At 43.6% G+C, this 60,948-nt stretch overlaps 1 long non-coding RNA gene across 1 annotated transcript; it reads left to right on the forward strand.

Moving 5' to 3' along the window:
* Nucleotides 1-30,574: 30,574 nt before the first annotated feature.
* LOC146350220 (uncharacterized) lies at nucleotides 30,575-56,226 on the forward strand. Its single transcript, XR_014789203.1, has 4 exons — nucleotides 30,575-30,644; nucleotides 36,586-36,763; nucleotides 42,293-42,389; nucleotides 55,706-56,226. It is a non-coding gene; the product is annotated as an uncharacterized LOC146350220 (long non-coding RNA).
* Nucleotides 56,227-60,948: the final 4,722 nt, after the last annotated feature.

Genomic DNA, 60,948 nt, shown 5'->3' on the forward strand with positions numbered 1-60,948 from the left:
GAAGTCCTAGTGGATATCTTTACCTACTACCATGTTCTTGTACAGCTTCCTTTCATTTTCCAGGAAAATTCCGAGGTGGATTGTACACCAACAACTGCAATCATATACATATCTCCTTATAAATAAGTTCCAATGAATTCAGTGGGGCTTACTCCAGGAAAGATAATATAGGACTGAAGCCTAGGTCTTTATATGCTCAGAACATTCCTCTGCATCTTTTTCAGTTTGCCCATGTCTTTCTTGAGTTTCTGTGGCCAGAACATCTAAAGAAGTCATGCTAGTGCTGAACTGACTAGAACCAATAAGACACAATACAACTAATGGAACACATTTGACTTCATTGGGGATTTTTGTGTGTGCAAAGGTACATAGAGTAATGCAAACATTATAAAATGTAATAGAGCACAAATACAACTGGAAAACCTATTTTCTGTCCCATATTATTATTATTATTGCTTTTGTGGCACAATCAAGTTAGGATCGCTGGGTCCTGCTAAGGAGGTGACCAATCATGGAGGGCATTGTTAGTGCCCCTGTTTGTTTTCTTGTGAAGACTGCAGAAGCTGTAACTGCCTAAAGAGTTAGTTGTTTACTTTGTCCATTTAAAACTCATCAGCTTTTCTTACACTCTGTGGGAGCAGAGAATATAAAAAGTGTTTTTATGCTTCCAGTCACAGCGGTGCCTCTCTCACTCAGCATCCACACATCATTTTTTTCAACAAGATGAGTGTTCCATTTTTTGACAACAGAACAAAAAGGAAACAATGAAAAATACTTCTAAGTAAATTCAGCAGTCGCAATACCAAGTCAAGCATGCTGGGATTGGTGAATTGTATAAATGCACAGTTTGGACTCAGTCGTTTGGGGCTTATATTGTGTTACCATCCACCTGTAAAGGTGAAGAACACAACACTAGACGCTTGAAAGTGGAGCACACATTGGCATGGGATAGATCCAAGTAGACCTACTGCTGTTGCTTGGATGCTGCTGTAGCAAGCCTTATGCTGCCACAGCTGAGCCGATCTGTCAGTCTGGAGTGTGAGAAAACCATAAAGCTGAAGCTTCCCGAAAACATTTATTTCTCCAGCTCACAAAGGCCAACGAACTCTTAGTAAGGTCTCAGGTAAACCTGAGTATCTCTCAGCATGAGGATTTCTTTGCTAGAACTCAAGCATGTTCCCTCTCTGGCATCCACTTGGCTTTCTCTGTGTTCGTCATTCTTTCCTTATGCTTTAAAGCAACAAGCATGTGGTCACAGCATCTGTAATGGAAGTAGTGGGGGAAGCAATGGGGCCTCACACACCAGCACATAGCTCCTTATTATCCTTTGACAAAATCTGATTCCACGCTTTGGACTATTGTGCTATATATAGTATAATGAATATATTATTCATTATAATTCATTATATACACACATACTGTGTGTGTGTGTGTGTGTGTGTGTGTGTGTGGTGTGTGTGTTTGTCTGTGTGGCTATGTGTGTGTGCATACTGCCAATGCATCAGAAAGAAATAGGACATCTTTTTTCAGGGTGCCAGAGTCTCTTATTAAAGAAAGAAGACACATGGCCCAACCAAAGCTGTGTACTTTTGCATCTCATCCATTTCAATGGGAATACTTAAATCTCTCCCATTGAAACCAGTGCAATGCTATGCATGTCTACCCTTTAAAACAGAGTGCTGAGCCAATACATTTCCAAATACTAAAAAGCTGGGGAGAACAAAAAAAAAGTTTTAATAGCCTACTTAAAACTGAGCAAAGAAGGGGCCAGTCCAACTTCCTTAAGTTCCACAGACAGGGTGCTGCTACTAAAAAGGCCCTATCCTGTGTTCTCACCAACCTAGCCTCTCTTGCTGGTGGAACATACAGCAAAAGTATGGGCAGGTTCATATGGGATGAGGTGGTCTTTCAGATATCCTGGGCCCAAGCCATTTAGGGCTTTATACTGAAGCACTTTGAATTGTGCCAAGAAACAATTTAAGAGCCAGTGAAGTTAATGCAAGATGGTGTAATGTCATCAACAAAGTATGCATAAGAAAGCTATCTGGCCATTGCATTTTGTGCTAGATGCCATTTCCAAACACTCTTCAAGGGTAGTCCCATGTAGAGTAAGTTGCAGTAAACTAAATGGGAGGTGATTAAGGCATGGATCACTGTGGCCAGATCTACCTCCTCCAGGAAGGGCACACTGGCACACTAGTCAGAACTGGGCAAAGGCGCTTCTGACCACAGCAGCCACCTGAACCTCCAGGAATAATGCAGGGCCTAGAAGCACCCCAAAGCTACAAGCCTGATCCTTCAAAGGCAGTGCCACCCTATGCAGAACAGGATGTACCCCCAATCCCAGATTAGCCCCCAAATATTCATTAGGAGACATTCTTTTTGGTCTCCTCGAGGCTGTATCATCTCTCATTCATCCTTTGCCATCTGGGAATATTTAAAAATGTTTATTAAAACAAAAGATTCCACTTTCTATCCCCTTTTTGTTGTAAGTCTAGTTTCCTATCAAACAAGAGACTCTTGACATATACATTCTGAGTGCCAGATGTCAGTTGTTCCAGAGCGGTTTTCCTTGCTATTAAAAAATTCTGCTTCCAGCAAAATCTGTTGACGGCTAATGGGTATTCAAAAAAAGAGTCAGACAATATGTTCCCATGTAAGCAAGAGGAGGAAGACAATGAAAAGCCCTTTTCATATTTCTCCATCCCAAGCAGCAAAAACAAATTGTAACTGTCCAAGCCATCTGTCAAGGAAGAAAAGGAAAGGGGTCATGAGTGCAACTGTCTGCGTCACTCTGAGTTTAGCTAGACAGAAGGCATTAAGAATATTTATGGGCTTTAGGAGCAGAGTCGTCGGTAATGCAATTGTGACTCATTTAATTGATAAAGCAGGAATGAAAAATGCTTGCCTAGACTGACTGTTTAAGCCATATTCTGATTTACTCCATTTGTATCAATACAGGAAGTCAAAGAGGCAAATTGGATTTATGGACAAATGAAAGATAAACCAATTACCTCTGGAGAATTCCTAGCTGCATCGCTTTTAGCTAAACTTCAGCCGTGTTGCCGGTATGTCAGTATGTGTGATTGTGCGGTCTCACTGTTCAATGTGTCCAGTTTTTCTGGATGCCACTTGCAATATTCCAAGAAGGTTTCTGTAACTAAAATGTGTTGTCTGTAAGTGGGACACTGTGTGCATCCATGATGTAAACTTTGTTATTCTGTGTAGCTCAGAGTCAAGGAATCACCCAGAGAGAGGATTTGACCAAATCAGAATTTCTTCTCCACTATCTTCAATAGAATAAAAGAGGGTAGATCCAATATCTATTTTCACCTGTGTTGTTCTGGCTTGTTTTACTCATCTTCTATGTCCTGTTTCTGCGACTACTGGTTTTTGTAACTTGGATTTCTTTTCCCAGGGCAAGGAGCAGTTCCATGGCAAGGTTGCTCAACCAGTAGGGCAGCTTTTCCAGCTAATGGCCAAAACAGCTATGACATTACATGCATAAATCCTACCCACACTTACCTGGAAGTAGGTCCCATTTATCTCCATGGAACTTACTTCCAAGTACATGTCCATAGGATTGCGCTGTTAACATGTTCCTTCTGTCTTTTAACAACAGCAGGTAGGAGAGTGAGCAGAATTAGAACTGTGACAGGGATGTTTAACCCTTCCCTCTGTGCACACACTACTATGACCCCACCAAAAATCCTTCCCCCCACCCCAAGTTGCTATTAGCCTGGGAAAAACTGTGATTATTACCAATGGAAAGTTCCCTCAAAGGAGGGGGGGCAGGGTTTACAGGCCTGTAGCAGGGCTGAAACATTAACACATACACAAACACATACCAGCTGCTATTGTTAAAACACAGGGACATTAAATGCATTCACACCCTTAATGTCATGTCTGCATTGAGGCCCAGAAGTCAGATTTATTTATTCAGTCAGTCAGTGACAGCATTTAAATGCCTCCTAAGAGCAGTGGGCTAGAATCTACACATAGCAGTTATACTGTTATCAGTATCACACTGTTTTCATAACTATTGGTGCCCACCAATAGTTATGATAACGGTATGGTAACGGTATAAATGCTATGTGTAGATTCAGCCCAAGTCTAGAAGCTGTGCAGAAGGAAGGGCTGCACCAGCCACATCCATTCAGATTTTATGGATCAGGGATGGGCAGAAGGCAGATCTCCAGAAGTTTAAGACTTCAGGTCCCAGAAGCCCCTGCCATCATGAGCAATGGTCAGGAATGCTAGGAGTTGAAGTCCAAAACATCTGGAGACCTACTTTCTGCCCACCCCTGTCCTAGATGGCACTGCTGCCCCAGCCTTTCCTGAGGAATCATACAGCCCTGATCTAGAATATTCTTAGGGTGCATGTTTGTCATCAGCACACACATAACAAGTGGATATTCTCATTCTAGGCTACCTCTACCATTCCTGTATTAATAAACAGTATAGCATTTGCAAAGGGCATGCAATCATTACAGGTCTGAAATGTAAGAACCTATTAGTCATATCTGCCAAATGTTTTTTCTATAAAAATAGGTTTTCTGGAAACATACAGGTAATTCAACTCTTAAGGGGAGAAAAAGAATGGTGCCAGCAGGCATCCTGAGTTAGTGACTAATAGAGAAACAGAAAGGTTATAAAATTAATATGAACCCACCTTAGGAATCCATTTAGGTGTATCATTATTCTTCCTTTTGATGTTTTGTTGCATAAAAGTGGCAAAATACATTACATACAGTGAAATGTTAACGACAACCGTTGCAATCAGAACACCTTTGCTACAAATTTAGGAGAGCAGATTTTCCTTTTATCTTAGGAGGCACAATCCAGTAACCTATGCAGTTCACATATCTTATTACCCACAGCATCACCCACTGTATATTCACAAAACTGGACACAAATTGGCATCCTGAGCAGTGGCACCGCTAAGGCTGGAGCACCAGGCTCAGGTCTGGAGCCCACAAATGCAGTTACCACAATGTTTTTTGTTGTTGTTTTTTAAATTAGCAAAGAGTTTGGATGCACTGCAGTGTGAAGCTGCAGTCTTGCCCGCCATCTTGATTTCTACAGGGAGCCTCTAGGCCCCATGTGGGCCTGGAGACACTCTGGGTAAATCAAGATCCTGGGCACAACTGTAGTCTTGCTCTGCAACATGTCCAAACTCTCCTCCAAGTTTATAAAAGAAGGAAGAGGAAGGAGGAGGAGGAGGAGGAGGAGGAGGAGAAGGAAGAGCCACTGCCACTGCCTGCCTGGTAAGGGAGGAAAGAGAAACGAAACAGGAGGGGTGGTGGGGAGAGTGAGTGGGGAACAAGTGTTGGTGAGGGAATAGCTATCAGTGGGGTTGGAGAAAAAGTACCCAGGAGTGTGCATCAAGGCAGATATGTGAATAATCAAATGTTGTTGACCACCTTTAGTCTCGTTTGTCTGCCAGGATCAGTGCTACCAGGGTTGAGGGGACTCTGGGCAAGAGTCTGCCCTATTCAATATCTGCCCTATTCACATCAAAAATAGTGAGTGGTTCTAGCCCAACCTGTTTCCTGTTGTACACATTTCCTACTCGTAAGGAATCTTTCACCTACAGCAACATTCCAAAACATGACCACCAATGTGAAATGTTTCAGTCCATTCTGCCAAGTCAGAGTTCCATCATCTCTTTTGCACCTTCATCTGCTGAATGTGAGCATCTCTACGCCAGCTTAAAATCCCACATTTAAAACAGGGTTTTCTGTTTCCGTTTGAAATGCAGGATCACAACAGGCTCGCTTTACACAGGCTTCCTCCCGCACTTCCCCCCTCCTTTCCCCCCTTATCTGAGTCTTCCATATGTTTCATTATACAGCTGCTAGATGGCGCTGTGGTCTAGCTCCTCTGGTTGCGGCTTTTCCTTTTTCATGAGGGTACTCAAGTGGAACTCAAGCGCTGTCATTTGACATATCATTATCTCTGATCTTTTAAAAAATGGAATAAAGGTCATTTAGTATGGGAGACGCCCTGGAGGTTGATGACGTCGTCTAAGGGACCTGCAAACTTCCATGAGTAACCCATCTCAATAGCAGGATAAAAGGTCCATGTGAAGAAGCCCTATATCTTATTTTTTTCTGGAATGGTGCCTATCGGTTTAAGAATAGGAGCCATACCTTCCTGAAGGCTGGTTTATCTGCTGTCCTAAGCAAAGACATCCCTCATTCAGGCGCTAAGTAAATAACAGTAACACTTCAGTACCAAAGAACCAATAAATACAAGATGAAGCTGAAAGTACATTTGACAATGCAGCAATCACCCCTTAGATGAAAATCCCATTTGCTTTAACAAGATTTTTCTTTGGGAAGAGTTATATAACTGTATCTTTTTCTTTAAAAAAAAGTTATGAACTATCTTGTGACAGGGAATTATTTTGTATTTACTCTAGGTGAGCAGAGGTATGAATCCATTTTGGAGGCATGAAGTAAAGAGTGATAATTACTCACTTGAAGTGAATTAATTGCTTTTCCTTGGGAAAGCAATCATTCCCACTGTGGCAAGTCAACATGTTGCTACCAAAATGATTATTTCATCATGTAATGGAATAAGCAGCAGGAGAAGATGCTGGATGCTGCTAACAAGGGATCTGTATCTCTTCAAATGGCCTTAAAAATTAAAAAGCTAGGAAAAACATACCCTTCCAATATGTTGTTAGGCTCACTCCAGTTCCCAGAGCAGTAAGAAGTTCCAGGGCTGCAGCACTTACCCAAGTTTGGTTTCCTTTGGAAGGCAGTCATGGGAGGCTTACTGGTGTTTTGTAATATTTGTTTTTATTTGCAAATATACAGGTTGAATGTAGGTGGGGACATGCACCAAGAACCACACAAAAGCCATTACTCCAGTGTTAGATCCCTGTGAAGACAGACAGCACCCTAAAATTGTTCAGAGCCCCAAACTCAGCTCTCTGTTTCTGACCTCAGTCTGCCTCAGAAATGACAGTCTCTTCTTTTATTTCCATCTTATACAGAGACTTAGCTTTCCCCTTCCCTCCTGGTGGGGTTGTGGGGAATAAGCATGACTCATCTCTGCCCATCACCTATACCTTCTTGGGCCATCTTAGTTCCCATGGACACCCATCATCTCAATTTGCCTAACAAAGGAATGTGGTTGGCCAGAAGGATCCACCAGTTTGACCACTTTAGCTGTCCTCCTCTGGTCCAGACCCGATCTTATAATAACAGATTCATGGAGTTGAAAGGGACCTTAGAAGTTATTTAGTCCATCCCCACTCACAACATTATAGATTACAAGAGATGGTGAATGTTCATGAAGAACTGGTTATTCCTTAGCAAAGTCATATGGAAACTGTTCCTTATACAAATTGTTGTTGTTAGTAGTAGTAGTAGTAGTAGTAGTATATTTATTTATATCCCACCTTTTCCCCAATACTGGGTCTCAAGGCAGCTTTACAATATTAAAAACTTGTACAGTTAAAACATATAAACAGAAATATATAAAAGTTAAAAATATAATTAAATCATCAATAATATTAAATTGTAAAAAATATCAAAATTGTAAAAGACAACAAACAATATGAACCATAGTAACAATCCATCATATTCTCACAGGTCCAGACTAACTATCCCAAAGATCTGCCAAAAAACAAGATTTTTTGTTCTGTGAAAACATACCAAGGAGGGTGCCACTCTCACCTCCCTGGGAAGGGAGTTCCAGAACCTTGGGGCAGCCACCAAGAAGGCCCTCTCCTGCATTCCCACCAGGTGAGCCTGTGATGGTGGTGGGACCATGAGAAAAGCCTCCCCTGAAGCTCTCAGGGCACGAGCAGGCTCATAGGGGAGAATACAGTCTTTCAGATAACCCGAGCTGTATAGGGCTTTATAGGTCATGACCAGCACTTTGAATTGTGCCCAGAAACAGACTGGGAGCCAGTGAAGCTATTTTAGCAGGGGAGTTGTATGCTCCCTGTAGTCAGCCCCAGTCAACAGTCTGGCAGCAACTCTTTGAACCAGCTGAAGTTTCCAAGCACTCTTCAGAGGCAGCCCCACATAGAGCATGTTACAGTAATCAAAATGGGATGTAACTAAGGCATGTGTTACTGTGGCCAAGTCAGACATCTCAAGGAATGGACACAGCTGGCACACTAGCTTTAACTGTGCAAATGCACTCCTGGCCACCGCTGAAACCTGGGCATCCAGGCTCAGGGCTGAATCCAGAAGTACACCCAAGCTGCAAACTTGTGTCTTCAGGGGGAGTGCAACCCCATCCAGCACAAGCTAAATCCCTATTCCCTGATCAACCATTCAACTGACCAGGAGCACCTCTGTCTTGTCTGGATTAAGCTTCAATTTGTTTGCCCTCATCCAGTCCATTACTGCTGACAGACACCGCTTTAGCACCCCAACAGCTTCCTTGGAATTAGATGGAAAGGAAAAGTAGAGTTGGGTGTAATAAGTGTACTGGTGATACCAAACCCCAAACCTCCAGACAACCTCTCCCAGGGGTTTCATGTATATGTTAAATAGCATGGGGAACAAAACAGAACCCTGAGGAACTCCACAAGCCAATGGCCAGGGATTTGAACAGAAGTCCCACAGCACCACCTTCTGGGTCTGCCCCTCCAAGAACAAATGGAGCAACTGTAAAACAGTGCCTCCAAGTCCCTTCCCAGCGAGGTGGCCCAGAAGGATACCATGGTTGGTGGTATTGAAAGACACTAAGCAGAACCAACAGGGACACAGTCCCCCTGTCTAGTTCCCGGCATAGGTCATCCACCAAGGTGACCAAAGCTGTTTCTGTCCCATAACTGGCTCTGACGCCAGATTGAAATGGATCTAGATAATCTGTCTCATCCAGGAATCTTTGGAGTTGGGGGGCCACCACACACTCCAATATCTTGCCCAGAAATGGAATATTGGAAACTGGCTGATAATTATCCAATATGGTGGGGTTCAGGGAGGGCTTTTTTAACAAAGGTCTCCTTCAGGTAGGCTGGAACTAGGGATGGACGAAAGTCCCTTACCTGGTCCCGCAGCTTGCTTCGCAGTGGGGGGGAAGCGCTCCGTTCCTCCCCGCCGAAATTCTGGCCGGAGGGGAGGCGCCCCGTCCCTCCGGCCGAAATTCTGGCTGGGGGGGAGGCACCCTGTCCCTCCGGCCAAAATTCTGGCCGGGGGGGAGGCACCCTGTCCCTCCGGCCGCGAATCCCCTGCTCCTGCCGGGTTGCAAATGGCGGCATCCCTGCAGTCAGCCGTGATAGGCTACGTAAATCTTTACGTAGCCTATCACGGCTGACTTGGGGGGGGAGCGCGTAAGCAAATGGCGGCGCCCATGGGTGCCGCCATTTGCGTACGCGCTTTTTTTTTCCCCCGCAAAGTCAGCCGTGATAGGCTACGTAAACATTTACGTAGCCTATCACGGTGTTTTTTGAAAATCTAGCCATGATAGGCTACGTAAATCTTTACGTAGCCTATCACGTTTGTTGTTGTTGTTGTTTTTCACAGTTGGAAATGGCAGTGGCGGCAGCCGGTCGGAAGACCGGCCGCCGCTGCCGAACCGCCGCCAGGAGCCGCCGGGAGCCGCCGCCGCCAGGGACATTCAGCCAAGGTAAGTCCTTGGCTTACTTTCGGGGATTACAAAATTACTGTAATTTTGGCTTAATTTCGGGGGGCCGAATGCATTGGCATTCGGCCTCCTGGAGATTCGTGGAGAAATTCTCCAACATCCCTAGCTGGAACTCTGCCTTGACTAAGGGAGACATTAACCACCCCACTTACCCACTTGGCCAGTCCAACTCTGGCTGCTTTTATGAGCCAGTAAGGGCAAGGATCTAGAACACACGTGCTGGCTCTCACCTCTCCCAGGATCTTGTCCACATCCTCAGGCTGTACAAATTGAAAAGTATCCAACAACACTGGACAAGCAGGGGCCAAAATTACATCCACTGGGTCTGTATCAACTATAGCGTTAGAGCAGATCTGAGCAATTTTGTCTGCAAAATGCTGATCAAATTGTTCACAGCAGGCTATCGAGAGGTTTAAATTATCCTCATGTGGGCTAATATATAAAAGACTCCTGACCACTCAGAACAGCTCCACTGGATGGCTCTTTGCAGACACAATAGTGGCAGAAAAAAATGCTGCCTTTATTGCCACAGAGTAGGCCTTCAAATAGGCTCTAGCCTGTGTTCAATCAGATTCACTCCAAGTTTACTGCCAACATTGCTCTAGTTGTCTTCTCACTTGTATCATCACCAACAGCTCCCTGGAAAACCAGGGTGCTGGTGTGGCTCCACTTCGTAAGAGAGGACGCTCACGAGTGATTGTGTCTACGCCCTGGTCATTTCTCCATTCCAGAGATCAGCCAGGGCTTCAATAGAATCACCTGCCGAGGCAACAGGAAAATCCCCAAGAGCTGTCAGGAAACCATTCGGATCCATCAGCCTCCTGGGCAGACCATCTTAATTGGCCCTCCACCCCTGCAGAGGTTCTGAGTGCCAGCAAGTCTAAACCCCATCAGGTAGTGATCTGTCCATGACAACAGTTCCTTCACTCTCAGATCACTATCACCCCATCCAGCACAGAAAACAAGGTACAGAGTGTGCCCAGCAGTATGGGTGGGGCCAGATACCTTCTGGGACAGACCCATGGTTGTCATGGTGGACATGAAGTCCTGAGTCGCTCCCTACAGGGCAGCCTCAGCATGGATGTTGAAATCCCCCAGCACAACAAGCCAAGGGGTCTCCAACACCAACTAATATGTTTTTAGGTGTTTAAATTATTTATTCTTTTATACTGTTTACCTGTATGATGCCCTGAAATCTTAATAATATAGGGCAGGATAGAAATGTTTTAAATAAATAAATAAATAAACCCCGAGACTACCCCAGCTAGCTCAGGAAGGGAGACTGTTGAGCAGTGAGGTGGACAGTACACCAGCAGAATCCCTATTCTCTCCCGGGCACCCAAATTCAAATACACACACAGAGACTGTGGGATAGGGCACCTGGTCAGGGGGATTGAATCCTGATAAACCACTACCACTCCACCTCCCTGCAACCCAGGTCTTGCCTGCTGTTGAGTGTCCGTTGTTGAATGTCCATCTTGGATCTATCATACTTAAAACATTGGCTGCTTTCTTATGTCCTGCTATATAGGATTGGCCCCTACTGCAATCTTGAGTATTCCTTTTAATACTTTTTTTTTTAATTTCAGTAATATTAACAAAGCAAAATAAAAACAAAACAAAACAAAATAGAAACTAAAATAAAACAAATAAAACAAACATCAGGCTTACATATTCTTACCATACAGTTATATCTTAATGGTGTACAGAGGTCACAGGAAATTCTTGTCAGTGCTACTAGATATTTTATCAAATATTTTATCAGACAGACTCAGGATTATTCTTCATCTATTTTATAAAAGCCATAGGGTTTTATAATGCGAGGGAATCAAATATTGATGTTCTGTTCTGTTTGTATATGCGATAAAGTCAAACCATATTGCATGGAATGAATCATGTTCGCTTTGACCCCTGGCCACCTTCAACTGGTGTGATATTTTTTTCCATTATGGCAATTTGCCAGACCATGGCATACCAATAATCCAATCCCTGGAAGGTAAATACCTTCCAAAACCTAGCTATCGTGGATCTGGCAGCTACAAGTAAATGAGTAATCAGCTCCTTACTGTTTAAATCACTGTCTTCCCCTTTAAACAAATTTAATACCGCTAGACTTGGCATATGTGGGATATTTTGGTTTGTAATATGGCCCATATTACAAACTGCCACTGCCCACCAGAATGCCCAGGCTTCTGCACAATCCCACCTCATGTGCCTGTACATTCCTGACTCCTGGCACCCCCTCCAACACTGAGGAGAAGTTGAGTGTGTCATAAGTGAGAGATGCCTTGGAGTCAGATACCACCCATGGACTATTTTCAGGGACACCTCTCTAGTTCGGGCTGATATTGATTTATATGGAGGCTTATCCCATAGTTGTTGCCAGTCATAGTCATCTACTTTAAAGTTCCAGTTTGTTTCCCACCAAGTTTTTTGTGGGGTGGTTAAATCAAATGTGAAATGCAGGAACCATTCGTATGTTACAGAAATAAATCCCTGTATCTCACCTGAGTTCCCTACCATTAATTTTTCAAACATAGTTAGGCTTCTAGTGGCCTCATTTTTCACCATAGGGGAATTCAAAAAGGACCGGAGTTGGCAACTCAAAAGCCAGGGTGATATTACGTTGCCCAACTTTTCTTTTAAAGCTTCCATTGTTATTGGCTGACTCTCCTCATAAAATTGGTACAGCCGATGGACGCTGCTGTTGAGTGTCCATTGTTGAATGTCCATCTTGGATCTATCATACTTAGAACATTGCCTGCTTTCTTATGTCCTGCTATATAGGATTGTCCCTTACTGCCATCTTGAGTATTCCACCTCTATCACAGATCTGCACAAATAGAGGCATTCATTCTTACAGGCCACTCCACAGCCTCTTCTCCAGGAGCCTTGCCTGAGCTCACTACAAAAAACACTGTAAGGTATGTGTATAAGAGTGCAGCCCTATAGAACTGACACTCCTTAGATGGAGGGCTCCACAAGTGTATTGATTTAGTTAATTCAATTTATATCACACCCCTTCCAAAGCAGTTAAAAACAGGACGCACCCAGACTCTGTATACCTATACTGTATGATCATCAAGGCCTGCATCTATATATCCCAATGGTGGGCACCCTGTGGCCGCCCAAAAGGATTTGGTCTACAACTCCCATCAGCCCTAGACAGTATAGCCAATGGTGAGAGATGCTAAGAGTTGTAGACCTAAATATCTGGAGGGCCACAAGCTGCCCACCCCTGAATCTGATATCCAGGATGTTCCTCCTTTGAAGAATAACATTTATCCTGTGTGTGACTTGATACCTTAGCAGAATTGCTTGTTTTTTCCTGTTTAAGGAATACTTACTCCTTCAAGGCTCAGGTGTTGCTGGCCTTACAGACTGGGATCCTGAGCTTGGACCTGGAGTGCCCCCAGAGGGGAGTTCTGCTCATGTGATACTCCTGCCAGCAGATAAAACATTCACCAAGTCCCCCTTCCCCCTGAAGTCCCTTGTACCCCTGAAGATTTGCCCCAGAGCGTTAGGGGACCTCCTGGAACAGTGGGGGGGGGCACCTTCTGCAAGCAGGATCCTCCACTGGATCCTGGTCCAGTCCATGAGTCCTTCAGTTCATGGAAGCCTAGTTATTTAAGCCATTGTCTTTAGCTCAATTTGAGGCTGGTTTGTTTTTTTCAATTGAGGCGGAACCAGCCCAACGAAATGATCTTTCAGAGAATGCACACAGAGTATCTACATTACATTAGAATGAAGAATCATAATGAAGAAAGGAGGTTCTTAATCATGTGAGTGTAACTTTTGCCTTCTCTTTCTCACTGAGCCAAGTCAGTAATTAAGACTATCCAGATGCTATGGTCTCAGAGAACTGCTAAAGCAGAAAACATGAAATGTCTCTAATGGTACTGGGATGATTAGATTTCCAAGAGGTGGACTGCCACCTGCCCAGTTAATTTAAGACATGCGTACACACTCCACTCTCAAGCATATTGATCAGCGTGTTTATGGTTTTCCTTAAGTAACTACATTAGAGCTATCAATTCAGTCTAGTTATTGTTAGCATTTGGCATTGTGTCAAGAGATGCCACATTTTGCCAACATCTCCGCTTCCCTCCATTCTGCCTCGCTAGCTTTGAAATGTTTTCTGTCTCCTGAGCTAATGCATTCAGATACACTGTCCTTAGCAGGTCCTCCAACTCCTGGTGCAACTAGAACAGATTGAAGAGGTCAGAGTTAAACTGCCTGTTTCTAATGAGATGAAGACTCCCCTTTGGGCTATAAACTAGTATTGTGTGTGTGGGGGGGTGGAAATCAATACAATTTCATGGTCCCTTCATCATCATAAAACTAGCAGTGAGGGAAATGCCGAGTTGTGCAGAGTCAGTGCTCAAGTGCTTCCTCGGGGGCTTATAAAGCCAGCTGAGCACAACACAAACAGATATAATTAAGATATTCAATAAGGCTTTTAGATGCTTAGGGAAAGAAGCTCAGTCAAATGTTCAGAATGCATGCACACAAAGGGAAAATAGCCCTTCCAAAGGGGTAGCTCGCACTTGCAAGTTGGTAACTGCAAGTTGGTGTGTGTTAATGAACTGCCGCAGATCAAACACAAGAGCTATCCCAAATCACTCTTTCATATATTTTGTGCACTTGAAGAGAGCTGATCTGATCTCGGAAGCTAAGCAGGGTCAGCCCTGGTTAGTACTTGGATGGGTGACCGCATGGGAATCAGGCTTCCTGCATTGAGCAGGGGGTTGGACTAGATGGTCTTATAGGCCCCTTCCAACCCTATGATTCCATGATTCTATATTACCTCAATCTAAAATGTTTTTTTGGCATATTCAGCTGCCAGTCATCAAGTGATGAGAAAATAAAGGATGTATGTTTGTAGGCTGATCTGTGATCTGGCCCAACAAGTGAATAATATCGGGGTTCATTCAGTGCTTCTGTTAGGTGGATAAAATATGCTTTCTTGTTTCTCTTTGCCAGAATACCACATGGAATAGACATTGTTAAGGAAAGGTGTGCTCATTTGAAATATTTTTACAGCTTGATAACACAGAAATTCCTTTGAAAAGTGGGATCTCCAAAAATGTTGCAGAGTACCCTCACCCCTAATAGAAGGGCTGCTTAGAGTGGCAGCCAGCCAGGTCGCCCTCCAGGGTACTATAAGCCATTAATGGAGAACCTAGCCCCATGTTCAGATACAGCCCATAGGGCTTTCGCATTCAGAGCGCCAGCCAGGGCGAGCCCTACTGTTAGGCTGAGTGAAGCCGTTGCCTCGGATGGCAGATGCTGGGAGATGGCAGCAAGGTGCTGAAGGAGAGACCTGTATGACATACGGCCTGCCCTCTGCCCCTTACATGTGCCTGCTGCCTTCAGGTGCAGTGGAAAATGCTGTCCCATTGCCAGTGTTGGAGAAAGATTCAGCTGCCAGTCCAGTCGGCTTTCGTCCACAGAATGGGAGGGGGCACCATCTTGTCCACCTCAGGCAGCAAAATGTCTTGGGCCACAGCTGGTGTCAGCAACTCCCCAGATCCCAAGCCTTCTCCCTGGGCCCTTCCCCTTCTGCCCAGGCAGGCCAAACCTCTTACCTCCAATCAGCAGAGCTGATCAGAGAGAACAGTTTTTCTCTGCTACACAAGGAAAAGGGGATCCATCTCTCACCATGCAGCAGAAGGGTCTTTCTCACACACCCCTCAGTCAGCTGATCTATGCAGTCCAGCTGATCAGGGGGGTATTTCCATCCCCATCGCCGCATACTGGGCAGAGAGATTTAAATGTTTCCTTCCAGTGCAGTCTGATGGGTTGAAAATTGGGAGGAGGGGAGCTCCCCTCCTCAACAAATCCGTGCAAGTTGGCTGAGGAGTGGAGGGGGCCTGATTTTCATCCCCATCATGGTGCAATGGATGGGCAGGTTTAAACCTCCCCACCCAGCATGCCAGGATGGGGATAAAAATGCCCCCTTCCTCAGCCAATCTGCATGAGTCCACTGAGGGGGGAGCTGGGAAGAGAGCGCATGTGAACAAATGGATGGATGGTGTGAATGGTGTGTGTGAGAGAGAGAATGGGGTGGCCAAACCACTTTGGGCTCTGGCCACACCCACTGCTGGCATACAGACCCCAGGAGATTTCCCAGCTGGCAATCTGGCCGTGGGGCCAAAAAAGGTTTTCCACTCTTTTGACAAGCTATATTGGGAGGGGGGGGGGGCTGAAGCAGGACACTCAGCTCTCCCACACATTTTTCATTTCCAACTGATGTTCAACATTCTCTGGCTACCAAGCATGCTCAGTCCTCATCTGGCTGTTGCAGGGAGTGGGGAGGAGCTGCCCTCTTACTGTCATTTTAAAATATTTTTTTTTACTTCAGCAAACCTTTCCCCAAGCATACCGATAGCTCCCTTTTGTTTCTCAGTGGCCCTGTTTTAGCTCCAGTCTTGTCGGAACTCATCACCTGAGTTCGCTGTTATAGTGAGTGATGTTATTTGTGGCAAGAGTTGCTATTTAAACTACATCCAGGATAAATTGCTGTTTTTATTTAATGAAAATAGCAGCTACTAGCCAGAGCCAATTTAACTGTTGTTGCTTTCAGTGTGCCACTTCTTTCACTGGGTTATTTTGTTCCAAAACCACACTGGCCATACTTTACAAAGCTGACTTGATAGGAATGCATATTATTTGGACCAAGTCGTTCATCCCAGCCTGTATAATGGCTTTGTACACAGTCTGCACAAAGTTTAGTTCTGCACTATTGTGATTAGAATAAATTCTGGCAACAATCTCTGTGTAGTGTACCTATTATAGCAAGATTTTGAAACAGTTATTACCTTTCTCTGGACTTTAAAGCTGCATAGAAGGTAGATATTTAACAGATGACAATAACTGCAATGTTGCAATATCATGCCCGGTATGCTATACCTGTTGAGTTTCTCCCTGTTGTATGGCTCTTAAAAGCATAGATGCCTTGCCAAAGAAGAGTGGCTGGCAACCCAATATCAGCCACCACCATAACTGACCTTCTTGACTTTTTTTCTGGGGTTGCTTCCAGGTGGATGGCTCCAAGCACTACCAGTTAAAAGGCATTGTGCAGCTATTCTGTCTTTTCATCCTAAACAGGGTTTTTTTTCCTCTCATATGAAAAAAGATGGAAGAAGAAGTGGGAATACATGGGACAGTTACAAATTGAGGCCAACAGTGTCTGGATCCCCTGTAAATTTCCATGAAAGAGCAGGATGATTGCATAATAAAAGCATCATCTGGAAGAAGCCTTGATCAAAGAATAAATGTCTCTGTAAAGCTGGTTTGCAATATGTGCTGAATGCAAATCTTCTACTAATCAAAGATATGGATACTGAAGTCTTCTAGATTTATTACTGATTTCTGCTATATAAGGTTCTGGATTTGGGGAGGGGTTACAAGCTTATTTTCAAGATATCTGGCAATCTGCTGTGGTCACTTAGGTAAAATCTTGCTACTAAATGACATGAGGTAGCGAAGCCTGGAGACAGATGATATCAGAATCAAGCTGCATCCTGTACGATACGTTCCTCGTTAATGGCATAACTGATATGTCCTGAGTTACTGAAAAATAGGGAGGAGGCTAAATGTTTGGGGTAATACTCATTATTTGGACAAGGTGGTGGGGAGGGAGATCTTCTTAGTTCATACAGGCTATACACCAGTAGGCAGACCAAACTAGTGCTGTGCTGAAAATTTCTCCCACATTTTTTTGACCATTCTCATTCAATTTGATAGAAGAGAAATTGCTTCCAAAAAGAAATTCAATGGTGAAGAAATTTCGGAGAAATTCTCATGGATTGGTTTGGGGTTTCTTCGGCTTTCCTTACTTAGGAGGTAGCTGAGGAGTGAGCACAAGTGTGTTGTTTTTCATTATATAATCATCTCTCTGGCAGCCTATAGCCACCTCAGCTTCCTACACTTAAAGCCCAGTTTAAGGAACCATGAGGTAATTATTTCATAGAGATTCTTCATATCAGGATGTGCAGGCAGCCTGTGGGGCTAGCTGTGATTAAGTAAGCTCAAAAACACCACAAAAATAAATTATAAAACATCCTGAATAAAGCAGAACAATGGAAGCCTCTTTCATGGGAGGAGAAAACTTTCAGGAAATGGGAGGACAGATTTTGGCAGAGACAGAGTACTAACTCCACCACATCCCTGGAGCTAGACACAACACTGCCCTACCTGCATTGCAGTGGATGCAAACTGGGGGCCCACCTGCCAAGACAGTTGATGCTGTTGCAGTACCACCACCCCACCACCACCACCCCAAACACTTACCTAAAAAGAAAGAAGCTGTGCTAAAAGTGCTGCCAATGGGGAGCCCTACCTGGGAGAAACTGTTGAGAATTTCTCCTCCCCTGGAAAAATTTGGTGAAATTATCTCCCAAATTTCTCTGCCCAAGTAATGTGGAGAATTTCAAGAGGCCATCTGAGCACAGCTCTAGACAAAACAAAACAGGAAATGTGTCCCAACTCTGAACAGTATGACAACACAACAACCGGGATGGGGTAACTGGTGATGATAAAGAATATATATCAAAATATCTGAAAGTATAATTTTATTTGTGCAAGTTAAAAACATGTATTAAAACAAGAGAGAAAGGTACAATATTACTGTGCTATTGTGTCTTACAGTACCAGAAGTAACGAGTACCAAGTAAAACCAAAACCAAATGCATTTCGATACCAATAGTCACATTTTAAGTTCTAAGAAGATTGGGGGATGTGTGAAGGACAGCGCTGGGGTTTATTTTTGTCCTGGATTATATAGGGCATAAGAAAATAAAAATGTAACTGCCTTGCTGGATCAGACCAAAGGCCTATCTAGTTCAGCATCCTGTTTCCTGCAGTGGTCAACCAGATGCCCATGGGAAGGACATGAGCCCAATAGGACCCTCCCACTTGTGTTCCCCAGGAACTGGAATTCAAAGACATCCTGTCTCTGAACCTAGAGGTACTATATAGGTCATCATGACTAGCAGCTATTGACAGCCTTACCCTCCATGGATTTCAGATTTCTGTAGAGATGCATTTATATATTTAAGATTGTTGTTCACTCGTTAAGTCGTGTCCAACTCTTCGTGACCTCATGGACCATAGCACGCCAGGCCTTCCTGTCCTCCGCTCTCTCCCGGAGTGTGCTCAAGTTCATATTCATTGCATCGGTGATGCTATCTAGCCATCTCATCCTCTGCCATCCCCTTCTCCTTTTGCCTTCAATCTTTCCCAGCATCAGGGTCTTTTCCAGTGAGTTTTCTAGTCATGGCGGGCTATGTAGCTAGTCAAAGAACAAAAAGGAAAGATGGGCAATATAACTGGAATTTGAATAATACCAAACAATTTGTGTTACCAAATTTGAATAATACCAAAAAAGTCCTACAACTCCCAGCATTTCCCAGCCAGCATGGCTGGCTGAGGAATGTTGGGAGTTGTAGGACCTTTTTTCTGGCTAAACATGCATAAGGTTGCACCCTAAGAGCTGTTACTGCGACTCATTATTGATTATTGGTTCTAGCAACTATAAGGTTTTTCAAGAGTGTTGGGGAGAAAATGTGCCATTACTAAACATAAAGAATCTTTTTTTTAATATTGATTTGTACAGCCCCTTAATATCAATGAAAAATGTTGTGTACACATCAATGGTACTTTATTAACCTATAAACACCAACTGGCATTCTTCCAACTTCTGTGCAAGATGAATAAAATCATCTTTGCATTCTTTGGATGCACTGAAAAAAGTGAGAGGTGGTGCTTTGGGGTGGGTGGAGGGGGTCAATTACAAAAAAATAGTAATACAGGAATCTGGGGTAGGGGAGAAACTAAGAATAAAATGTCAATGTATATTGAACATCATTCACTAATGCAGTTTGTACTGTCCACGTCAAAAGCTGTGTTAGCTAAAATAGCCGTGATGATGTACAACCCTAACCTTCACTTCATGGCTTTAACTCTTTAAAAATAAACAAGGAGTACAGAGGCATTTTAGGGGCACATGCAAATACCTCAGTGATGATCTATTGACTCTTAAAAGATTACTGTGTATGTGGAAATTTACCGAAAGTTAAACAAATAGCTTGATTTTCTTATGCATTGCTGTGGACATTGGGAGGGCTAAACTTCTTAATTATGCTCAACCCAAACTAAAAAGAGGTTTCTCAATAAAAGAAGAATGTTTTAAAGAATCTATGAGAACGCAAGGTTAATCATCACATTTGTATAAATCACTAAGTGAAGGCAAATGGTGTGTTTCTTCCATCGATTTGGGGCTTGTTGTGTGCACTCTAAATTGCATATAGATGCCACTTTTCTCATTATCTTTCTTCTTTGTTAATCTCCTAGGAACCTGAGGGTACACACTGGGATCATGATGCCTTCAGATCAAGACTCACATTTAGAGCTTTGGTCAATATCATTACGTAATTCAATTTAGCAGATGTCGTGTTAAGCCAAATGTACTTTGTTCAGCTATAGAAAGTGTTTCATTATCAATATGAAAGGCCATAATCCAGCAAAGGGTTAGAGCCCAATCCTATACATGTCTACACAAAAGTAAGCCCCACTGAGTTTGATGAGGCTTATTCCTGGGGTACTGGGTATAGGATTGCAGTGTTAAGAGCATTTAGGGTGCAATCCTATGCCTACACTACATCAGTTCTTCCACTTTGTTTTGAACTATGTTATGCCACTGATTAGACAATAGTATAGTATGTATATGTGTGTGGGGGGGTGCTTTAAATGAGACGCTATCATTATATCTTCACTTTTTAAATGAATGCAGTGGCAAACTAAGAATTATGGTTAGCAGTAGCAGCTGCCACCAATGTCTTTTAACTATTCTTTTTTTGTTAAATCCTTCCACATATTAGAGGAAATCATCCTTATGGGGCAGTTTGCTCAGATACTTAACCATTGAGGTCAATTGTTTAGAAAGGAAACATCCACAAAAGCTTTGACCAGAGGTTAATCGCAGTGACACTTATCAGAGTGCTCTGGAATAGGCGATTTGAGGATCACAGCCTTTGACCCCTAAAAAAATATGCATTGGTTTTCAAAGTAATTTATTGTTTGTAAATCATACATATTCAAGGGTGTTCAGGCATTGTGTTGGACCATTTCTTTTAAAGCAGTTTTTTCTATTCATTTTTTAAAAGAGAAAGTCCTTTCCCTCTTTATATTGTGGACAATAAGAATCCTTCCAAATGATAAAAATGATTCTACCATTTTGACCTTAGTACTATACTGGAGCTACACTATGGGAAGGTGCACAGATCATGCTAACCCACTCTGTGATTAAACCATGGTGGGTGGGTTGTTTGCAGAACAATCCACGGTACGCCCGACCAAGGAGTCAAGGGCTCCTTGGAGGCCTCTCTCAATCTAATCCAGTAGCTAAGTCCAGACACAGACAAAGGGATTCCTTTCAAAGCTTTATTCTTCTTTTACAACTTAACAACTCTGCTGTTTGCAACTAGATCTGAGCAGCACAGTACCTATGCCCTAAGTTGGAACAGTTGGTCCCCATTTGAAAGGGAATTACTGGCAGACCCCTGAACTTAAGGACTAGGGAGAGTCCCTCCCCTTTTCCCTTGGATCCTCTGGGCGCAGCCATTGTTTGCGCGCCAACCGGGCACTACGCCTCCTTTCTGTGCCCTCCATTTGGCGCCGCTCTCTGCGTCGGTGTCACGCGTCCACCAAGTCTGCTATCCGCGCTCTGTCACTCCCTGGACTGCTATATAAGCTAGGAATGCTGGTGGGAGGAATCTGTCAGCTGTTGGCCCTGGGAAAAAGGAGCGCGCTCCTCTCCCAGGAGCGACTGCTCTTCCTCAGAATCAGAACTACTCTGGGATTCTATGGGCTCAGTGTCCACCCTGACACAGATAATTGGGCGTACCATGGTTTGTTCTCCCACTCCTTCCCCCTCAGTCCTCCAGCCAGCTCCAGCACATATCCCAATGTCCTTCATGGCAGAACCCATCTTGTCTCCTCGTCCCAGCCCCTTCCCTGCTCTGATTGCTACACCTTTTCATTCGCCACCAGTTTTTTGGTGTTTTTTCAGGTCCCTGAAAATGGTGCAAACGTGCTCTTCTTTTATATATTATGGTTTTTTGTTGGTCTTTCACAAGTGCGCAAGTACACAATTACAGCTGTCTGATAGGTGTAGTCTTGCCTGGTCAATGTCCTTGTATGTTTCAGCTGTCAAGGTGAGCACCAAGGTGGAGTAGGGAACATATAAGGAAACTGACAAGGTGAGACTGCATATAGGTTAATTTGCACAGAGTTAGCCAGGAAATCAGAAGACGTTTACTTCTTGGGAGGAGAGTAATGACAAATCTTGATAAAATAGTTAAGAGCAGAGACATCACACTGACAACAAAGGTCCGCATAGTTAAAGCAATGGTATTCCCCATAGTAACCTATGGCTGCGAGAGCTGGACCATAAGGAAGGCTGAGCGAAGGAAGATAGATGCTTTTGAACTGTGGTGCTGGAGGAAAATTCTGAGAGTGCCTTGGACTGCAAGAAGATCAAACCAGTCCAGACTCCAGGAAATAAAGCCAGACTGCTCACTTGAGGGAAGGATATTAAAGGCAAAACTGAAGTACTTTGGCCACATCATGAGAAGACAGGATACCCTGGAGAAGATGCTGATGCTAGGGAAAGTGGAAGGCAAAAGGAAGAGGGGCCGACCAAGGGCAAGGTGGATGGATGATATTCTGGAGGTGACGGGCTCGACCTTGGGGGAGCTGGGGGTGGCGATGGCCGACAGGAAGCTCTGGCGTGGGCTGGTCCATGAGGTCACGAAGAGTCGGAAGCGACTGACCGAATAAACAACAACAGGAACATAGGAAGCTGCCTTATACTGAGTCAGACCATTGGCCCATCTAGCCCAGTATTGTCAATACTGACTGACAGCAGCTCTACAGGGTTTCAGGCAGGATTATTTCCTCCCCCTACCTGGAGAAGCCAGGGATCAAACCTGGGACCTTCTGCATGCCAAGCATGTGCTCTGTCACACTGTGCTCTGGCCCATGCCAATAACTCAGTGTGATGACAAGGACTGGGGAGGAAATAATAGTAAGAGAAAGGAGGGACCCAACAGCGCAATTCAGAAGCAGCAAAAACAACGAAAGTAAGAGAAAAAGGTGCACCAGGAGGAGGGGGGAATATCTCCCACTTAGCAATTAAATCCTCTTGGTTTTAAGTGTTGAACTGACACTTCTTGGTGTTCCCCACCTTCTGAACACTTCTCTGCATCTCCAGCTACTCCAGAAAGTGGAGACATTGGCTCCCCCACCTCTTTTCATAGCTCCCTTTCATATGTACAGTTACAGCAGTTGTACAAATTTCTCTTTTACTGCCAAGCCTCTAAATGGGCACTACTTCTCCTGCCCTGCCCATTAACTTCCCAGCCTTGAAATTTGTGCAGATATTCCTAAAATGTCTTTAAAAATTGTCAGGGACATTTGTGTACATCCACTGAAGTGCAGGAACTGCAGCAGTAACTGCTCTGAAAAGGAGCAGCAAAAATGGGGGTGAGTTAATATCTCCCCTTTCCGGATTAGCTGCAGACTCAGGGAAGTGTTGAAAAGGTGGAGGACTCTGAGAAGTGTCAGTTCAACACTTAAAGCTGGAGGATTTCATTGCCAAGTGGGAGATAATTTGTCCCCTCACACACACACTTTTCGTTCCACCAACTTTTCCCGCTTTTTCCCCAATTGTTGATGCTTTTCCATGGCAGTGATGGGTTCCTCCTCTCCCTTAGTCTTATTTTCCCCCCAGTCCTTGTCAACTGTGCTTGTCAAATTAGGCGATATGATGGTTGGTGGAATGCTATTTCTTTTTTCAAAATACAATTTTATTTTTTTTAAATGGTGTCTCTCTGGCTTCCAGCTGATTAGAATTTGGGTGTGGTGGGGAGGCCAGTACTGGGCACATTTTAAGAAGGACACTAACAAACTGGATCATGCCTAGAGAATAGTGACCATGATGGTGAGGGGTCTGGAAACCAAGTCTTATGAGGAATGGTTGAAGGAGCTGGGTATGTTTAGTATGGAGAAGAGAATATTAAGGGGAGACATGATAACCGTCTTCAAATAACTGAGAGGCTGTCATGTGGAAGATGAAGCAGAGTTGTTCTCTGTTGCTCCAGAGGACTAGAACCAATGGTTGGAAGTTGCAGGGAAGCAGATTTTAGCTAAACATTAGGAGGAATTTCCCAATATTGAGGGCTGTTCAGCAATGGAACCAACTGTCTCTGGAAGTTAGGGATGTACGAAAATCACTTACCTTTCGCGGATTATGCTGATGGTGGGGGGGGAGGCGTTCCATCCCTCCCCCTGGAATCCTGGACGGGAGGGGAGGTGCTCTGTTCCTCCCCCCCCCCCAGGAATCCTGGCCGGCTGGCTGTGCTCCAGCCGGTTTTTTTAAACCTAGCCATGATAGGCTATGTAAATCTTTACGTAGCCTATCACGTCTTTTTTTTTTTTTTAACTGGAAATGGCCGCCACTGCCAGGAAGATCCACCCCAGGTAAGTCTCGTCCGGGGGGGCAGACCGTTCCGCCACCGATTTCGGGGGGCCAAATGCGCTGGCATTCGGCCTCCCCGAGATCCGTGGCGGAATTCTCTGACATCCCTACTGGAAGTAGTGGTTTCTTCTTCAGTGGAGGTAACAGAGGCTAGATAGCCATCTGTCAGAAATGCTGTGGTTGCATCCTGCATTGCAGAGCAACATTAACCAGGGGGTTGGACTGCTAGATGGCCTCCAAGGTCCCTTCCAACTCTGATTCTATTTTCTCCTGTTCGTTGTCCCAACTTCAGAATTATAGCAAATGCTGTGCCCTTTCCGCTTCACAAAGCTTGTTCCATTTTGTTTGGTTGTTATTTTTAAATACTACCTCATCGTTTTAAAAAGATAAATGATATGCATAGACGATGAAAGTCCAGGATGTACCTAAAATAATAATCACCACCCCCAATATTTTTGATGTTGGCTGAAAAACGTTGAGGATGACCCTAAATCAGATTAAGTGCTAGCTCTTCTGTTCTGGACATATCTCAGAATGCTGCCAGATACCAATCTCTGTGATTGAATCATTTTGAGCCAGGGGAGTTGTTTCACATAATGCCCAAGTGAGTCACGGTGCCTAATTTCTTTAGAAAGGGCCAGGAGACCCATAATGTTAATTATGTTATTGCACTAAGTAGAAGAACACCTAATGGAATCGGACGAGGACAACATAGTTCTACATTCGACACAGCAAAACATTATGTCCTTGCTTGAGAATGGAAACTGCTGTCATGATGCACAGTGACTAAGCTACAAAGAGAATTGAATTGAGGTCAGTGGTGTTCACATTTTCTACCTTAATGGAACCTTTCCACAGCCAAAATCTCCAACCATTTGCACAGGACCTGGGGTGTATTCTAGAGCACACAGTCAGTTCATGCAGAGGGGCAACCAGTAACATGTATGTGAGAAGGGCAGCATGCACAGGGCTTCTTCCAAGGCTTGACTATTATTAAAATTTAAGGCACAACCCTATGCATGTTTAGACCAAAAAAAAGGACCTGCAACCCCCAGAATTCCCCAGCCAGCCATGCTGGCTGGGGAATGCTAGGAGTTGTATAACTTCTTTCTGTATAAACATGCATAGGGTTGTGTCCTTACTTGGAAAACCCAGGGAAGAAAAACTTGGATCAAGGAAAGAAAAACATGTAAAACTTAACTGAGAATTGTCCCTTAACTGACGTTGTTCTGGAGACTGTGCAGGCCCAACTGCTCATACAGACTTCAGCACCAAAAGTGACCCTGTTTCTTCCCAGTCTAGTCACATAGCCTTTTTTTTTTTTTTTTTGTGAACCGCCCAGAGAGCTTCGGCTATTGGGCGGTATAGAAATGAAATGAATAAATAAATAAATAATAGCCTGCTCAAGCTGGGACTTCTGGCTTGCCTCATAAAGAGACAGTACATGACAGCCAGGACTAAAGAGCTCAGCACTGCCCTGAATGAATAGAGAGTCAACCCTAGATAACACACCAACATGCCCCTAGGGCTATGTCTTTCAGGGGAGCTTGTCCACAACACTTTCTCCTTTCCTTGAAGGACCCCTAAAAACCACTGAAGTTCGTCAAAGTACCTCTTAACTGTACGTAGCAGGTAATGCCAGCCTTCACTGCGGATGAATGTGTGTGACAGGATGTTAGAAACTTTCCTTGATGGTGACTGATGGGTCTGGTAAGACACAGACTCAAAGGGCACTTTTCATTATTCATACAGACAAAGGGCAAACTTTCCGGCATTCATCAAGCAACAGACTTCTCTGCTAGCAGAGGGCTCAAGGAGCAGGATTAGCTCATTGCAGTAGTCTACACACACGCACACACAAACACCAGCAGAGTCCCCACTATCCACCCCTTTTCAAACTGCATCTGAAATTCCCTCCAGTTTAAAAACAAAACTAGTTTTGATCATTACCACTTCATAGACGTGTAATCAAAATTATTTTTTTCCAACAACTTTGGGTCATCATATGCATATAGGCAAATTAATGAAGGATAGTTTTCTCATCCCTTAGCCATGATATATGAATGGAAACTCCATTATTCTGAAACAACATAATGCTGGGGAGAAATGGGGAATGTTTACATTTGGAACTAAGGTTGCTATTGAAGAAAAGTTACAACACTAACAATGCAATTCCATACACATTTCAGAAGTAAATCCCAATAAAACGTACTTAGGTAAGTGGGCATAGGATTGCAGCCTTAGCCTGCAATCCTAGGAACACTTACTAGGGAGTAAGCCCCACTGAGCTCAATGGCACTTATGTCTGAGTAAACATGCTTGGCATTGCATTGTAACATATGCTTATGATGCACTACCAATTAAAATATAAGAAGTGATATCAATTTTTATCAATTTTCCATCAATGCTCTTGAGTGCGTTGCAAAACATTTCTACAGTACATGTTTGTGTAATTAAACTCAAATATTGATTGAGTTTTTATTATATGTCCTATTATTGTCAGTGGGGTTTACTGTCGTGATGTAGCAAAAATGCTTGTAAGTTCCAGACTATTGAAGCAAGGCTCCTATAACTAGACTATCTGTCTTTGGGTTATTTTCATTTTGACAGCTGCAGTCAATGATTTTATCAAGTCTAGCATAAAAGGACCTATTCTGATCAAGAATGAATCCTAATCTTATGTATCCTGAAGGGGAAAACAAAACCAACATGATGCTTAACATGCTAACACTTCAGTCCCAGGGATCTTTGAACAGGCTCTCAGCCTTCCGTATTTTCTCCTGTTTGCTCCAAAACACAATAGTTAAAAAGAAAATATAACAAAGAAAGCAGTCAGGATTTACATTGCAAGAACATGAAAAAAGTGAAAACAGATACTAAATTATCTACAGAATATTTCTCCTTCACGCAAGATCTCATTTCAGAGGATATTTATTGTGTAGTTCATCACTAGTTTTGCAAATCCTGATATTAAATTTTCTGAGCAGTCCAAAAGAAACAAAAAGCAACACAAGTATTTACCTAAGTAATGCTAAAATTTCTAGGTGCAAGCTTCTGGTTTAAACACAATCCTTAGACAGGATGTTCAGAAGAAAACAAAGGTAGACATTTCTGAGTCAGGTCACGATGTCTGTCTGTCGTCTATCTGCCTCTTAGGAACATAGGAAACGTCCCTGTGTTACACCAGGGTAGACTATTCATCAGTGTAGCGGAGCATAACAGTATTGCCTCGTTTGGATGTCAGTGGCTCTCAGGGTCTCTGGTCTTTCACATCATTTGCTACCTGCCTCTTTTTTAAAGCTGGAGATATGGGGGACTTAAGCTGAGACTTTTGTTTTTTATTACATTTATATCCCACCTTTTTTCCTTGTGCAAGGAACAGCTTGCATTGTTGTTGTCCTCTTCTCCATCTTGTTCTCAGAACAACACTATGAGATAGGTTAGGCTGGGAATCAGTGACAGGCCCAAAGTCACCCAGTGAGTTTCATGACCAAGTGTGAATTAAAACCCTTGAACACTCTAATTGCTATACGCTCACCTTCTGCATACAAGGCGTGTGCCTCCATCAGATTTGCAGGGGGTTTTAGATTTTCTCCAAAATGGAGAAAGGACACAATAACTCCTTTTGGACAGATGCCCACAAAATGGTGGGCTCCAATCTCAGAGCCCTCCATCTATCCTAAGCCCTGCTGGCATAAGCCAGGCACAGCATGAGGAATGGCAGAGGTTTTTTAAACCTCACCATTCTCGAAAAATGCAGCCTCCGACACCAAGTCATTCAGCTTTCTGAGGGTGGGGGTGGGGGAGAGCTGAGAGGCCTTTAGATCTGGTGGTTCCATGGCCTCTTCCCTCCTTACCCCCTGGCCTACCCCCTAACACACCCATTTCCTCCCAAAGTTGTGATTGTGTCCTTGGGAGAGGGAGCCGCTGTGGAACTTTCTGCAGCAGCTGGAAGAGGCCAAGTCCACTGTCATATCTCCTCCTCCAAGGTTGGACCTCTGTCTGGCCTCAGAGAAGATCTGTAGCATCTTACATGAGCTTGGGCAGCAGACATGCATTTGGAGAAAAGCAGCTTGGGGGGATAGCTTACAGTGCCGAAGTAGTGGGCAGGAAAAGGATGACGCATGCCCCCTCCTCCTGAAAAGTGGCTCCTCCTGAAAAGAAGAGTGCTGACAATACTTTATTAGACACATTTCTGTGTAACATGTAGTTGTGCCCTTATTTGCTGAAGAGGTCCCAAATTTATCTGTCCAAAAAAGTACTGGGAAGAAGTAAACAAAAAACAAATATAGTGTTATCAAAGCTCTCTGCTATTCAAATTTAGATTGGCTTTTGTTGTAATTTTTGTTAAGCTTGTCACTTATCAAGACATTATTTTGATCCATTGCTCCTTCAATCTTTATGCTAATAATATGATAAGAAAAACGTTGTATAAAAATGGGCATACCAAAATCTTATTGCTTTATCAATTATGGAATCAAATTATCAGCATAGAGACCACTGAAACATGAGTCTTTACCAAATTGTGGAATAAATTGCTCTGTAATGTGCACTAAGACATATTCCTGACACCCTGCATTTTGGCTCAACTGAACGTATTCATTTTTTAAAGTAACAATTTTTATATAGATATAGATATATAGATATATATAATTTAAAAAAAAAACTGCACTGTTTATTCTGAGGCCTTTCCTGAATTTGTGCCAGAAGAGCTATTAGCCATGATTGAATGAGGAAAAAACCCAAGATGAAATCCTCCAGAGAACGAGGAGAGAGAGAGGCCTTCCTGCTCTCAGCCCATCAACTATAATGAATGATCGGCACAGTGCATGACAAGGACTGTTATAGAAGACTGTGGCAACGACAGGAATAGGAATACTTCAGAGTAATTCACTCAGTTTCATGAGACAGAGGCAAGTCATAATATTTTTCATGTAGCTATGCTGTCAGTGGGGGTGGGGGGAAATCCAACAAAGCGCAATTCATTTTGCAAGCTGACTTCATTTCAGTCTGCGGAGAAGGTATGCTGAATTAATAAGTTTTTTTAAATGCAATTTCAGCGAGTATCAAAAGCAGCATAGGAGGTGGTCAGAAGCATCTTCAGGATGCATTTTTAAACAATATAATTGTTTTATTCTTTGTAAAGGCGTTAATGCAAATCACAGTATTAAAGTCCATAAGAAACATAATACATTGAGGAATTACTGAGTTGTTAGGGTAAGGGGTATCATGTGCAGATGCAGGTACAATTCACATATATTATTTATATGTTGAGGTGAAGTCACCACAAGGTGATTTTTCCTCGGCAGTTCCTCATAAAACCACCCCATGGGTATTTGGCGTGTCAGAGAAAAGGCATGGGAACAGCTAACAGGCTCCTAAGGAAGGAAATAGGAGCTGTGACACCACATAAAGTCACATCGCTCCCTCTAATAGGCAACTCAAGTGGTGAGCACTAACAGAAATGGAGCCAAAACAGAGCCATTAAGAAAAAAGACAGTATTAACATGCTCCTGAAACTTGCAGAAGTACCAAAAAATGCCTGTAAGAAAACCTAGGGGACAAAAACAAACAAGCCAAGAATAGTCCAATGACAACTGAGCATGTTCAGCAGCCACAGAATGTTGAGTGACAGTTGAAAAAGAAAAACATAAAACTGGACGGGGTGTTGTACTCTAGTGTGACCAAAAGAAGCTGGGCAATAAAGGGTTAGGCTCAATTCTTAACAGCTGAAATCATCAGGGCAGGGAACAAGTTTACTTCCCACTCTAAAGCCTGTCTGAGTTCACATATTTACTTTATCCCATATAGGGCTGGCCCTAGAACTTATGGCACCCCATGCAAGGAACATCTTCAGCATTCCCACCACCCACCCTGTTTCAAAGGTGGTGAATTGCACCATATAGAATCAGACACTCTGCTTTATAAACTAACTCTGAAGTTTTATTTAAAGAAGAGACTTTTCTACAGACCTTTCTCTCTCAGGCTGACACCTCTCCCTTCCCAGGGTAGAAGCAGTGGGTGTTGCCCTTAACTACTTCCTGGTTCCTCCAGAAAGCACAACCCATTCAGGCTGGACCCAGTAGTTCCTTCCTATTGTTAGATAAAAAGTTCTTGCTTCTGGTTGAAAGAAAGGATGCCAGGCAGGCAGCAGTGGATCCAACACTATTTTATTAGTCGTTTTGCAAAACGGGTGCAGAGCAGTCTGGACCCCGAGTTAAGCATGCACAAATCTTTTATACCCCCCCCCCCTTTACAATTTTCTGTTAGCCACAAGTCATGTCAACTGACTGAGCCGTTAGCTGACTCATTAGAGCATGACTGTGTCAACATGTTTATTTCTGATTATGCTTATGTGACTGTCTTGCTAGACTTCCCCTTTTTCTAACACTATTACACCCCACCCACTACTTGTTTGATGTTTGAACACCATGCCTTCCCCAGCACCATCTTCTCTCTGTCTTGCAGTGCTGCTATTTAACACCAGGTCAGTCCGCAATACTGATTCACCATTTAATTGTGGATGAGAAGGCAGATCAGGCATGTATTACTGAGACTTCAGTGGGTGAGCTAGGTGCGGTTGACCTTAGGGCCTGCTCTGCTTTTAGTATACTGAACTGTTTGTACTATTTGTTTCTGCTATGAAGTGGATAGTTGAGTAGCCTGTGACAGGAACCCGGGAGATCATGTGTGTCACCTGTCCCTAAATCCAGCTCTGCTCCAAAATAGATGTCAGGGATAGTAAAATAATGCACTTGAAGGAAATATTGACAGCAGGAGCACACACATGCTATTTTCTCATTCCTGTGCAGCCTGATCATATGAATGTTTATTTGGAAATAGCTTTGTCTATGGAGGAGTTTAGTGCCAGGGTTGGGGGACAAAATATTTTCTTTTCAGTTATTAGCTGAGGAAGGCTTTCCAGCTCAGGTGTGGCCTGAAACACAGGTCTCTCTTTGATGCTCCGTTTTTCCTCTTTTTTTCTTTTTTGCCATCCACATGGAACGCAGATTTTTTTCACCCTCATGAGATAACTCAAAAAGGTATGCATCAACAAAATGAAGGCCTTCAGATCTGTAAATTATTTGCTTAATCCTTCATTATCAAGGTTCTGTTGTTGCAAAAATAGGGGAAATGAAAAAAAATAGGCATACTTATTAGTAACCTATATGGCCTAACACATCATAGTTCTGGGGTATGTATGAATCCAAATCAAACCATGCAAGTAAGCTCAGCAACTGCTTTTAAACAACCTGCAAAGCCTGAAGACATTACACTGTATAGCAACACAAAAATCAGTTATGTGAAAAGAATTTTAGGGCCCTTTTAACCACTGTTAAGTGCAAGTTAACTGACAAAAGAGATGGAGAAAATTTAGCCAGCACTGGGGGAGAAACACACAAAAAGCTTGTTATTATGATGTTAGTGCTATATGGAGAATGCTATATGAAAATCTATGGGCCTTTTGTCGCAGACAGAAGTACCTAGTATAATGTTACTAAGAATGTCAATCATTAATAATTGCAAGGTTGCATTTTCAGTACTAGTTGATTCAACAATACTGAGAGTCGCCTCTCCTATTTGGCACAAAACCGATTGCTTTCCCCCTTCATCTTCCCGTAGAGAGTTGGCAGTATAGCTATTTTAAAACTTCACAGAGATCAATCACTTTAACCTACTGTGGACATTAACTGCTTTTAATACTATGCACCAAATGTACTGTGTGTGATCAATGTAAAAGCGAATGCCATTGTGCTTGTTGTGTCAATCTCAGTTCAGTTTTGCTTGGGTGGAAAAAGGCAGGGATGGTGGAGAGATGTATTCTTTACACCTCTAACCAGTCAAAAGACGATTGGCATTTGCTTTGTGGCTTCCCATAAACCTGCCTAATTTGTATGTAGATGACTGCTTTTTTATTTTGTTCTTTCATCCAGGAGAATTATTCAGTTTTGATTTTAAATCAAATTCACCTGGCAGGCATTTTACCGGTTCCTTGATTCTATGGTTTATATACAAGGCAATTGAACTCCTCTCTTTCTGTGCAATATTTTAATTAATCCATTTCTTTCTTTGGAGAACTGCATCATGCAGAGTTATATTTTATTTATTAACCCTGATTCTTTTTGTCTTGGTTCTTCCCTGAAGTCTTAAGCACCTGGAGTTTCCCTGGATGAATCATCCATCAACAAAATTTGTAGCATATGGAACAACCCACCAGCTCTCACACCTGCCAGGCCCTCTTCATTGGGCAACTGGGCTTACAAGCCTCCATGTTAATTTCCCACAATGCCCTGGAGTGACTACATTGGGTGCTCCAAAGCATTGTGGGAAATTAAAATGAGAGCTCCCAGCCACCCTTGGACTGCTATTACTGCCACCACTACCAAGTAAGCCTGAATATGCCTTCAGTACAAGAGGGGGCCCACGAGAAGGCATTTTGCCTGGGGACTCCTCAAACCTAGAGCCAGCTGTGAGAACAAGGCCTGTAATGCATGGTGATCATTGCCAAAGAGAACTTTTCTGGCAAAACTGATTAGTGGATTTTTTCATCCATCTCTTTCTCTCTAACCTTATATCATTTCTACAATCTACAGTCTTTAGCCTGTAAGTGCATTCAAAGTTTTAATGTCACTTACATATAAACTCTGAAGGCTAACTAAAAGTCACTTAGGGAGCAATCCTATGCATGTTTAGACAGAAAAAAGTCCTACAACTCCAGCATTCCCCAACCAGCATAGGACTGTACCCTATGAGTTGTTACTGAGACTCATTATTGATTATTGGTTCTAGCAACTATGATGTTTTCCAGGAATGGTAGAGAGAATATACACCATATCTTCACTAAACATAGAGTCAATTTTTGTTACTACAGGTGCAATCCTATGCATGTTTGGACAGAAAAAAATTCTACAACTCCCAGCATTCCCCAGTCAGCATGGTGGGCTGGAGAATGCTGGGATTTGTAAGACTTTTTTCTGTCTAAATATGCATAGGATTGCGCCCTTAGTTGGCGGTTTGCTTAATGCATCCTATAATGAAGATTTCCATACCAAATGTTTTCTTTACAAATGCAGCTGTTCCTTCATTTTTATTTTCATAGGGCTCTCAACCAATTAAAGAATTTAGTGATTCTTTAATTAAATAATTAACTGATTATATTTAAATAATCTTTGGTGTTACTAACACCTTAATATAGGTGTCTTTTTGAAACATGAACATGCCTCTTAAATGAGATCACCTTTAGAGGCCATTCCCCAAGTGCCACTGAAGTCTTTTCAATGCCAGGCAAAGACCTTTTTATTTACCCAGAGCTTTTACAATTGGCTTTACATTCTCCACTACTCTATTTTTATTGAGATAGTTTTTACTCCTCTGCTGCCTAAGATGTTTTAGAGGATAAGAGTAACTCTGGAGTATAAGACTATTGGAGAATTTTGAGTGACAATGAAAATAAAATAAATCCATGTACGTATATATATGGATTTTTAATTTTCAGAGGGGGGGGGGTGTTGGTGTAAAGCAGCAAAACAATAAGGAGGCTCTGGATCCACTGTGGATTCAGTCAGTCTTAAGGTAAAATATATATGAAAGATAGAAAAACTAACAACAGAGTATTCAAAAAAATATATTTAAGTTAAATGTTTTGGCTTCCACCCTCATCAGTAGCTGTGCTGTTAAATGGATATCAGGAGTATATATATATATATATATATATATATATATATGGATTTCTTATTTTCATTGTTACTCATAGAATCATAGAGCTGGGAGGGGCCTACAATACCATCGAGTCCAACCCCCTGCTCAGTGCAGGAAGCCTGATTCCCAGGCAGTCTCCCATCCAAATACTAACCAGGGCTGACCCTGCTTAGCTTCTGAGATCAGACAAGATTGGGCACAACCAGCCCTTTGCTCATTCCTCTTTTGATTTTATGTTGAGCTGCCCTGAAGTGGCCTGCCACTGAAGGGCAGGATATAACATTTCTAAAGAAATAACAGGCAAATCAATCCCAAGTAGCCAGGAAGTGAAGTGGTGGATTATGCGCTTGCTCTAGCTAGGGCAGGCAATGTGGGAATGGTGTTTCACCTTCTTGCTTCTCAGGCAGATTTTTTGTTGTTTCAGTTTTTCCTCCTGTTGGTTCCGGGCTGGCAGAGGTGAAGAGCCCAACCCTGGGACCAGCAGATATAAGGCTGCCTCCAACCTACCTCTGGAATGCCTCCTTTTGGGGACTACCACCAGCAGAAATACCACTGACAGTAGATCTATCACCCAGGGAGCTTTCCAGAACCAAAATAACTTCCATGTCACATTAGGTCTCAGCCTTACTTATTAAAATTGGCTCTGATGCACAAGTCAGCCATGGGTACAAACTTACGTATGCTTAAACTCAGTGGGGTCTACTTTCAAGTAACATGCAGAGGATGGAGCTGCATATTTTTAAAGTCCATTATTCAGCAAATTTATCTTGCAGCCCTATATTTTTATTAAACAAAATGTAAGACAAACATACAAGGGCAGGGTTTTCGTCCAGCACTCTACAAATTATGTAATCAAGGCTTAAGTTCAACTGCAGACAGGGCTGGGCCCACTGTGATTAGAACTTTACAACAGCTCTAGCCATTATGCAGATTGCTGTTAATTTGAAAATTTCCACTACTGAAATGTCTTTCATTATGGTAGTCAGGCTGTATCTGGAAGAAAGGCTTTTATTTTGGAGACACAGTAGAGACCTTCTATACAATTGAATGTTGTTCTGTCCTGTGAAGGACTGCCTTCTCCTTGCAGTTTGTTTTCAAAAGTACTTCCATCTTTAATTCCTAGGTATTCATCCTTTAATAGCCATCCTCTAATAGCCTTGCCCAAAGCCTCATGCCTAGGGTGGACACTTACATATTGCCAAAAAAGAGGAATTGCATCTCCAAAAAAGAGGTTAAAGAGGACACCCGTTTGAATAGTATTTACATAATCAATTTTGTATGTATCGGTGCAAATTTAGAAATAATAACTATAATTTAAACAGAAATACAATACATCTCACCATAGTGGGGAAGACTGACCAGGGGACCTCTGTGTGTGCTCAGTCAGCTGTCCAGATGCTAACTGGTGATGGGCAACTTCAAGGCCAGCTCTTCCTTCTCATGGCTTTTTATCTTTAAACCAGACTTGGAACAGACAGCACTTCAAATGGAGTTTGCCTTCAAAATAGAGGACTATCCTCTGTGAAGTACGCCATCTGGCCACCCTACTTCAGGCCCCAGGCTCCGAGCCCCTGGAAAAGCTGTTGCCACCACCACCCCTTACGTACCTTTTTTCTTTCCCATCCTCAAATACCACATGTGTTCAGATTTGGGGAATAAAGAAAACCCATATCCCAAGTTATCCCAATGGAAATGTATTTGTCCAGTTTTATACTACTTGTCCCTGGTTGCAGCAGGGCTGGCAGTCTAGAGGAGGTGAAGCAATTATGATAAATGAACTTGGAAGACAGGTTTGCTGGCAAGCATTCAGGCTTACAAGCAGGTAAGCCAAGGATCAGGATAGCTGGGAAACAGGTGGAGGGGCAGTCTGGTGACAGTTTGGTCTTTCCCTCAAAACTGAGTTGCTCGGACTGAGGAGCCAGGAGGAGACATAGGCTTTATAGGTCCACTGTATCATCTGACCCTTTCTTCAATAGTGCATTTCCTGGGGAAATGCCTAACCAGAGAGCAGGCCAACAATTCCCTCCTCTGGCAAGCTTCCACGGTAGCACCTGGGTCTGATTGCCTTGGACACCTAGTACTTTACTATTTGTGATAGTTCTCAGCATTCAAAGAAATGGGGTGAGGGAGGATCCAAGGTCACCTGCAGAGAAAAAAATTCCTGAGTTGAAGGGGCTGAAACTGAAGTATCAGAAATCATCCAGCATCCTTTATAAAAGCTGTCTAATAAGTTAGATATATACATTGCACAGTGCTGAAGGAAGATGTTGAATTTGCTTGTTGCTGTTCACAGAGCCTTCTGATGCTGTGTTGAATCTTGCCAGCCACTGAATTATTGATAAAAGTTTGCTCTTTTGAAACATCGCTGTATTGCCTGTGATAGGGCAAATATGACTTCATAACAGGATTTAGTTCTTGATGCCTGACACAACACTAGGCTCTGGAATCAGCTAATCTGAACTTCTGCTCAAACTACAATGAACAGTATGGATTTTGATGGTTTCTGGAAAAAGAATCAGCAAGTTATTCCTCTGACTGTATGCATTCAGCTCATTTTAACAGCTTTGTTAAAATGACTAGATAACTGCATCCACAGATTTGTCTGGCTGGCTTCAGAAAGAAGATCTGTAAATTATAGAAACACTTTGTATCTCCATTTACAGGACTCTTTGCTTAGCTAATTTCATGTAATGTCCTTCTGACATGACATTCTTTGCATATCTTTCCAGAGAGAAAACATACTTCAGCTTTCTCTTCAATGCATGGTCCTATATTGCAGTCAGTATGTGGGCAACGTGATACGGAGGAGAGCCCTGAGAGCACATCTTAACCCTCTCTGCCACCTTCAAGATGAGAGAACCATAATGACCCAACATGATAGTCATAACAACAGTGTACCCTGACAAGGTAACACACCAGTTGGCAAGCTGCAGCCCACTGCAATTTAGCTGGGGAAGATGGCACATCAGGAGAGTCATCTTGGTGTGCGGTCTTCCCAGCGCAATCATGTTTCTGCCAAACAGCTGTTTGGTGGGCTATTGGGAGCATCATTTGAATGGTGAAGACAGCACATGAGGAGTGGTCATCCCCATGCACAGTCTTCCCCATTTAAATGGCATTCCTCCCCTCCAACCCAGCTGTTAGGCTCTCAGTGGGAGGCATGATGTGATCTCAGTGCACAGGGAAGGAAGGTTTACACACATATGTCTGGATGAGGGAGGGAGGGAGAAGACTGTTCTTTACCTGGCCATATGCATATGTGTTCATGTGGGTGCAGCCCCCAACTGACTGCCCATTGCCACATGCAGCCCTCCAAAGCAAAAAGGTTGTCTACCCTGGGGGAAACAGAAGAGTTAGGCTGCTGTGAGGGTTCAGGAAGTAAACTTAGTGATATCTGTTCAACCCACCTTTTTGACTTTGCACTATCTTCACTTTAAAAAACCACTCACAACTTCTAAGGGCACAATCCTGTGCGTGTTTAGACAGAAAAAGTCCCACAGCTCCCAGCATTCCCCAGCCAGCATGTATTTTCTATTTAAATTATAGTTTTTATTTCAAAATTTGCACATATACATAGAAATCTGCGTATGCGCACATTATGGTGTCCTCTTTTTTGGCAGTGTGTAAGCGGCCATCCTAAGCCCAGCTGTCCAATAGATAAAAGACCATCACCCAAAATGAAACAGTAAAACTGTACTCAGAGGAAGGCAAAAACATACACAACTATACCCATCAGAGGGGCATAAGAGAATTCCTTCTCGACTTCCCTTGTGAAGGGCAGCCAGCACACTTGGGGCAACCGGCTGTATGAAAGGGTGGGAGAGTGAAACACATTGCCTGCCTAGCCGAACTTCCCGAGACACCCTCCAACTCAACGGTTATATGATAAATGCTAGAACAGCACACCCACTTGCTAAAATTAGAACCATCTGGATTTGCCCAAAGCTATCTAACAGCAATGGCAACAACAACAAAGCTAAGTGCTGGCTGCCCAACTGCAGAGAAACCAAATAGCAGCAGTTTCAAATATATCAGTTCACATCGAGAGTAAAAAGAGGGGAAATGTGCCCTAAGCATAATCATTTCTCTGCTGATGAGAGCAAGGAAGAAAGTTGCATGTGAAAAATGGCCTTCATTATTCAATTAAAGTATTTCTGAAACTATAAATTAAAGTGCAAATTTAATTTGAACAGGGTTGCTTTCTGCTGTAATGCAAGCAGCATGATTGTGAAGATGTTTATAATCTGCAAAGCATATGTTTTAAAAAGTGCATTTTAGCTTGTGAATCCTTGTAAATGGAAGCCTGCCTGTCTTTCTTTGTATGGTACTGCATTTCCTAAAGGCATTTGATGACTTCCTATAGTGAAATTCTAAATTGTCTTTCAAAGTAGCTAATGCCATTGAAAGCATTCAGTGAAGCAAATATTAACAGGGCCTTTCTCCCACCCGCCCTGCCTTTTAACCCCCCTGTGGAAGGGTGGGGTGCAGCAAATCCTATGCATGTTTACTAAGAAGTAAGCATCACAGAATAAATTCAGTGGTACCTATTGTGTGTATAGGATTGCAGGCTCAAGTTTACAGAACAGGCCAAGTATCTGAAATGTCCAAAACAATAGCCCTGTTCTTGTGTCTTCACTAACTGCATGGAAAGAAAGCAGGATGATGGTGGCTGGCCCTGTCCCAAGCACTCTCTGCATTGGGCAGACAGTGAGAACATCATCTAAGTGCAAGCAGCTCCCATACATGTTTATGGTCTATATGCATGATTAGGAATCCTGGTGTGACTTGCAGAGGTTGGGCAGGGGAGCAAGGCCAGCAGGCACAATCCTGCCCTCCTCTACATGTTCAGTGAACATGTGGATGGAGCAGGTACCAGTATTTCTTCATTCCATAGGATGAAACCAGGATTATTTCATCCCCACATAGCTGGGGGGAGGGGGGAAGCATGAAAATGGCAGAAAGGGAAAATTAAATGTCTTCTCCCCCAGCACACTGCTCCAAGTCTTCCTATACCTTCCTGAAAGTAAAAACAGATGGATCTCCCTTGAAATGTATAGTTTCACCCTTAATAAACTGATCATGAGGAAATCCTGGCTGAAAAATATGAGCTAGAAAACCATTGCACTGTCAAAAGGTGACATTCTTTACGGTTGTTTATTTAGCTGGGTTTTTATTTTGCCCTGTGCTGATGAACCTATTTAGGATCCAAGTTGATTTATAAAAGTAAGGGTGCTTCCAGATGAGGCTTTTATTGTGCAATCGCCTTGCCTCGTTCACAGAATTTTACAGCGGATCCCAATGGAGACTGGAACTGGAATTGGGACTGAAAGATCCCAAATGCAATCTTCCAGTTGCAACCCTCTTCTATTTTCCTACCTCTTCTTCCATCTATTGTCTTATGACAAAGTATCTGGTAAGGAGGAAAGGAAAGAATGTTTACAAATGCCTATGGATTGGTAGCAGTAGGGAGCTGGCCATCTGGAAGTACCTGAATATAGTCAGATTGCATCTCTTTCTGAGAACGATGGTATAGTTTGTTGCGGCCTTCCCCAACCTGGGCCCCTCCAGATGTTTTGGACTACAACTCCCATCATGCCTGACCATTGGCCTTCTGGATGGGGCTGATGGAAGCTGTAATCCAAAACATCAAGAGATTGGAAAAGGCTGGTTTGATTTTTCTGTTTAAATCATTAACCTTAAGGATCTGAGCAAGCTCCGGAGTCAAGTTGATGCAGTATATAGATGTATGTAAGGTGAATTTATTGATCAATCAATTAAAACACAGCGAGTTAATCAACTAACAGCTTGATGCTATGTTAGGCATACATAAGCCCACTGATTTCAGTGAGGCATGCCTAACTGTGTATAAATCAGTTTCTAAGAATTCATAGCTCTAGCTTCAGACCAGCCTAGGTATTGAACAAACCAATATTTTAAAAGGGAAAGACTTTAAGACAACTAAGGTCTAGTTTAAGCCAGGGCCATCCGGAGAACAACAGTGAAACATATTGTCAATGTCACATGTTAGCCAAAGAACCTGGGAAGTAATAAGAAAGAAGAGTGTACCTGAACATATACAGACTTCCATTCCCTTAACACTGAATAACCAGAACCATTCCCAACACACCTGGGATTAAGAGGACTAATGCACAGATTTGGTTTCTGTGAAAGCATAGAACAACGACAAAAACTTTCTCAAGCCAATAAATCACTTTTTTAAAAAAATTGGGAGAGAATTTCTTTCAATCAGTTTGAAAGCTGGGATACTGACCAACTCTGTCACTTTTAAAACTCCCAAGCAGCAAGTTTCTAGCCTTTTAAACTTAAAGCAAATCCATCCTTGGCATTTCACCGTGCACACAGTGACCTGCCAAGTTGCTCACACACCATGACAGGTCCAGGAAGAGCTCTTCACCTCGCAGCAGCATCCTTGTCCAGCTTCTTGAATCAATGTTGGCGAGTGTGTTCTGCCAAATGAGAGGTTTTGACAGCAGGGTCCAGGTAGCTGGCATAACTAGTGCCAACTGTGGATCCACGAAACAGGAACAGTGCGATCTCTACCACAAATGGTGTGATTACTTGTGCAGGTGTGTCACTGTGTTGTGTTGGAGTCTCAGTGCTAAATTGACCCACATCGCACACCATTCATTTTTAAAGTGATACTTTCTGGGAAGAATCGTTCATCCCAGGTCAGCATCAACCCAAGATGCTTTGACAGGCTTTGCTGGGGGAATTTAGGTGTGCAGTGCAAATCCACCCATGTCTCCCACCTGTCTTTTGCTGGTGTGCATGGTAAGTGAGGAGTTTTAGGCTGCAAATAGATGAGTCACCGAAGGACTACTTAAAACTCCTATGAATGTCACAACACAAAGGCAGCTTTTTAGCTTTATTTTTGGAAGAACTGGGCACTGGCCTGGTCACAGTGCTGAGCAGGCGTTTAGCAAGTGAGAGCTGGCTGTGAGATTTTGTGTACCACCCTGATCTTTCTTCGTGCACGCAAACTCCCAGTGTCTCCCTCTTAGGGATGTATGAGAAATTCATTTCAGTTTATTTTTTTACCAGAATTTACCCAATTCTCATCTCCCAGAACTGAACTCAGACCCCAGTGCAATCTGCGATCCAGGTCCAGGTTTCCAAACTTGCAACGCAATTCACAGAACAAAAAAAATGTGTTTGAAAAATGTGTACATTTGGAAAATGTGCATCAAAAATGTGTACTTTTGACACAAAAATGCATACACAAACACACTTTAATTGACAGGAGAAAAATGTGTACACTTACAAAATATGCGTAATTGATTAATACATTTGAAAAATATGCACAAAAATATGCACGAATTTTCTTGCAAAAAGAAAAAACAAAGCTTGCAATCTGACATGGACATGTGTCAGAATGAGCTTCCTGTTGTAAATTTGGAGGACCTCGACAAGTTCGGGCTTTGCTGTTTTGCTGTTTTTCCCTGCTCCCCTCTATCTATTTTTTGGCATTATATGTGGCTATCACTAACTAAGGTCAAACTCACAATTAGAATCCAAATTATTCTAAGGTCTCAGTGTGAGTTTCAGTTGTACTCAGGTGTACCTACATGGCATGTTTTGCTGAATTAAGGCCAGCATTGTGAAAACAAATTTCCCAAATTAGGAGAGCCTGGAGTGCATCGCTTTTCTATTTCCAGAAACTTAACATCACAAGCTGCAATTCTAACATGAGGTGACCAACCTTAGCGTGGAATTATTAAGCAGAGTGAATCTGGTGGTGTAGGCTGTGATCGATCTGATTTAGATAAGCCAGCTTGAAATGACTGGCTGCCATTTTACAATGCCTAAACTCCATGTGAGGAGCTTACAAAGCAGTCTAAAGATTATGCACTGGAGCGAAGAGCTCCAAGGGAGCTGTGGTTTCAGCTGAGACTGAGAACTTATATAGGAGCTGGACCTCCACCCCTTTCCTGGCTCTCAGCCAAGTCCTGATCCAGGAAGGCAACAACATGAGCTTCCCTCTCCTCTCCAAGTAAACTCACATGTGGCTAGCCGGGCACCCTGCTGGCAGCCCTGAAGTGCCTGCAGCTGTCTGGCTCATTGGCTCCTCTGCACTTGTGGCTGTGAGGATGACAGAGGGAGAGTCTGAGACGAGCCCAAGCCACCAGTGTGGAGACCTGCAGTCTGGGTCCCAAGGTTCCTCAGGGTTGCTGGTCATGCAGGAGTCTGCTTGGGGCTCCTGCTCCCTCTGAGGAGACCCCAGGTTCCAGGGCTGAACCCTGTCACCATCTTGTAAAATGCCGATTGGCTCATGTCCCAGGGAGGGTGGGGGAACAGACACCTTTTTGCCCAATCCTGATGGATTAGGGTGTGTTAAAGGTGCCAGGAGCTTTCTTCTTCAATTATACTTCATTCTCATTCTCTCTCTCTCTCTCTTTCTCTTTCTTTCTCACATAGCCTGCTTAAAAGGCAAGTGGTTGGCCTAGAGCCCAGTGATTTAAAGCCCAGCCATTTTGAATGGCCAGAAGGTCTGGAAATTGGGTAACTAAAGTAGGTATGTATGTTGTCCCTTGATACTATCAAAGAAAGACAGTTTGCTGTTTAGCCAGATTCAGAAATACCTGCTTTCATTTTGTTTTGACTCTAAATTATCTCATTCCCTGATAATAAGACCATTTTTTCCTAATGCGTCAATTTTCCTCTGGACTGAAATTCTCTGTACCGTGCTGTGCTCAGATATTTTGGTTTTATACAAGTAATAGAGGTACCCCTAAACATATAGAGGGTATAGAAATTAATATGTTCTAAATATTATTACCTGTTTCTGGGGGGGTGTAGATGATTACCATTTTTGTGAGAGATTTTTAATGATACCACCCGTAAGCACAATATTAGGATGCTGGGAGAGAGAGAGAAAACCCTTTTTGTGGCCCTGATTCTCTCACATAAGCATCCTATACAAAAGTGATATATCTTTCACAATAAAGCCCCATTTCTTACCTAATATTGAAGTAGCTTGGAAACTGCACTTTTATGGGCTATGGGGCTTTATTGTGGAAGTTATATCTCTTTTATATAGGATGCTCATATGAAAAAAAAAAAACAGGGCCAACAAAAGGTTTTCTTCCAGCACCTGATAATTGTGCTTACAGTTGTTACCATTACCAAAAAAAAAAAACTCACAAAAATAGTAGTTGTTAGCAGCCAGTGTCCTAAGAAGACCATAATATTTAGAACTTATTTGAATAAATATTTTAAAAATTACATTCTGGTTTGGTATCCCATTGAATTAGTGAAGATGAAGAGTCTTTAGATGGCATGCACAGGACCATAGCAAGATCATCAAATGAAGAAGCACATTCACATTTTAATATTAAGCTTAACCTGGAAAAACACAATTTAATATTTTCTGTGCTGGGTAACAGGACCTATCCAATCCATTTAGGTTTCCAGTTGCAAGACTAAACTGTGAATTGGTTTCCCTTCATTTAACTTGTACGCCCTCTACTGATTCTATAGCAATAAAGCAAGGGAGAAAGTGTACCATTTATTAAGATAGAGCAAAGCTAACCTTCAATTAGGATGTGCAAATGTAGCACTGATTCCAAGATATGCTATGTACACAAATATATTTACATAAATGTAGAATTTGCAAAACACATTGCAAAAAAAGTTGTAGCCACAATTGTAGGTCTGTCCATCCCACAATTGGAAAAGTGGAACCATGGAAAAGGTAAACAAATCACAGGCCTTCCCCCCCCCCCAATTCAGAGTTGACAAAATACTCACATCTGCTTTCAGATCATCAATATCACACTACTACATGTTTTTCAAGGTACCTGTTCAAAACTGGAACTACTTAACTATGGATTTGTCACACTGACTGAACAGTTTCACAACTAAAAATCCATTTTTTTTCCACTCATACAACAAACAAATAATCATCTTTATTTTATTTTTTTTGACAGAACTTATGCCTGAGGTACATAACAATATTTAGTCATGTGCAGCTATGTAGCACTGATGGGTCGCACCCGGTCCTCTCTCCTGTACTTTTATTGGAGCCGGCCCCCAGCCTGGTCCCAGGCTGCTGCTGACTGAATTAGTTTAACACTCATGGTTTTTATCAAAGCATCCTGGGAATTGTTGCTTGGTGAGGATGCTGAGAATTCTCTTCAAGACTCAGACACCCCCACCCACTCCCCTGAAACACATTTCCCGGGTTGAGGGAACTGCAGTGAAGCCAGTTTAAGTCTGTCGTGCAGATACAGCATATTCTGCTGAGTACATGGGGTTCTTTTTACTTAGCCTTTCTCCTAAGATTTCATGTTTTATACATTTTTAGTGAATGGATATTTATGCATATTTTGCTTCTGTATATCAGAATCAAGCCTACATGGATGGATATTCAGCTGTTCTGCTTATGCCTGTTGTTGCTTTTTCATAACTCTACCGTGTGGATGGAAGAATTAGTGAGGCTCAAGCTCAGTGATGTTTTCTGATTTCCACCTCAAAGCTCAGTCTGCCTTGTTCCCATTCCGTACTGAGAGCTTTTTTCCTTTTTTTTCCAGCAGAAAAAGTGTGCATTTGGGTGCACTTCTTTTTTTAAAGCACGCACCCCAAGGTGTACTTTCCCCCATTGACTAAATCGGCTACGTAGTGCTGGTGGGTCGCACCGGGCCTTCACTCCTGTACTTTTATTGGAGCCGGCCCCCAGCCAGGTCCCAGGCTGCTGCTGCTGCTGCAGGGGCAGATGCGGCAGAAGGAGGCAGCAGAGGGAGGGCGTACGGGCGACTGGTGGCTGCCTCTCGCCTACTGTGCAGAGCCAGTCAGACAAAGGGGGTGAGAGAGGGAGCCTGAGGGAGCTCTGCAGCTCCATGGTCGCCTGCTCCCTCCACAGCTGGGGAGGAGGGAGAAAAGAGGCACGCGGGACCACAGCCACCTTCCCTCTCCTCGGCGCCCCTTATTCTCCTCAGCCCTGGGCTTCTCCGACTTCCACCTCTGAGCAGCCGCCACGCCTCACAACTCGACCGTGGCCAGCCAGCCCCTCAGCTTCCTGCCCCGCTTCCCACCCTGCTGCCAGTCCCCGCTGGGTGTGTGCGCACCCCGCAGGCTGCGTGAGGTTTGCCACCGTTCTCCGCCGCTGCCTTCATCGTCCTGCAGCACTGGCCACCTGTTCAGTGTTGCTGCTGCTGGCCACAGCAGCAGGAGAGGCAGGGGGCCACTGCCGCCATTGTCTGTGGCTCTGCTTATGCGTGGGGTTTGCCATGTGGGGGAGAGGGACCCCAGTGGGCTTGATGTGCAAACGTTAGCAGGGGATCATGTTTTAGCCCCATGCTTTGAAAAGTCTTCACCTGTTGTTAGTTTGCACATCAAGTTGTCCTTCAAGGTGCAGGAGGGGGCCTGGGGTTGGATCCAGCCCCTCTGGTTGACAGTAGGATCCTAGACTTGTTTACTCAGAAGTAAGTCCCAATGTGTTCAATGGAGTTTACTCCCCTAGTGAGCGTAGTTATGCTTGTAGCCTTGTAGGGCAATCCTACTTGTCTATTCAGAAGTAAGTACCATTATGTTCATTGTGATTTACTCCCAAATAAATGTCTATGGGATTGTAGCATTAAAAGAGTTGTGGGTCACTGCGGACCAAGTTCCATTTATTTTAATGGGGCAATGCTTCACATCTGGTTGCAATGGCTCTTCATAATAATAATTAATAATAAATATGCTATGATATTATTATTATTACTACATGTTTCTTGAATTAAAAAGGACTAGCCAAATAACATTTTCTAGCAAGTTGCTAGACATGACTTTTTGTCTGTGTGTTTTCTTTTCAAATGGACCTGCTAATAATTCTGAATTAGGGTGACCAGATACTCTAAAGTAAGTGACTGAAAGTTCATTTGTATTGTATAATCTTACAAGGTTGTATAATTTTAGAAGGGGGCGTGGCTGTGAAGGGGCATGGCTGTGACTATCATGAAGGGACCCTGCACTTCAGAATTTGCCACTGCACTACTGGTCATGTGCAGCACAATCATATCGATATTTACTTAGGCGTAAGCCCCACTGTGTTCAATGGGGATTCCTCCTGAGTAAGTGTGTTTAGGATTAATTGCACAATCTAAGTTGTATATTATGGCTTATACTCATTAAAGATACAAATACTGTAGCATAAGTCCCATTCCATCCTTTGGTTATGATCCTGGGTTGCAAATGGGACCAATCCTCATATGCATTATTGTTTATGGGCTGTTTATTACCTGGTCTGCCTCCCCACTGAAATTCTATGCCAGTTCTTGTACATTATCTTGTGGGATGGCCTAAAAAGCTAGTGGAGGAAAACCAGCCCCATAAATAACAATGCACTGTTGCTTGCACATCCATCCAGCAGCCTGTTGGTTTAGGGCCTAACGGTCTAACGACATTGTCAGAAACGCCTGAACCTTTGATCTCAGCCTCAGGCTGTCAAAGGCATTAAAATATTTATATTCCACAGGTCCAGTTGTGAGTGTCATGTATTCAGCATAGCTTTAGGAATTCAGATCCTGAGCCAGGAGTCATCTTGTGTTGATTGATGGCCCTTTGTCACTCAGTTTTCTGGGTTGTGACCCCTGGAGACTCAAAAATGAACATAACAGCATCCCTTGCTCAGTGAAGCAGGGATGCAGGACTGAAAAAAACAAACGGTTCTGTCAAAAAATAAAGTGCTTTGCTCAGAATGATCTGTCAGAGTTTCAAAGCTTCTGACAGGTTTAGTATTCAAGGCATAGGCGGGAATTGTTGATGAATGCTGACAAAGCTGTCTGGGGCATTTATTTCCTGTTGGAAAAAAATTACATATTAATACTCTTAAATATTATTTTATAATAAATCTCTATCTTTGGGGATTTTTTTAAATCCATGGAACAGCCATATCATCATTACCAAAACAAACAAAGAAGGCTAGAAAAGTTATGTTATGGCATAGTGTTTGTAGCTGTCTTCAGAGCAGCTTTAAAAAAATCATTTTTAATAATATATAAGCTGCTGCCAAGTTGATACAAGACAGGATAGTGGTGAAAAATGTTGTGACCTGCATTTCTTAGTATGAATTAAAGCTTTTTCATATGCCAAAATTATTCTTTCATAGATGAGGTCATTGACCTGTTCTGGTGGTAAACAAAGTACAATTATAACATGGGGGGGCGGTTCCTTTCAGAAGGATGTGCTTTGGATCCGAAGGAACAAAGGGAATAGCTAGAACTAATGCTGTGCCAAATCCTGCCCCCTATTTTCAGGATTTTTTCTCTCCCTGCCAAAGAGGCATTTTGTGCCTCTTTTGCAGGGTTGGGGAGAATTTTGAATCATTTTCACCTTGGGGAGGGGGACTGGGTTTCTACACATCTTTCTAAGTTTGGGAGGTAGCTAAAGAATCTTTTTTCTGTTTTTGTTTTTACTTAAAAAATGCCCAGTGCACTTGCAGCAGCATGAGACTTTATAGACAGGCTTCTCCAGCCTAGAAGCACTTCTTGTGCAAAGACTTGCAAAAAGTCCCTAGCTGCTGCAAACAAGAACAAATGGGACTTTTGGAGCTTTAGAAAAACTCTTCTCTTGCTTGCTCTGTGTTGCTACAAGGAAGAACAGATTTTTTTCTAAAGCTCTAAAAGCCCTGTTTGCTCTTGCTTTGCAGAGCTTCTGTAGCCCCAGAGCCCTTCCTGACTGCCTATAGGAGAGGGCGAGGTCACATGGTCTCCTAGGAGTTCTGAAAGAACTAGCAAGCTGCAGAAGCCTCTGGATAAAGAGTCTGGGGACTGCTGCAAGTCTAGGGGTGTTTAAAAAAAAATAGAAAGAAAATCCCTCAGCCACTATCTACACTTAAAAAGGTAAGCAGAAATCCTGTCCTCCTCCCCAAGGAGAAAGTTATTCGAAATTCTCACCTCTCCCAGCCTCTTTCGCCAGAGCTTTCATTTCCCCCCCCCCTTCAAAATGCTGAAAAAGAAAGAATTGAAATATTCTGCACAGCACCAGGTAGAACATCTACTTATTAAACACATTTGTTTCCTGAAATTCCTCCAAAGAGTTTAGTGTATTAATTCCCATTAATACAGCATCTAAATTGTGGGAAGGAAGGGTTTGCACCTAGCCAGCATTTGAAAAGACTGTCCTTGCCCTACCTGTTTTTCAGGTGTTTCAGGTTTGTGCCTGCAAGAGGCACATGCTTTTGGCACAACCAAAAGGAGAGTTAAAGGGCTCTTGGCCTTTGGCTCGAGATCAGGGCCTATCAGGGATCATTGGACTTGGCTTGGGGGCGGGGGGGGATACATTGTATTTATTGTTTATATTGTATTTTTTATCAAGGATTGTAGTATTTTGTTTTAAGGGCACATTTTAAATTTATTTTTAGTTTTAAAATTCAGTTCCGCTTGTTAATACCTTTGGCAAAAAATAATAATAGAAATTTGCCATTTTATTTTAGACTATTTAGGGTGGAGTCCTATGCATGTTTAGACAGGAAAAAAAAGTCCTACAGCTCCCAGCATTCCCCAGCCAGCCATGTTTTTCCATCTAAACACGCATGGGATTGTACCCTAAATTGTGCATATCTGTTGAGATTAGCCCAAGTGGTGCTGTGGGCTCTGTAGTTTTAGAGTCAGAGTGTGATTCAAAGGTGGACCAGCGTGGTTTAAAACCCAGTTCAGCTGTGTGGCCTGCATGTTTCACTCGGCTGGGCCTCTCCTCTGATGGTGGGCTGAGGGAGTTAAACACTCCTGAGCAGCTGCACGTTTTGAGCTTGAACAACATGTCTACAGCTAATAAAGCTGATAGCCTCTCTGATGGAATCAGGCAGGCAAGGGGAGACTGGGCTAAGGGAGGGTTTCAGACCTGTTTCTTGGGAATGGAAGTATCTGTAGAAAGCAGAATAGAAATGCCTTCTTTAACATACTGCTGATTAACGGGCTAGAGTACCCTGTCGGTTTGATCGTAGGGAGAGGGCTCGGACACATACACCCTTGCATTTAAGCCAGTGCCGAGGCTATGGAGCCTTTGCTGGGAACATTACATCTTTATTGCCCCAAACCCTATCTGCCTGGAGTTTTCATTGTCTGAGCTGCCCAACACACTTCTCACCTGGATTCTCCATCAAATTTGGACCTTTACCTGCTTGAACCTTGTATCATTGAAAACTTACCTGGAACTATCCTGATGTCAAGGGCTCCTTGGAGGCCTCTCTCAGTCTAATCCAGTAGCTAAGTCCAGACACAGACAAAGGGATTCCTTTCAAAGCTTTATTCTTCTTTTACAACTTAACTCTACCGTGTGCAACTAGATCTGAGCAGCACAGTACCTATGCCCTAAGTTGGAACAGTTGGTCCCCGTTTGAAAGGGAAATACTGGCAGACCCCTGAACTTAAGGACTAGGGAGAGTCCCTCCCCTTTTCCCTTGGATCCTCTGGGCACAACCATTGTTTGCACGCCAACCGGGCACTACGCCTCCTTTCTGCGCCCTCCATTTGGCGCCGCTCTCTGCGTCAGCGTCGCGTGTCCACCAAGTCTGCTATCTGCGCTCTGTCACTCCCTGGACTGCTATCTAAGCTAGGAATGCTGGTGGGAGGAATCTCCGTCAGCTGTTGGCCCTGGGAAAGAGGAGTGCGCTCCTCTCCCAGGAGCAACTGCTCTTCCTCAGAATCAGAACTACTCTGGGATTCTATGGGCTCAGTGTCCACCCTGACATCTGAATCCTGGACTTAATCTGTTTAGGAGCATGGATCATAGAGGCCCTTCATGGAACCTCTCCACTGCCTGGTTCTCTTTTTCTTGGCTGGACTTATCATTTTAATTGCCCAAGATATTGATTTGCCTGGACTTACCATGAATTATAAACTTGAGACTCTTGCCTGCCCTGGAACTGTTACCAGGAGCTTGAGCAAGGGCTGGTGTGCCTATGTTGGGAATGTCATCTTAAAAGCCCATAATGCTCCTTTTCCTGGACTTATTGTGACCCTTGAGCTTTGTGCCTGGACACACATACCGTGGAGATTCTGACAGTCTGGCCTCCAGCCCCACTCAAGAGCTTTCCATGGTGCTGATCTCTTTCCATCTCGCTTCCCTGAGAATCCTGACCTCACTTGACCACTGCAAAAGCTCTGACCCATAGCAGAACCCTGCAACCCAGGGTACAGTGCAGAGCATCAACAGAACCCATGGCCTGAAACAGTACAGGCATTGGATGACCACCTGGAGTGGATCACAGGGCTGTGCAGGCTAGCCACCACTGCTGTGCCCCACTGCCACATCCCCCCAATAAACATCCATTTCACATGTGCTGGAAGGAGTTTTCTGCATATACAGATTGGCCAGCATCTTTCCTTGCCTGAAGAACCTCTCCGTGCAGACATCTGTATGTGCAGGGACCTCTTTGTGGCAAACATCAAATGAACATGCATCATGGGAGCATGGCAGCTGTACATGGCAGCGGCAGTCGGCAGAGCTAATCCACATGTCCCTGCAACCCTGGCCATGTATTAATTCAATGTGTGGCTAAAGTCGCTTCAAGCAGATGTTTTCCATTCCCATATTCAGCTGCCTGCAATCTAGTGCTGAATAATCGAATGATGACCATTTATAAATCAGCCTGTATTCAAAAACCTTTAACAAACTCTTCATTACTTTCCATTAATGGGCCAACTGGGTCTTTTTATGTTCTGTTTTTATAAGTCAACCTTTTGCTCTCAGCTGAAATCCCATTAAAACATTTTATGACCAGGTAAACCTCTCTGGTTGCTGACTTGTTACACTGTTTTGCTATGTGCTCCAGCCTCTTAGAAAACACATTAATCACAATACTGAGGCTGTTGCAGCAAAGCCTGCATGGTATTTCGAGACCAAGGACCTTGCAGGCAGTGAACAGTGCTCCAGTACAGAAGCAAGGAATATATTAACCTTGGCCCATCCAGGATCACTTTTCATGGGATATCTCTATTCCTTCCCTAACATTCTCTCTCTCTCTCTCTCTCTCCCTCTCTCCCTCTCTCCCTCTCTCCCCCTCCCTCCCTCCCTCCTACAGAGACACAGAGAGCAACTGAAACATGTTTCTTGATTTAAACACTTCAGCCTGCCATGCTGAATATACAGCACTTGACACTCTGGTGCCATTTTTCCTGTACTACAAAAATATAGTCAGGAATATGTAATGTGACATTTATGCTTTAATTCATAGACTCATAGGGTTGGAAGGGGCCTACAAGACTATCGAGTCCAACCCCCTGGTCAATGCAGGAAGCCTGATTCCCGGGCAGTCCCATCCAAGTACTAACCAGGGGTGACCCTGCTTAGCTTCCAAGATCAGACGAGATCAGGCACATCCAGCCCTTCTTCCTGCAATCTCCAATGCTTTTATCCTTATACCTTCAGATATGCAATAGCAAAATGTTTGTTTGTTTGTTTGTTATATTTTTTGCCCACCCAGTAATATGGTATTGCTGCTCTTATTGTTCTGTGAGGAAGAAGTCTCTGACTTTTGATGCCATTTCCATACTGTCAGATGGAACAGAAGGGCAAATTGCCTATTGGGTAAGCGTTGTGGAAAATACAATGATCCATGAGTCTTATAGTTGAAAGAAGAGTTCCTCCAGACTGTTATTAAGAGACACAAACCTTGGTTAAGGATCAGGTCAGACACAGACCTCCTCGAGACCTCATGTAGCCTAGGTTTGGCATTGATTTAGCCATATAATTCAGGTATTCCAGTGTTCCAGCCTTTCTCAACCTGTTGCCCTCCAGATGTGTTGGACTGTTTTGGGGCACAGGTGGTGGTGGGGATACTTACAGTTCCTCATATGATACCTGTAAGTCTTCCCCACAGGGAAAAAAGTAGCTTCAGGTGTATTTTCACTGGAAAAATGGCAAAGGGGAAAAATTAATACTCTTTCCCCAGTCCTGCAGCTCGAGTCTAACTGGAGGGTGGGGATGGCAGGGCTATTAATTAATGTCTATTAATTTCTCTTTAAAATGAAGGAGATCCTAATTTCAGCTCTCTCTCATCATGTCTAGTCTGGCCCTCAGCTTCAGACAATTCCAAGAACCTAAAAATGTGCACAGCACTGTTTCTCCCTCCCTGTCCCCCCCTCCACCCGAATTTGGTTTCTGCCATTGAACTGTGAGCTCTCAGCAAATGCCATACCATTGCTGCTCCATCATTTCTGGGGCCTGGAGAAAGAGGCAGAAAGAAGCCCCTGACCAGGAGCAGACAACTACTGTGGCCATCAGGGGCCTGTGAAAAAATGATGAGGCCATCTAATCTGGATGCTTCTGACACTATCACTCATGTTCAGATTAGGGGGTTCGGGGTCCTATTTTCCACCCGAGCCAGAACCAAAAAGTTACATTAGTTGGATTTACTCAACTCTCTCTGTGATCCGTATTGGTTAGAAGTGTCACACCAACTGCCATTGGCTCATTTGCCTCCCTTCACCAGAGAGTTCACACTTCAACATAAGATGCTAAAATAGAAGCTAGGACCGCTCTTTGGTTGGGTAAGCAAATGGCTTCCCTATAGAAGCTGGAGGTTTTCATGCAGTGATGCAAGGCTTTTTCCAGAAGGAGTAACAGATGTGTTACTTTATTTAAACGGCATTTAACTGTTCCAGATGAAGTCACAATGTTTGCTAAAGAGAGACAATGGAGAAGGATAAACTTGGTCAGCCTTATCCAAAATTCTAGGGACAGGAAAAAGCAAATAGCTTTCTTGACCCTACTATTGTTCACTTAGACCTGGAGATGATACTGAACAGCCATTATTACTCACAGTACACACACATATGAAAGATAGCTAGCTGCATTGCTGATTTAAAAAATAATAACTGAGAGGTTTTTGAAGATGTCAGGCTATTCCATTACTCTGATAAAATCCAATATTGGATATTTGCTATCAGGGTATTTTGGAGGATCTGTTCTGACTAAAGATCAGGATCTGGTTTGGTACCTAACAACAGCTAAGATCTTAGGCTGCAGTCCTATACACATGTATCCCATTTAACACAGAAGGACTTACTGCTAAGTAGACATGCATAGGATTGCACTCTTAATTGAAAAAAAAGTGGTGGAATTCTGTGCCTCCATCATTGAGAAAGTGGTTAATCAAAGTAGGAAAGAGAGCAATTGTGTTCACACTAACTGAATTTGTAAGGCTGAAAGCGGGTAGACAATGACTAGCTAAATTTAGAGAGTCCTGGTCCTTTCCACTGAATTTAGGAAAAGCGGGTACAACCTGGACATTAATAGTGAATATAGATGCTTGTCAGTGGTGTAAACAGCAGTGTGTAGGCAATGATTAGTAAACGTTAGAGAGTTTTTGTTCACTGTTCATGTTTTGTGAAGGATATAGATATAGATCCAAAGAGGGCAGATAATGATCCATTAAATGTAGGGATCTATGACTCTCCTTAATCAATTCTAAGATAAGTTATATGCGCAAATAAATATGGTATTGAAGATATGGTAATATTTGTTAATTTTTAACTGCATGTTGCATACCTGATATTAAGGGTAGTATCCAACAGTGCCATTTCACATACTCAAATAGTGCTAGTGGAACTCCACCAAATGTTTCTGTTGCGCAAGCAGTTTCACATTACACATGTGCAACAGGTTGCACAAGTGTAATGCACAACCACTTGCGCAAATGCAACTTTAGTTGGATTCTCCTCTTGCACATAGTTCGGAACTAGTTTCCGCTAGCAAAACATCATTTGCACTAACAGAATGACACAGTTGGATACTGCCCTCGATGTTTATAATGAAGTGTTTATACTTCTCTGTAGTAGTAGATTATGTATGTTATTAAAAATTAAAATGCTTTACCAAACTGTTTTTTAAAAAAGTCTAGAAATGCTAATTTCATGGATTATATTTTTAAATATTAAAAATAGCATGAAACACGTATATTGTAAATAGCATTTAAATATTATCAGTCATTGGGTAAAAGAAAAAAAATTGCATGTTTGCCTTCATATTAATTATCATCTACTGGTTCTGAATCTGTTATATACACTTATTTTTTTATTATGTAAACCAGTCAGAGCTCTTGCATAAGTAGCATATACTGGTATTTTATTTCCATCTTTCATCCCTGAATAATTCCATAATGAGTAAGTTAGCAAAGATTAACTTCCACATAAATACCACAAATCAAAAGCTTTAATAAGTACTTTGAAGACATAAGGTATGTTATTGTTATCCAATACTGCTTAGTTGAATGGTAAACTGAAAAGAGTACCTGTTGTGCAAAACTGGTTTTCCCTTACATCCTCTTACTGCATTTCCACTGGCCTTAGATCCATTTCATAAGCTGGGAACCAAAGAGCTGCTTTAGGTATACCCAAGGGCTTGCCAAGTAGGGTGTTTGTTTGATTACTCTTTTTCTTTGAACACCAGATCCCCATGCTATACCCCAAACGGCTTTTGAACATGTGTGGCATGAGGGGTTGTGTGGGTGTGTGATCATGTTTATAGCTTCAAAGACCTCTTTGGTGCATGAAACCAACTTTGTGGTTCTTTGGATTTCAGTCATAAGCTTTTCCCATTTAGAGGTTGCATCTTGTTAAAAGCCTATGCTAGTTTGGGATGCCTGAGCAGCATCCCTGTGCTCACCCAGAATGGGGTGGAGGTTTAGTGTGCTTTCCAAGCGAATACTTACAAAGCCTCAAGAATACTTACGGAGTGAATCCTCCACTGCCGTCTTCTCCCCCTGTTCCAAGGTGAAGAAACATTGAGACAGGTGAGCGCAGAGGCAGTGACAGCTGCAGGTGCTCCCAGCCCTCAATGGAGGATCTTTTCCCACCAGGGACTGGGACTTCCAGAGAGGCTGGGGAGCTGTCCAGGCAGGGCACAGCGAGGCTGAGGTAAGATAAGATCTGCAGAAGTGGCTAAGGAGCTGTCTAGCCAAGGTGTTAGCCTCTAGCACGAGGAGCCAGGCAGAAGGGGATGACACCAGCAACAGCTAGGGAGCTAGGGAGTGGTTGTGTAGCTGCCCCTCCTGCCCTCTCCTTCCTGGAGTATCAGGAGGGCATGGACTGAAGTGAGCTGAAGTTCTTGCATTTTCTTCTTCTCAGTAGGGCTCAGGGGCATCTTGAGAGTCTGCATCATGCCAGCCTCCAAACATACATTTCCAGTACCACCCCGGCCCATCGGGCAGGGCCCTGGAATTCAATGGCTTCTCTGCTATTTCTGCTAGAGATGCCAGTGCAGTGGGGTGGGGCAGCCCGCATTTGACTACAGAAGAGAAACCCACCAAAGACAAGGCAATGGACGTCTCTAATTCGGAAGCCCTGGTTCAGCTCTTATGCTGAAATGTACTCCCAAAAGCCGTGTCCCACCCAGCGGTGTAGTGGTGGCAGATCACACCGGGGCTTTGCTCCAGCACTTTTTTTGAAGCCAGCCCCCAGCCGGGTCACAGTCTGCTAGGGAAGGAGGAGGGAGCAGAGGGAGTGCAGGGGGCTGCCTCTTGGCTGCCTCTCCTCTACTATGCAGAGCTGGCCAGACAAAGGGAGCGAGAGGGGGGGGGAGCCTGAGGGAGCTCTGCAGCCTCCCCCCCCCCCGCCTTCTCCTCCTCAGCTCTTGGCTTCTCCACCAGTCCCTGTTCCATGCCTGCATGCCTGGTGCTGTCCTCATCTCCTGCAACACTGGCCGCCCATTCAGGGCTGCTGCTGCTGGCCTCGGGGGCAGGGGGGTGCTGCCATCATTATTTACTTATGGGGCAGGGCAGATGACTGGTTTGTGCCAGTTTTTAGGATTTATCACACAATCCTATGCATGTTTACTCAGAAGTCAGTCTCACTATGTTCAATTGTCAATTGGGCTTTCACCATCTAATCAAAGCTATGGTTTTCCCAGTAGTAACGTATGGCTGTGAGAGCTGGACTATAAGGAAGGCTGAGCGCCGAAGAATTGATGCTTTCGAACTGTGGTGCTGGAGAAGAATCTTACGAGTCCCCTGGACTGCAAGGAGGTCAAATCAGTCCATCCTAAAGGAAATCAACCCTGAGTGCTCATTGGAAGGACAGATACTGAAGCTGAAGCTCAAATATTTTGGCCACCTAATGCGAAGAGAAAACTCCCTGGAAAAGACCCTGATGCTGGGAAAGACTGAAGGCAATAGGAGAAGGGGACAGCAGAGGATGAGATGGCTAGATAGCATCACTGATGCAATGAATATGGACTTGAGCACGCTCCGGGAGAGAGCGCAGGACAGGAAGGCCTGCCTGGTGTGCTATGGTCCATGGGGTCACGAAGAGTCGGACACGACTGAACGACTGAACAACAACAACAAAGTGTATGTAGGGCTGCAGCCTTAGCTGCCTTCCCAAGATCTCTGTAAATTTAATTCGAAATAAAGACCCACTGGAATGTACTGTTCATTCTTGAACATTAATTTCTACAGTAAGCAGAATGGCCAAATGCAACCTGCTCTGTGAGCTACACTTTTTGGTACAAGGCTGGCATGTATCTGGGCAAACAAACCCTGGTGGAGGGAAGGGAAACAGAAAAAATCAATTGGGGGGAGAGGAAGGTGTAGGTGTGTGTGTGTGTGTGTGTGTGTGTTTCAATCCAGCTGTGTGTGTGGATGTTTCTGTTGCGGGATGGGAGAGATATAATGAAGGAACTTAGGGAAGGCTAATGGGTAATGTTGGGGCACTAAGGGAGTGTGCAGGGGGGCTGTTTAAATGAGAAGGGATCCGTCCATGAGGGCTGAGTTGAGAGGGTAAAGCTTCCATAGAGTATCATATTTTGAAAACCTAAAATGTTTGTGAGTGAGTGAGCGAGCGGGTGGGTGAAAAAGATTAACACCCCTGCATTTTTTCCTCAGACATCCAACTGAAATATTCTCTTACTCTCAGCTGCACCGTTTTTGGATCCCAGTTGAAGGCTGCATATCTTACACGGTTGTACAATCTTAGGAGGGGCGGGGCTGTGAGGGGGCGTGGCTGTGGCTGTCACGAAGGGACCCGGCACTTATGAATGTGCCACTACACTACTGGTCCCTCCCCACAAAAGGAAAACAAACAAAGGGGCTCCCAGGCAGTAACGAGCTCAGCCTGGGGCCGGCCTCTGATCACCAGCCAACTCCAAGTGCACCTGCTCCTCCCAGTCATCCTCTGTCTGTTAGACCAAGTATCCTGATGCACTTCTAAATTGACTGGCTCTGGTTTCGACTGCAATTTTACAGACTCCACTTTTACAATGAGAGCCCTAGTTTGAATCATGCTTCTGCCATGAACACAATGGGTGGCCATAGATAAACCTCTCTCTCTCTCCCTCCCTCTCCCCACCATCTGTAATATGGGAATAATAATACAAGAGGAGCCAAAATGCCTCCTCAAAGAAATCCTTAGTTGAGAGACAACCCTAGGGAACAATTCCCTAAAGTCACTGTCTACAAACTCCAGGCAGCAGCCACATTCACACATTACACTAAACCATAGTTACCATGATGCCTACAAGTGGGAAGGAGCCACAGTGAGCCTTGGGCTCATGCACTCACATTTCTGTTTTTTATTAACCACAGCTCAAAAGGCATCTGGGCCCAGAACTGTGCTTAATCATAACAATGGTTAGATTGAACAAGCCAGCATCAGAAAGCACAGTTTGAAGGTGGCTTGTCTGAAACTAACCATAGTTAATGTTAACTGCAGTTTGTCAGTTGGGATGATATGACAAACCACAGTTAAGCAAAAGTGGAAGAAATAGCTTCTGACCATCTCCTGGCTACATGGGAGGAGCGGAGAGGAGGAAAAGTGTGCGACCTGAAGGCTTGCTGGTGTTCATACTTCATCCTAAATGATGGTTTAGCATGATATGAAAACTCAAGTGTATGGGGGGGGGTTGGGGGGGAGGCTGACTTTGCGTGACAAAAGAATTTCTCTTTCACACACACACACTCCAAGGTCATCCTGACTATCCACAACTTCTGCAATCCAGCAAGAGCAGCAGGATTTCTGCCATTTCTCAAGTCACACAGTGGAGGAGTACAGTGGGATTGGGCAATGGGAATTAGGGGCATGGTGGGCTGGGAACAGTCTCATCGCTATAATGCATTCATACATTGTGGCCATGGATGTGGCCCTTCATATGCTGCATCAGCCCCTTCCCACTCACAGTGGTAGTGGGATTTGTTTCTGTCCCCTCAAGCTCCCAACCAGCTTCAACAATTTGTTTGAGTGGCTGCCACCCAGGGCTCCCCCACCCCCCATGGGGAAGGCTGTTACTTGTTACTTGAAAACTCGTTCTGTGAATGTTTATTACAAACACTCTTCTTCATTTTCTGTCTTCCTGGGGTTTTAAAGCCCAATTTCATTTTACTAATGGAAAACTGCCATCCAACCTGCTGCATGCCTGGCCTCTTTGTTTATATTTTGCCTTTAAAAAAAATGATTGGGAGGCCACGTGCTGCCAAGGACAGCGTGATGGCTGCAGCATTTCATGTGCTAACACATCCTTAGAGAAAGCAGTTGGGAAAGCCGCAGGGGCCTAATGAGATGTTTTCACCTGACCATCCCTGTTTCCTGGAATGTCATCTATTAATGTAGCAGCACCTCCAGCAGCCCATGCAGAGCCTGGGAAAACGTATTGTCACTTCTTTATCTTATGAGGGAAGTTGTAGAAAGGGGGAACATTGAAGGGAGCCAGATTGGTGCAATGGCTTGTGACATTTTTGTTAACGCCCTCTTCAAAGAGCTCAGGGCTACATGCAGGAGGTGGTACCTGTGGCCATCATCCTCCTCCTCATCCTAAGGGGGCTGTTCCCTCCCCCTCCCCCCAACTGATGCTCTAGAACAATCTTTCTCTAAGACAGCCTTCCCAAACTTGGTACCCTCCCACATGTGTTGGGTTACAGTTCCCATCATCCTCAACCACTGTAGCCCGACACATCTGGAGGGCACCAGCTTTGGGGAAGCTGCTGTAAAAGAGAGAGACAGAGACAGAGAAAGAATTCAGCATGACAAGATCGGTCTCAAGAAGGAATTCTGGAAGAGATTAAAAGCCCTGAGAGACAAAAATGGTATTTGCCTGGCACCCAAAAGATAACAAAGTCGGCACCAGGTGGACGTCCTGGGTGGGAGAGTATTCCTCATGCAAATGGCAGCTGCTACGCCATTTGCATGCCTGCCTTTTGCCGTGATAGGCTACATAAATACTTATGTAGCCTATTATGGCAAACAGCAGGGGCGCAAGTGGCGTAGCGGCCGCCATTTGCGCCCCTGCTCTTTGCCGTGATAGGCTATGTAAGTATTTACGTAGCCTACCATGGCCTAATGCAGGCACACAAATGGCAGCCGCTACGATGGCCACCATTTGCGGCCGCAGCAGCCGGAAGACAAGCCGGAGCCTCCACCTTCACCACCGCATCCGCTGCCGCCGCATCCGCCACCAAGTAGGTCCGTCCAGGGGGGGATTGCGGAGGGGGGAGGCCATTCTGCCACGGATTTCTCCAACATCCCTACCCTTAACAGGGAATGGGGCTACTGTTGAAAAGGCCTGCTCCCAAATAGCCACCCTCCATACCTCAGCATGCTAGAGCACTTGGAGCAGCACCTCTGATGACAATCTCAGAGGGGCTTGAGTATGAATATATGGGAAGAGTTTACTCCTCCTTCGGATACTGTGGCCCCAGGCCATGAAGGGCTTTATACATTAACAGCAGCACTTTGAATTGGGCCTGGGAACGAAGTGTGAGTCTGTGAAGGTGATACAATATTGGCATAATATGATTATAACACCCAGTTGCAGTCAGTATCCTAGCTGTCATATTTTGTACTACAGGTGACACACAGATGGCATTTATGCCCTGTTCAGCTCCCACACTTCTGTAAAAATATATCCACAACTTGCTGGAGGGGGTGTGGTGAAAGAGGGTCACTTAAAGATATGTGGCTAGAGTGCCCAATAGTGAAATCCTTTTGGGAACAACAGAACTGTTTCCTGTCATGAATGACGAATCAGACAATACATTTCCAGGGTGAGCTATTATTATTGACCATATTTTCTGGACAAAATGATCAGTTAAGACATAAAGATTTGATTGGATTCCTCCTTGCTGTGGCTAGGTCTGAAATTGCTCAAAGATGGAAAAATTTAAATGGTCTTACAGAGTGTAATTGGTTAAATAGAGTCTGGACAACAGCTTTTTTCAGAAAAATTGTCAAGTAAATTAAAATATGTAAAAGGAGAAAGATAGATGGACAATTTTGAAGAAACATGGTTCCCTTTTATCTTATTAATACCTATAGAAAACTTCTTATATAATCCTCCAGAGCATCAATTGAAGCATTGGAAAGACATATTAACAGATTTGTCATCAAGGAAGTAATATATACAAAACTAATAGATTTTAAGGTTTGATATGTTTATTATATAGCCTAATTGGCAGTGATTCCTGATGTAACCCATTATTTAGGTAGCAATCCTATGGCCGCTAGACAGAAGCTAGATGGCAATAGGATATGTTGTTTACTGGGAACCGACCTCGGAACCCATGCTCCAAGGTCGGTTCCTGGAGAACTGACCTCCCACCACTTCCACGCTGCCTTGGAGGCAGCGTGGAACACCCCATCCTCCATGCTCGCGAGAGGAGCGTGCTGTGGCTGAAAAGGGGCATCTCTGGGGGGCGTTCTGGGGCAGGGAGGGCGGAACAGCCTGTACGACACATCCTATGTATGCAGCCTCTTCCCCTGCTCCCCCCCGCCCCATGGCTAGACAGCCGAAATCGGCTGTCTGGCAGAAAATGCAGGGCAGGAGAAGCGCGGAGGGAACGATCCCCTCCATGCTTCTCCTGCCCTGCTTTGGATAGGTGGTTGCCTCTGTGTTCGGAGGCGGACTCGTACCTAGATAGGATTGCACCCTTAATGTTGTAACACATAGTAAGAAGCATCCTGTGTATATGTTAGGTTTTTTGTGGTTTTGTTCTTCTCTTTTTACTTTTTTTACTTTTGTTTCAGTTTTTTTTTGTTATAATGGGTGTTTGTTGTATGCAATTTGTATCACTGAAATAAAAATAAAATTTAAAATATATATATATATTGTACTACAGAGCAGCCCCATATACAACACATTGCCATTTATGTTTTAAAATCTCAATA

This window comes from Heloderma suspectum, chromosome 3 (assembly GCF_057233095.1).
Source record: "Heloderma suspectum isolate Gila_16-S chromosome 3, 16-S_ref, whole genome shotgun sequence".
NCBI classification, from domain to species: Eukaryota; Metazoa; Chordata; class Lepidosauria; order Squamata; family Helodermatidae; genus Heloderma; species Heloderma suspectum.